Source organism: Stegodyphus dumicola, chromosome 2 (assembly GCF_044657685.1).
Source record: "Stegodyphus dumicola isolate Sdum_Otavi_A_Nest chromosome 2, ASM4465768v1".
NCBI classification, from domain to species: domain Eukaryota; kingdom Metazoa; phylum Arthropoda; class Arachnida; order Araneae; family Eresidae; genus Stegodyphus; species Stegodyphus dumicola.
In genome coordinates this window covers 214,814,185-214,886,273 of record NC_140769.1, presented here as the reverse complement: position 1 = coordinate 214,886,273, position 72,089 = coordinate 214,814,185, and the positions used below count along the sequence as shown (strand labels likewise).

Below are 72,089 nucleotides of genomic sequence, written 5' to 3'. Positions count from 1 at the left end.
CTAAATGATACCATACAGTATTATTCAGCACTGTACTGCCTGCATTTTTTCTTATCCTCAAGCTCAACTCAGGTAATAACTAAAACGAAAACGAGAAATAAAAAGAATAAGAATAATTGATCAAAGAAAGAAAACGAAATTGAATTTCAATTTGAACATATTCAAATGAAAAAATTCTCAAAAGAAACATCCTTTGAATCTCTTATGTTATTAGTCTCCTACTTTCAGAGTCTCTATAATATTAAAATCTTATATTATTTAGCAATCATCGTATTAAAAAATCTCGAACCCAAACGCTTGGACTCTTTGAGCCCCAGAAAGTCAGTTTGTATAAAAAATTATAAAACGGGCTCACTGTATTCTTCTTTTAGAATAATTATTCTTAATAAACAAGTTCATTTTTAAGTTAACACTGGGGGAAATTTTTCGGCTGTTTATATAACAAAATGTATATCCATATTCAAGTTCAAATAAACTATTTGTGAAATTTAATAATTATGTTTTTTGTCGGTGTAATTGTGATTGGTTTACCTAATCAAAAACTTCTAAGAATAAATAGAATTTATTTGAATGATAATTTGTTTTCCAATCATTAACTCTACAAAAATATACGCATTTAAAAAAACACCCAAATATTGTAATCTTGTATTAACTAACGAAGTCTCTGTTCAATTTTATCTTGGCCAAAACTACTTTGATAAGATGATATATAAAAATAAATAGGACTTACTATTATTTACTTATTTTTGTTACAAACAACAAACATTAGTGAAATATTTTTATTCTGATACTATATTTATATTTCTAATCAAATTTTCAATGGAAAGGGAAGGAATAAAATCTGATTTTATTTACTCTTCATTTAATGCATAGATTCCATTCGTGACTATCGTGACATATCGATGCTCGTAGAAAACGATTTATTCATTATGAAGAATTAAATAAAATTTTCTTTTAGCAGCTTATTCATAAATGCACTGTGTATACAAAGTTTTTAGCGAATTTAGAAGATTTTTAGTGTTTCCATTAAATTCGTTTTTATGTCCTCAAATCATTCGACGATAAATTTTAATACTTCTAACATTTCCTTAATGGAAAAACTTAATGGTTTCAAACTTAACGGCATGCACATTTTCGATCACAAGACTTTAGGCAATAAATAAAGATTCACTCTTATTTCTTCTATGAAGTTGCGAGGTTTGTCTCCAAAATGTATGTAAACCCAATACCTTTACTTGGAAGCGAATTATTAAGATAGTAGCAAAGCATTCGAAGTTTGATTAAGGCATGCCTTAAGAGGACTTCCTAAAGGAAACTGCCCGTTGGATATTATTAAAATCACGAGAACCCACGAGGAGCCAGCAAGGATTTAATCCTCGTTCAGACCGCCGCTTTCAACGATTTTGTCACTCGGGGTCTAGAAAGCCCAACAATAATTCAATTTAAAACTTGATGCTTGGCATTCGTCGATCGTTTTCAATTATTTCTGAAAGAGTACAATAGTGAATATAATATTAAATCTTCTCTCAATCTCAATGCTTTTGGTTTGTTACAGTTCCAGCGTTTTGGATATTGCTTTTGAAACTTTCAAACTTATGTTTAGAATATGTTATTCAATCGAAAAATAAGATTAAAGAAAATTATAATATATGAAAATATTTTTTTTAATATTTTGTAGATAATTAAACTTAAAACCTCACACTACAAGAGTTTTTAAGATTAAATAGTTGGGATATGCGGGAAAACTATTACGAGATTTGAAATCCACTTTCTCTCCTATAGCCGTTCTCAAGAAAATTTCAATTCTAATTCATTCAAAAAACTTCTTTTGCTTTATTCTGAAGTAGTTTAACGTCCATAAATTCTATTGTTTTTGTTTTGAGATAAACAGGATTTGAACCGTTAAAATTTTCTAAGCAGACGAAAGATTCGCACGAAGAAAACTATCTATTGTATTCCAAATGTCGGTGAACAGTGAAAGAAAAACGTTATCATTCTACTACTTCAGCGGAAGTACAAGTTTGACAGATTCATTTAAATTTCGCATGAAATAACGTAGGTGGCATCAGTCCTAGCTTCTTATCAGTGGTATCGCTGTAAAGAAAGGGATCGTTGTGGTATTTTAACACCATTTTGAACCTAAATGCGTTGTAAGGAAAAACTTAATAAATAAAGAACTAAATAAAATTTAAAAAAGACTTGCGATCTGAAAACTTTTGATTACAATCCAACATCTCAAAGAATAAGTGGCTTCTAAAACGTTGAAATCTTATTGTTTAATTTACAAATATGAGAAACCGTACAGATATTTTGCTTAAATAGAAAAAATATCTACTTCTGCTAAGTTATCAGACTAAATCCTAACAGTTAAATGAAATTTAAAATCAACTCTAAACGAATTCCGGTTTAAAAGCTCCGTTTGTTTCTGCATTTCTTTTAACGTAAATAAATTATGCAAACAAAAAATATCAAATTTTTCTTATTGACTAATGGGAAAGCCCTCCAGATGAGCGGGCTGTTGCCAAAGCAAAATTTATAAATTCTATGTACACCTGAAAAGAAAATACATAAAAACAATTTCATTATGAATGAAATCAGTTCATTCTTTCCAAGCCAACAGCCAATTCATAAATAATTTTGTTTGTTGCCAAACCAGAAAACAAAAACTTTTCAGGTTAATACGTGTATGGATGACCTCCTGATTTAAATTTGATGTAATAAAACTTTTTTTTTTTTTTTTTTTTTTCGATATCGCGCGTTGTCTTCAACGTCAGAATATGACCTTGTATAAAAATAATATGTTTAATGTTTGGCAATGTTATTTTTATTTCACATTTAGTAAAACTTACAAATTTTTACTAACAAACTCTAAGATTTGAAAGCGAACAGTGGGAACACTTTTCGAAATAAAGTAGGCTGTTATCTCCAGCGCTCCAGAAAGTGAACCAGAGGAGAAACTAAACTAAACTAAATAAACTAAATCTTTCTTAAGCTAAAAGTCTCTTTTGAGGTTGGGATTTTGGAATTAGGACTGTTGCCATTAGGAAAAATGAGTGCGACAATTAGCGTTTTCAGAGTTTTTAATAAATACCTTGGCTAAAGTCTTAAGAAAATAATAAAGGGTTAAAATGTACGTTCCACGCGCCCAGCGTTTGGTCTGGGCGAGTATTCCAGAGGTCCGCGGTTCGATTCTCGGCGAAGGCGTTGCTAATTTTTCATCTTCCCTGCTTTCAAAAAAAATCTTAATGTCTTTACAATGGCGCCCGAGTTAAAAGAGTGGGGGATGATGATTATCCTCACCCAGGATTTGGCGACTGGATCCCCTAAGGCTGCTATCACACGTCGGTTTGTTTCGGAAGAACAACTGTTTGGAACAATTTTTCTGCTTTGCCACAACAGCCAATCACCATAAATCGCTTTGGGGTTAACAGAGGAGAAACTAAACTAAACTAAATAAACTAATAAAATTGAAAACTAAATCTTTCTTAAGCTAAAAGTCTCTTTTGAGGTTGGGATTTTGGAATTCCGAAAAAAGGAAAGTTTCAAGTTTTCTTATTTTTTGTTTTTTTCGAGAACCGCATGTTTTGAGGATTTTAATGTCCCTTTCGTAATAATAATAATATAACGTGCGAACGAATACATTTAAAACAAAAGTTTAAAACTAATTAATTTTGAAGGGGTAGATGTGTAAAATGACGAAACAAAACAACGACCAACGTTTTGCAACATGCAAATGAAAGAAGCTTCTCTAAGAAAACAAAATTTTTTCCATTGGACACTCATCAAAATAGATTAAAATAAAAAAGACTTAGATACTATGACATAAAAACCTCATGTAAAATATTTTATGCTGATAACCATTTTATTTCTGTAGATCCAAACCTAACCTTTAGTGTCTCGAGTATATTCAGGAGAATACAGTCACAGAATAATGAAATGTTTTCAATTTTTATTGAATTTTATGACAGTAATTACCAAAATTTAATAAACTTTTCTTCACTTTTCCGCTTACATATTGAAGTAATCCAAAGTAAAGTTGAGTGATGGGTTAAAACCTAAAATTATAGCTATATTTGTTTGATACATTTTTGCAGCTTTATTTCTAAGGAAAATATAAAAAACTAAGATCCTTATATTTTATTTTTCCATTGCTATTTACCATCGATGTGTACAGTATTTTTGTATTATAGAATTGTACATAAAGGAAGCAAAATACGCTTCTCTTTTAAAATTCCTATGCAATCACGTAATTTTGTTTGCTTAAAAGTTTCCTTAACCTCATTTTTAATTATAATGTGGAATGAATATGAAAACTACAAAAAATGAACCATAGTAATAGTTTTCAAGCGGACGACTAAAGCTTTCATCAGCATATCGATACACGATACTCATTCACTCCATGGCCTTATTTCTCAAGCAGATGTGAAGCTTGCAAGCATAATTGTTTCAAAAATCTGTTTCCTTAAAACAGAGGCGAGTTTTTAAAATAATTTCTCCTTTACTTTTCCTCTCTTCCATACGCTTGCTCTGAACCCTTCGTAGTTCATTTGCAGATGCTAATTTTATACCATTTTTGATCTAAATAGGAAATCATTTAAATATTTTCGATTGCAATTAAAGAAGTACTATTATTAGGAAAAAAGTACAAGAACAGAAGAAAAAAAGAAATGGTTGAAAACCACATCTGGCACCTCAATAAATAAGGACCCTTAATGTGTAACACGTTTTAAAAAATATAAAAATGGAAAATGAAAAACATCAAAAAAGTTTTTAAAAATAGTGTTAGAGACATACTTTATTAGCTACTTAGCTTAACTAAGTTGCAGATGTTCATAAAAACTACTAGCTGGATATGTTATCAAAGAAATGTATTTTAATTTGCGTGAGTAATCTGCATTATAGACAAGTGAGAAATAAATGCTTAAATTAATAAGAATATGCTTTCTTTTTCAAACAGGTTGAAATTAAATTTGAAAGTTTAATTACAGTTCTTACGTTTTCCGAAATGGCAACACAAAAAAAGTCGGCTACCTTCGAAGGTTCGTAGAAGATAAATAGTCTTTCGTTTTCGCGAGTAGCAACACGTTGCTTTGAAAATCCCTCATTTTATTAATTAGTAACATATTGATTAAGTTGGAAAGATAAAAATCTTTATTCTACTATGCGACTAACATTTTAGGTTTCCCTGCTCCTGAAAACATAATGATTTATGCAAATTAATTTTGTTTTTCAACATCAGCAAGATGAATGAAGGTAATAGTCAATGTGATATGTTAATCCATTCTATTTATTTATCCACTATGGCTCTCATGTTGTTTGGACTAGCTTTCTATATTAGCTTTACATTTTATACTTTAAAACATTACCCTTCAGTATCAGAAATAATGGTAAATAATGGTAGAGATACTGAACTGATTTAAAAGGATGAATTTTGCTTTGAAATTCATACACCTGTGGAAAAAGAAATTTAGAACCACTTTACGGAATGTCAACATTTAAAACGGGTGTATTTTTTCTATTCAGAAAACTATAAAATTAATCTCTGCTGTTATTATAACTTTCTTCCAATTTATGCCAAACTTAGTGCTGCTATTCATGAATTCCTTATCATGGAAGTGAAATAGTTCGTATTAAGATTATTGCCTGATTGCTAATTATACCAATAAATAGTTTAGTTTTACAACCATTTAATTAATTGAAATTTTTGAAAATCTTGCTATGTTTTAGAGTTAGAGAAACTTTAATTCTCCGCATTTTCCAGTCGATCTGATCGATTGGAAAATGCGGAGAATTAAAGTTTCTTTTCAATTTCTTTTCAATCTAAATCTCCGAATTTCCTTAATTCTGTAATCTAATAGATCATTTTTCGAACAATAAAGAATCTGGTTTCGGAATTTCGAAGCATAAAAGGTTCATTTTTGAGGAATTAAGACAATGAAATTAAAAATAATAATACTAATATCGTAATAGCTTCTATACGAACGGGATATTTTCAGTATGAGGCAGTTGATTACCAAGAGCCTGATTTACTCATATACAGATTTACTCATCTGCAGACGGGATATACGTCCCAGGCCTACTTTGTCAAGAATCCTGCAGATATTTCTATTATATTTGAAATATGTAAATTTTTTAAATAAATTTTTTCAATTGCGTTTTAAAAATAACATAGCAGATTAAAAATAGGAACAAAATTTTATATTTCGCTTTTTTTTTAGCCCAAAGGGCGTTAGCCTAGAAGGGCTATTAACTTCGTTTTGGCATTTTGTTTCGATTCACGATAAGCATTGATTCACTTTTCAAATGGTTGCCACCAAATATTATCGCCCTGTATTATATTTAAAGGAATTAAATAATGAAGAATCTGCATGAATGTATGTATGTCTCGCATTGTGATAAAACAACGGTACCTAGAGCCATCAAATAGTGAATAACGTAATCTTCCATAGAATATGGGCGTCTAGAAGCCCTTATTTGAATTTGAAATTTATTTTATTATCGATTTCATATTTTGTAACACTTCAACGAGTTTTTGATTAACAAACTAAACGATTTCAAAGAGAGCAATGGCAACACCGTACGGAAAAAAGAAAACATTTTTATCTCAAGAGACTATGTATGGGAAATTCTAAAGATATGCTCATTTTAAAATTATTTTGCGATATTGCTGTTGAATTGAACTTTTATGGTTTATGGGCGAAGAACATTATATTTAATAACTAAAGGTAACACGCAAAACGTTAAAAAAAATCCCTTTTGGGCGTAATGTAAAATCTGGAAGCTTTCGCCCCCCCCCCTTTTTGTCCTTTTTTACCAAAATCAGACAGTTTTTTTTTTTTTTTTGCACTCCCATTGGCAACTATCTAGCGAAGCGTTAGTTTGTAAATTGTTAGCTTTCGCAATCGATTAATGATAATGTGTAACCACCACATTTTAACTAGATGAGGGAGATCCTAAATAACACCCAAAACTTCGTGGGAAGAAAGATTACTTTATTAAATCCAGAATCAAAGCAAAATATAAAGACAAATATAAAAATACAAAATACTTTTAGAAGATTATTATCAGATTAAGCAGGAGGACTAAATCGGCACATTTCATTTAATACTTCCGAAAACATTTAAACCTTTTCATGCCATAAACACCATGTAAAATCTTTTTTTTTTTTTAGTCCAAAGGGATTTGAATCCGAAGGACTATTAGTTTCGTTTTGGCATTTTGCGTCGGACGGATAAATGTCGGTTCACTTTTCAAACTGTTGCCATAAAATGTTAGAGTCCTGCATTATATTTGAAGAAATTAAATAATGAAAATCTGCGTAAATGTATGTATATTTCTCACATTGTCATAAAATAACGGTACATAGAGTCATCGAATTTTGAATAACGTAATCCTCCAAAGAATATGAGCATGTGGAAGACCAAATTTGAAATTTGAAATTTGTTTTATGATCGATTTCCTATTTTTTAAAACTTTGACGAATTTTTGATTAACAAACTCAAGGATTTCAAAGCGAGCAATGGCAACGTTGTGCAGAAAAAACATTTTTATCTCCAGCGCGTGAGTCTCTGTATCGGAAATTCTAAAGATATGCTCGTTTTAAAACTATTTTGCGATATTGCTGTTGCACTGGATCTTATGGTTTAAGTGCGAGGAACATGATATTTAATAAAGAAAGGTAACACACAAAATGTTAAAAAACGCCCCTTTGGACGTAATTTAAAATCTGAAACATTTCAGATTTTTTTTTTTTTTTTTTTTTTTTTTTTTTTTTTTTTTTTTTAAAGCGGGCACTAGTTTTTTGTCACTACTAAGATCAGAAGTGGGGGTCATTTTAATATGAAGGTACACTGCTCAAAAAAAAAATGGGACAGTGCTATATCTCCCGTTCTACTGGGCCGATTGACAAAATTCAAACTGCGTTTTTCATGTCTCAAAAGCGCGACTTAGGATATATATTAGATTTATATATAGCACTATTCTAACATAGGTATTTTAACACAAAATCGGACTTTTTCTGAAATAACATACCAAGTTTTTTCCATATTTCGATTCTACGGCTCAAATTATGCCAGAATACCAAGTTTTGTAAAAATCGTACGAGTAGTTTTTAAAATATTAGCTCTCAAAATTTTAGCTCCTCAATGTTAATTGAATTTGGCAAATATTTATTAATATCTCTTTTTTTACTAAACTTTTTTTATTTTTTCTCTCACATTTCGAAATTTAGGTTCATTCCAAATAAAATTTACCCATTTTTTGTGTTTTATTTTTTAAATTTCTATTTTTAAATAATTTTTATAAATTTTTCGAAAAAAATTTTGAATTATAACCTATAAAATTTTTACCATCATCATAAAGTAGGTGTATTTTTAAGCATATCTGCAAAAAATTAGACTTTTTTATTCAAAATTTTCTAAGATATACACGAATTTACATATTTTCGCGTTTTGAAATTTGGCATCTTTTTTTTGAGCGATAATAACGCCAAATATGGTCTATGGATTTTTGTTACACTGTATTGCCACAGCTATTTTTAACCTTAAATTTCAAGCAAAATTTTACGGAGAATTAATTATATGAAATTTTTTCCCACAATAAGGCGTAATAAATATTTATTAATACCATATGAAATTTTTTTTTAAATTATAGATGATATTATTCAAATTTTTAACAATTTTTTTAAATTTCTCTCTTTCTTCCTTTTTTAAAAAAAATAAGAGTACGTTTTTCTAAGAGTAAATTTTTACCTTCGGCGTTTTATCGTCTGCTACTTTACTTCGTTTAAATCGAATTGTCTAAAACTGAGAATTTTCGTTTAATGTTTATTTGAATTTAATGAAAATATTTTATGACATTAACTGCATAATTTATTTCTAAACAAACTGTTGCTTTTGAAGTGGCCGAAAGAGCGGCAGATACTATCATCCATATTTTTAAAGCACAGTATATTTTTATAGAGATATAAGATTTAGAATAATCATTTTTATAAAAGTCAAATTATGATATAAACATACAACCCTGTAGAGACTGAATTAATGGAAGTTCAATGGTTATGTAGAAATGATCTGCAGCTACTTAATGGCTGGATAAGTCAGCAGATTCTGTGGACAAGCAAGAATAATTATATAAACGACACCCAACATTCTGTATTTTTGTATTTAATGTCAATTTAATCTGTAAAAATGTATTTTTGTGCGTAGCTTATTTTCATTATATCCTTAAAATTCTAATTTAGAATGTGATTGTCAAGAACTGAATCCTAATCATCAGTAATATAATAAGTAATTATTACGGTTATTAATAAATCCTTCTTATAAAGTAATTGCAAATATTTCAAAAAACTTTCTGTCTGAATGCAAATATTTTTCTGTGCAAAATTTTTAATTTATATTAATCAAGATTGCACACGATATTATTTATTTGCACTTCAATTTTTACCGTCAGCTCTAGTAGAAGTTACAAATCAATTATATTTAATTAAGGATTGGATTGGATTATTTAATTATGGCAAAGCACATGAGGGCTATCAGCCTAAAGGGAGGGATGCCTTCGTGGAGGACTTTCTAAGGTAAACTGGCTCGTATACACGTTACACAGGGGGAAAACCACTAAAACGCCCATGCAGCCAGCCCGTTCGCGCGATTCGAACTTCCGACCGAACTACCAGTGCTCAGCGTCTTTACCCCTCGGCCGCTGGTGGGCTATTTAATTAAGGAATGACCATATAAATTTAGAAACAGCGTACCGTAACAGCAATTCAATTATTGGCGCCGTATCTTTCATGTTACTCCCGACTGGCAAGCTACATGATTTTTAATGAGTATTCGGGTTTTGCTAGTAACTTCATTTGGAAATCGCGCTTAAACTAGGTTAGTTGGTTATTTGAACATAGAAAGAATATGGGAGCTATTAAGATGCTTTCATAGAGAACCTTTGTAAAGAGAACCTAGAAAACTACGAAAACCAACCATGCAAAACCCTGGGTTAGACTTCGCAACAAACAATTAGTATTTAACAATCTTCAAATGCTGGCAACTGGTGAGGCTCCAATTAAATCTCCAATTTAATATTTTACTTGTAAATATATAAAATATTGTTGTATACTTAGACACAAAAAGCAGAACTACCAAGCCGTAGTGCAAATGAATATTCATTTTCTTTTGCAATAATTGTATTCACTTAATATTCTTGGAATATGAGCTAAAGAAGGAACGTTCTCGGAAGATTAAAGAAGTGTTTAAATCCAGTGATATAAGGTTTGTCTTAGAAGCTCAGGATCAAAACGATTCTGCAATTGCCCCAGTAGTTGACTTGTAAATGGTTGTGAATTAAGCAGATGACTTTTAATCTTCCGTTTTCAGTCAGACAACGTATTCCAAATGTTTTGTATTGCATGATAATGCAGCTTTTCATTATTCAATAACCAGTCGGAGAACCGCTTGTGTTCCGAAAATAAGTATGTGTACTCAATCGTCCTGCATGTTTTTCAAATTTGTCTTCTTGTGATTTTTTTTCTTTCCCAAAAACTAAAGTTGCCTCTCAAAGGAAAGTTTTTTGATATTGAAGAGACAAAAGGAGTATGACATCTACTTTTAGAGGCATGTCAAAATAAGATCTCTACAAGCCTTCTCTTCCATTACATGTTGTGCAGTCAGACAAAAGGTTGCATCAGCGTAAATTCTATAATCTATTTTTATTACACTCTGATTACTTTACTAACATACAGTGAATATATACTAAATCTTTTACATCAGCTTAAGTAATTCGGAATTTTTGACGAAATTGTTGTCGGAAATAGGACTTAGAAGATAGGTCATATTGAATATTTCGATAATCCAATAAATTCAAGGTCGAAGTTTCAATATTTTATTTTCGGAGGTAGGGGAATTTTTTTCAGTTTTGTTCCATTATCCTAAGTATATTTGCTTCGATTCTTTATTGTTTCTATAAAAGCGGAAATCTTACGCATGGTACACATATAACGCATAGCTTCAATTAAAATTTAATAATATACAGGGTGTTTATAATTAAAGTTCCACATTGAAACGGTCATAAAACAAAAACTACTGGATCAAATGTTATCAAACCTGGTAATCGTGTAAAGGAGATCATAGGAATTTATTTTCCGCGAAAAAAGGGAAGTTCCAAACCTCACCACCAGGGGGAAAATGGCGCTGTATGCAATATTTTTAAACGAAATATGGGTCGGAATCTAACTTAACCTTTTGTTACACGGGTTTAATATGTTGCATACCCTTAAGAAATTTTGAAGTAAGAAAATTACCATTTAAAGGCGTTAAATTCGATAAACGTCGAGTGCGCCATCCGTGTAAGTGAGAAATTCGTCCGTGAAAACCACGAATTAGCGATTAGAAAATGTGAGATCGCAAATCACTCGCACAAGTGCGTACAATCTGGAAATCGTTTTCTTACCGATCGCTAATTTGTAATTTTTGAAGCCTGAATTCGGCCCTAAAACATGAAGATACTGATTCAAAACGCTTTTAATCGATTTGAGGTAAAAAAATTCCTCGTGTTATCTATCTAGTTCCATTGCATTCTCCTACTACATTCGATTGCATAGCAGTCATTCCACACCGTTTGGTGTGGAATGACAGCTAGTTTTATAACTGAACCATTTTTCTCTGAAGAACAGTCGACAGCTGGACCACTGTGATTGCAGCTCACTTAGAGTCAATGTTAAAATGTTTCGTGATACACGAACTGCAGTGACGTGGCATTTTAGATACTACGATTTTTATGCACGGCTGGGCCCCACCTCACGTGTGTCGCACAGTTACTTAGGCAACATTTCACGAATGAACGTCTTATACGCCAACACTTCCCCTCTTCCCACCAGACCTCAACCTCTGTGACTTTTAGCTATGGGGTTTTCTCAAAAGCACTGTTTATGGTGATAATCTAAACAATTTGGCAGAAATGAAAAATGTTAAACACTGACATGTCCGTAACATTCCTCCCGATATGCTAAGAGCTGCTGTTGAGAATGCAGTAACAGGATTTAACTTGCTTTCGGAAAATGCTAGACGCTACATTGAACATGCTTTGTAACACGTTTCGGAAAATATTAAACACATTTTAAGCAGATGTTTTCGTGTCTTATTTCATTTAAGAATCTTGTATACAGCGTCATTTTCCCCCTGGTGATGAGTTTTTTTAACTATTTTTTTCTCGCTGAAAATAAATTCTCATAACCTCCTTTACACGATTCCCAAGTTTGATAACATTTGGTACGGTAGTTTTCCTTTTATGACCATTTCAGATTTGAACTTTAATTATAACCACCATGTAAATTAAACTTTAAAAATATGACAGTTTGGTTCAAGTCCCAGCTTTAAAAATATATATATATAAATATAATCTTTTATAGTAATCCTCTTAGAAAGAATGTTTTAAGAAGCTAATTTTTCTCTCGCGTTATAGATTGTATAAAAAAACATTATCTTTAATATGATTTAGATTGTTTCAGCCGATATAAGAATCGGGTCACTCGGTGGTACAGAATTAACCCTGCTGGACTGTTTTATTTCTTTGTCATTTAGCAAAAATCTTTTAATTAAAATATTTATCCTTTGAACTTCGCTTTAAACTTTATTTAGTTAAAATGACTAGAAAATGAAAAGCTATCTTCAGCTGAAACGCAATTCATGTAATTGATATTTTTAAAAAATTGACAAGGATGCAAAATTTATGGAAGTCTAGCAATCGAAAAATCTTAATTTTCTTGTGTGTGCACTGAAAATAACTGTAGAAGGAAAGAAGAAAATTAGGGAGAAAAGTAAGCAAAAATTTGCAGGGAAATTTGGCTGTCAGACATACCAAGGTGTTTCAAAAAGTTGGACGCTTTTGAAGATACTTTCAGGATACTTCAATGAATTTAGGTGTTCAAAGAAAAAACAATTGGACGTGTACACCAAATACCATCAATTGAGCTTGTGGTTAACAGAAAAGACAATATGGTTTAGACTATATGGTTGTATAAATTTAAATTACGTTATAGAACATCATATCGTATCATAAATGGAGAATCCCATGATTTTCTCCTTCGAATTATTTGAAGATTCAGGAGTTTATCCAGTGATGTATGTGGATGTCACCTAAAGATGTTTTTTTTTTTCCTCCTGATGAAACAGCGGCCGAGCGATAAAGTCACTGAACGCTGGTAGTTCTGTCCGAGGTCCGAATCCCGCGAACGGGCTGGCTGCTTGGGCATTTTCGTGGTTTTCCCCATGTGTAACGTGTATGCCAGCCAGTTCCCCTTAGAAAGTCCTCCACGAAGGCATCCCTCCCCTTAATCAGATAGCCCTAGTGTGCTTTGTCATAATTAAATAAACCAAAACCTCTTGATGAAACCAGTCTTTCCTTTCATCTCATACCTTCAAAATGTTTAGCCTCTAAAGACTGATAAAGGCTCTGACCAAATATTGATGAAATGGATTGAATTGAATTATTAAGTTACGTCAAAGCAGGGCTATCTGCCTAACAGGAAGGATGCCTTTGTGAAGAACTTTCTAAGGGAAATCAGCTGGCATACACGGTACACATGAGAAAATCCACGAAAACGCCCATGCAACCAGCCTGTTTACCGGGATTCGAACCCCGGAGTGCAGTGTTCAGCGACTTTACCGCTCGGCCGTTTGTGGGCCTTTATGAAATGGAAGGCGATAACTTTATTAAAAATGATTGTCAGAAATATCAAGATATTTCGAAAATTTGGATGCTTTTTAATATACTTCCGGAATGCCTAAAGAAAAAGAGCAAGAATAAAGTAGAATGCCTGAAGAAAAAGAGAAGAAAAAATACATTTTACGGTAAAATTTAGTATTTGTATTTTTTTTAAATTTAAAACTTTTTAATCTTATGATATTTGATTTTTACGATTTCAAAAATAAAATATTTGACTAAAATATGAATAACATTTAAGAAGCCAAATGTAGGATAAAACTGTGTAAAGCAATGGGCACAATGATAAAACTGTTTAAAGCAGTGTATGCAAGTCATCCTAAGTTAAAATGTCGCAATGCTAAGTTAAATGTCTCTCTTATTTATATATATCTTTTCTGAACGGAACATTGAAAGGCGTGTTAACTGTGCTTTACTGTATTTTCTCTTTTAATATATGCAGTTTTCAAACGCATCGTAGTCTGGGTTACAAAGTAATCCTCCGAAAGAAACGCAATTCAAATAAATAAAATCAAATTCTGGAAAATTTATATTAATAAATATATTTAAAATGCTCAATTCGAAGGAATAAATAGAAAATTTTAAAACAATTATCTGAAGAGACAATGCAACACAAACAATTAAAATAAAAGTTAAGAATTTAAAAATTGCCTAAAATAATAACTATGACAAAAAATATATATAAAGAAAACTATTACAAAAAAATAAATGCTGCACCTTTATTTACGCAGTTCGAATAGGTAAGTAGAAATTTTTAAAACAGTTATTCGAAAAAAAACCATGCAACTTAAACAATTAAAATGAAATTCGAAAAAGAAAAAATTACTTAAAATAATAAGTTATAATTAAAAATATAATATAAAGAATATTATTTGGAAAAAAGGAACGATGGTGACTTTTTTTCCGCTAACGGGAAAGGAAACTAGGTTGCCATATATTAAGAAGTTCGCCAAGTGAACTATTCTTGGCGCAACCTGAAAAAAAAGTGCCAACATAAATTTGTGAATTTCTCCGTAAATTTCGCTCCAAATTTTACTAAATTTCATATTTAGGCGTAATTTGAGTCGTAGAATCGAAATATGTAAAAAAAGTGGTATGTTATTTCAGAAAAAGTCCGATTTTGTGTCAAAATACCTATGTTAGAATAGTGCTATATATAAATCTAATATATATCCTAAGTCGCGCTTTCGAGACATGAAGAACGCAATTTGAATTTTGTCAATCGGCCCAGTAGATCGGGAGATATAGGACTGTCCCATTTTTTTTTTTTTTTTTTTTTTTTTGAGCAGTGTACATAACAGGCGGCTACCGTTACTACTATTTTAAAAACTATCCCTCCTAAGAAATTATAGAACATAAAATATTATATTTATAATTAGCTGGTGAAACTGAAAAAGTCAAAAGCGCATGTCAAATTGCGGGAAATAAAGTATTGTGATATTATGACATTATTTCATTGTAGTATAGTACCTTAGGAACTTAGTTATTTAAAAAAATCTGATGTGTGCACCACGACTTCCTTGTACGGAATATTAAATCATACTCATTTTTCTTGCATTTCATTTAAACTTATTGGATTGAATTAAATCTACTTCGCTTATAGCGCATAAACTACAATAGAATAAATGCATTCTTTAAAACTCACTCTATTTGTTTACCACAGCGACACTCTGGCGCTAGAGTCACTTAATAGTATTCTATTTCGTTCATATTATAACTCAGAATGCACAAAATTTACATCATTTAAAGAATAGAATTATCTAATCGTTTCCACATGTTCTATTCAAATACTATAATAAAGCTAGAATGATGTATAAAAAAAAATTAAGCAAAAAAAAAAAAAAAAAAAAGTTTTTCACAGACGATTGAGTATTTCTCATTCAATTAATTTAGTTCTCACTTCGCGACAAGGCAAAAATACACAAAAACTCAAAATATCTGTATTAAAAATTGCGAAGTAAATCTTAAACGCTTATTTCCTCGAAAAAATTCCAGAAAGGATTAAGCATGATTTAACTGGCAATAATAAATGAAAGTGTTATCTTTGTTGTTGCGAAGCTAAGTTTCTCTAGATTGGCAAAAAATCCATAAGTCTGCTGTTTCAAATGTAAACAATCAATGGCCGCCATAAAAAAAAGGCTTAGAGGCACTAAAATAACTTTAAAATTGTTGATAATTCTAAATATAATGCATACAGATTTACTAAAGGCATAAAAACCTTAACCGGAAGATAAAAACAACATAATTCAATCATTTTTAAAGCAAAAAATGTACAATTTGCAAACGTATAAGAATAAAGAAACTGAGATCACTGAGCTGGGTAACAGAGTGGATATATATATATAAATATATTTTTATACGTCTGGTGCGGCCGATTGCAACCAAAATACGAGGTGCAAATCTTCATGTTACAGCAGTCCTATATACAAAATTTCAACGTTCTGAGGCTACTCGTTTTTGAGTTATGCGAGATGCGTATATACATACGTTCGTACAGACGCCACGAAAAATTCTCTTCAGAATTAATTTTAAAGCAGTTTTATAATTTTTTTGGAGGAAAAGAGTCTTTTATTCTGTCCTTACGTACAGATATCACGCAAAAACATCGTTAAACTGCATTCGATAGTGGTCAAAGTGGATATTTTCGTTGAAATAGGCTGCATGAAACTTTTCGCGATTACAATACTTCCTTTTTACTTCGTACAAGGAAGTAAAAAAGTCTTATTTATTCAATACATAGCTACTCCTTCACTCCACTAGATCGCTTGTCCACGAAGTTTACAAGATATATTTTTTCCGAATGGCAACAGACATTTTTCCCAGAATACGAAATACGCGAAACGAAAAAAAATAGCTCGAAGTGGTTTCCTTCTGGATGTTTCATAAAATACAGAAACTGAAAAGTAAAAGAGAATAAAAGAATATAATGATCATTAATTAATTTGCTGCAACTTGCTGTAAAAGATAATATGAAGAAAAAACATTTGCGTGAGTAGGATTGTAACATGAAGAAAATTTTATCTGTCATATAGCATTAAATGATGAATTTGAGCAACATGTAATTATCAAAGCGGAAGGCATTATTAAGATGAGCTATCGGAAATGGGAAGATTTACTGTCAATCATACTAACTGATAAGAACTCTTTTCAGTTTCGTTTTGACCTCCTAATTGAAATGCCTGAAATGTATTTAGGCAGCCTTAAAAAGTAGTTTTAACCAATGAAAGAATAATGCTGGGAAAATATTATGCCCGAGACTCTTGTGATTTTTATTTAAATTTTTTCTCCAAATTAAAATACATTTTATTAATTTTTATTCTAGTTGTTTGAATTTTTTATTCTGTTCTTTCAATTTCCAGTGAATAGTCTGTTTAAAACTGGCAAGATTTCTTTACATAGAGCTTTTAAATATACGTGGAGTTTTGTCCACAGCTAAAATGGAATTTTTTTTATTTTTAATTAAATTTGCAGACGTAGTTTCCTATTTTTATCTTCTTAATGTTTGGTTTTAGTGATCTACAAGAACCTTTATACCACAAAAAGCTTTTATACAAACAAATTTTTCCTCAAGATTAAAAATATTATTTCTCTCCTTAATATATACATATATATGACATGACATGATATGAATGATTTGGAAATTGGTAGTGGCGTAATAGCTGCCTAGCAAAGAAACTTGGCAAAACAGACATGGCGGGATTTAAGATAATTTTATTATTGAGGAAAGCAATTCTACATTCGGAATATGTTTGACATATGGACGGGCGTCTTTTGCGCCCTAACATTTTTGCTATCTCAGTACATATTCAGTGAACAAAGAAAGTATTCTAAAAGCGTCTGTCTAGGAGGAAAGCATAAGTGAAAGTGTCGCAGCAATTCAGAGGAAGAAGGGAGGGAGTTAAAAAGTTTTAGTTCGAGTTAAAAAAGTTTTGGTTTACAATTTGGTGATTGGTCAAGAGGTATCTGTATTAAGCGTTACGTAGGATTGCATAATTAATTTGAACGACGCAGTTTAGACTTGTAGCGCTATTTTTGAGATAAAGAGAGGAAGTCTCCAAATTAAATAAACATAAAAGAAGTTACAATCAATTAAAATTAGAACTTTGCTTTCATATATTTATCTTACGGATTATATATACAGAGTGATGAATCTGAGAGAGAAATAAAAATAGGCAAGGAAAAATATTAACTTTAATTTGTAATAGCTTCTTAATTCTCCTTTTTAATTTGGTTACTTGCCCTCTCTATTCTCAAAATAGCAACACATTTATAAATATGCCTCTAAAGTGCGTCATTTCAAAATTAATCCTTCCTCTATGGTTCTTTCGAAACGTTAATGACCCAAGTACATAAGTAAGGCATAAGCCCATAATATTATTAAGATATGTGAGTTGAAACTTAATTAGACAATAAAACCAAATAAATTTAAGACAATGAGAAATCAGACCAAATACGGTTTATTCTTAGTCACTTTCGTATTAGAAATTTCCAATTTTCCAATTTGTTTTTCTTCGACTATATTACAAAAATGTAAAATTTGGTATGTATAACAAATCAATGTGCAGAACATTTACGATAGAAAATCATGTAAATATGCATTAATTTAAAACTATTGGAACAAAGATAAGGAGTAACAGAACACGCCATAACAATCATTGTTTTACACAATACATGGACGCACATTAAGCACTTAGGCGCTAGAGGAAGCTTTACGTTTTACCATGCATGCTGTCTTTCGCATGCGGACATAGAACATTTTCAGGCGCACTTATACAAGCGATGATTAACACGTGCATTGTCATTATGCCTCCTTTTTTTGTCCTTTGGAGATTTTTTCATGTATTTTTCGCATGTCCACTTCGGTTGTAACCTGGCTTTGCTTCTTAGCTGGTGACTTTTATTACTCTGTGTTTTTAGTTTATAGTAGGCCTAGAGTCCTCTTACACATCTCATTGCTTTATCCCCCTCCTTCGTCATCTCCTCAAAGGAACCGTTACTTCCCAACTCATTTACGTCTTGTGTCTTCAGTGACTTTATTTCCAATTAGCTTGACACATCGCCCTCCGAGCAATTTATGAAGCTAAATCCTCAAGTTCATGGCCTCTCTATTGTCAATAAAGATTTAAAATGATCTGGTAGACTAATGAAAAGAAGGCGGACATCATCATCAGTCTTTGCGTTACGAAAAACGGCTTGTGTGGAGAAAGATAAAGTGTCGTTCAGCACTTAACCGTTTAGCGGGCAACCATGCATCTTCTGATGGCAACTATCTGTTTGTGTGTTTTGTTTTTGAAGGTTTTTTCCGTTAACTTTAGAGCAATTTGTATACTTTGATGCCGATTGCAAATGAACGTATACAAAAAATGTACAAATATAACATCGAAATGAAATTTTATTTAATACGTTTTATACAAATGTATGTTACAAAATTACGGAAACGGAATTTGAACTTACAATTTTTTTTTTTATTATTTGGAGAAATAAACGCAAAAATACTTTTTCACTTTATACAAAACAGGAATGTTGAAAATGCTAATGCTTGCAGTTTTTCAGTGATGCTTAGTTACGCTAGATCTTTCATATATTCACCGCTTTCAAATTTTTCATTAAGTGAAGTCGTAACTAAATTTTTTCTGAGTAAAAAATTAAATGCATGATTTCTTTAAAAAATTTAATTTCTATAATAATTGAATAATTAAAAGTGTTTCCTTTAATACATGAAACAATAACTAAAGATTTCTTTAACAGAAATAAATTGCATGGGTCTGCTTTGAATGGAATGTAATTCGAATCATAGTGTTCCATATAATGTATTCTCGTGATTCAAATCTGTTTCATCTGCAGCGAATAGACAGAGAATAGCTTCGAGAATAGACAACAGTCAATAGTATAGGAAACGAGCCAGGGTAATGTTATATTTCGCCTAAAAGTAACGTTATATTTAGCCTAAAGTCTAAAAGGCTGCCGGGGAAACACACAAGACCCAGTTGATCAAATCCAGGTGCTAACAAATTATCATACGCGCCTTCTTATTTCTGGCGCCACTTTATGCATTCGGGAGCAGCAAGTGCCAAAAATTAGCTGTTCCCTTTCCGGGATTTAAAAAGAAAAAAAAAAAAAAAAAAAACTCGAAACCCTTGAATTTCCCATTTGCTACCTAGATGTGGAAATCACTTACACCACGACAGCATTCACAAATTCCTTATACAGCCTTATACAGATATTTCCTTATACAGATAATTCCTTATACAGCAAGATTGATAAATTGTTCACAATGTATATTCTTACTGAAGAGGTGTAAAGAGCTTTTAGAAACAGATTAATTGATTAATTAATACATTTCGTTTTATACACATAACAGCAGTAGTATAATGTCAGCACCTAAGCTACGATAGATTCGATATGAAAGATTATACTTTGTCCAGTAACAGTACTCTGAGAATTGGTTATGTATAAGGTCGCGTGTAAGATATATAAACAACGCCACTTTAAATTCATTTTCATACAACATCGCCTGCTAACACAGAAAATAAAAAACATTAATGCTAGTGCAGAATTTGATAGATAATTTAAAACATGCTGTTTCATAATTTAAAACCTCCGACACATAAAATTGCTTCACATAAAAATTCTTTATAAAATATACTACTTTACAAGTATAAAATCTTAGGAATCTAAATTTACTTAGCTAAGCAATGTTTAAAAATTATTTCATCATGCTCTTCAATAAAAATCACTTCGATTCCAAGAAAATACTTTTCTATCAATTTTCCAAGCGTAAAAAACTTGCAAGAAACTATTAATACTGTTATTATATTTATATCATAAAACAGAGTGGCAACACTGAATCGTGAATAAATTTGATTTTAGATAGTAGAAAACGGTATTAATTTATTAAGAACAGATGTGATTTTAAAGTGAATAATTCTTTACAAGTAAACGAAAATTCTTTTTTTGAAGACATTTTTAAGCTTTTATGGGTCACAGTCAAATATATTAACTTTTGCGAACAAAAATACTTGTTAGAATATTTACAACAATTTGTAAATTTCTGCATTCCATAAAACGTACACTCATTTTTCTTCTCTATAACATTAAAAAATTCCTTGATTCATAATAAAGAATATATAAGTTGACATGAATGGAATGTTAGAATTTTAATTTTGCATTCAAATTTATATAACTCTCGTTTTAGAACAGTATGTTCAAATTGTGAAATCTTAGGTTTTAAAACGTAATGATGAAAAATGGCTAACTGTCTTAACATCTTGTTTTAAACTGAAAGATGTAAATTTTTCAAGTCACTCTTATTTTAAAACACGTAGAGAAATTTTGATTTGTAATGTGGCCTTCAGTCTGCGTTAGATGTTTCACTAGATTACAACTCGAAAACCACGTGCTAAAATCATCAAAGAAATGCACTCTTATTCGTATTCGGTAGCTTATTTGCGTGCCAAAAATTAAAGAAAATGAATTAGTTACAAGTGAAATTCCATTTCACAGCCACGTGTACAGTTTCTAAAACAAAAACTTACACAAAGATTAAGAATAAAAAAATGTGCCGACCAGAAATTTAAAATTTAGAAGCATTCGACTTAATAGATTATTTTTTAGATTACTAAATTCGGTATAAGTCTCACATCCTCAAGAAAATATTCGGCAAGAATCCATTTCACATACTATAAACTGTTAAATATTACTGGATGTTAGATCACTATTTTTAAAAATGCGCCTTTTTTTTTTAGAATCTTGTAATTACTTATTTAATAAAATAAAAATTTTACTATCAAAAGCCAAAGATTGATCTAAACTCTTGAAATGCATTGAATTAGAAATTTACATAAAGAGCAAAATATGCATGGCATTTTTTTAATCTCTTGAAAAATTCTAAAATAGTATTGCAATTCAAAATATTATAGCGCTTTTTCATTTATACTTTAATGTTTGAACTCTGTGAAAATTACATCCTAAATTAACATTTCTCTGTGTGGGACCACTTGAAATAAATTTTAGACTTCAGGAAAGATTTACACTTTTTTTTTCTGTACAGCTCATGATTTTAGATGCAACCTTGAATCTCAGCGGAAATATTGCTTGGATGTTTAACGCATGTATCACTTTATATGTGACGCCTGCATCACACTCGAATTCGAAAAATTTCATTTCTCAAATGTCTCGAATTCTCCTTTTAAAAATATTGCTAAAAATTTTTAAAAATGTAATGCAGACACATGACTTCCTTATACGGCCTATTAAATTATACACATTTTTTGCTTCACTTTACTTATTACGTGCTCCGCCTTTAGGCACTACACTGAAAGGAGGGATGCCCCATGGAGGTCTTTATTCACATTACACATGGGGAAAACCAATAAAATGCCCATGCGGCCAGCCCGTTCGCCGGGACTCGAACCTTGGACCGAACTACCAGTATTCAAAGGCTTTCACTGCTCGGTCACTAATAAGCCCCTCTACTTCATTTAAACCTATTTTCTCGAATTATTCTAACTTAATTAATTGCAAGGCAAGTTGAAAATGACATAAAAATTTTCAAGGTTTAAAATAATTAAACGTTCCTATCAGTTTTTGTCGTACGGGAGTCAAACTTCTTGCATTTTTATTTTTTTGTAACGTGCATAAAATTTTACAAAATATAAGTATAGGATCTGGGATATTTTATTAAAAGTTAGATTTCGTAATTTGTCCACGTCAATCTAGTGGGGAGTTGGTCGTCGAGTGCATCGCAAGTGCATCGCGAGAGTCTTTGTCGAGGTGTCCGGTCAGCGAGTTGGTGCATCGAGAGTGTGCATTGTTGAGGATATCGTGGTGTGTCGTCGAGTGTGTTGAGCTCCGAGAGAGATCGACCGAGTCGGAAGCTGTACTGTAGTGCCTTGCCATAAAGCTGTTTTCACCGTTATAGCCTGACATCCTGAAGGCTATGATAATGATTGTTTCAGCATATTTGTCGTAGTTTTTTGACGACTGTAAACGTGTTTTTGGAGCTGTCTTGAGTGATACTGACTAATAAATTATGTTTTCATTTTTCAAAAGGGTGGTCATCAATCACTCCAAATCCACGAAACCGTAGAAACGCAACAACATGACCACATATACGTACATACGTATAGATATCCCGAAAAAATCCACTTTGAATCCAGTTTTAATCCCTTTTACAACAGTTTTGGAACAAAGAGTCTTTTATTCTTTCACGCAAAAAAATAGTCAAAATGAATTTGAGAACTATTAGTTTGGATATATCCGTTGAAATCTGGTAACCGAAAACCTTTACTTCGTACAAAAAAGTAAAAGGAAAGCCAAATTTAGAAAAATTAAAGTCTTTACTTTGAATAAAAAATTTTTAATTAAACCAGAATTTGAAAACTGCGTTTAATAAAAATAAAATATAAGAATTCATTTAAAAAACTATGTCTAGATTTATTGAAAAGTTGCAAATGAAATTTTGGGAACTAAATATTTATTTCTTCTCTGGTGGCATTCCGAGGTGCATTCTTCTAAATGTACATAACTTGATATTAAAATAAAAAACTAAAAATCCAGATTTTAAACATTTTTTCGGATCATTTTACATTAAAGTAAGTACTGCACCATGCTTTATTAAATACAATAATGCTTTAAATATTCATAAAATTATGAGATGGTATAAGTGAAATGGATTTGAATTTATATCAATTAGATGCAGTATTAAAAAAAGTAAAATAAAGATTTAAATTATTAAAAAATTCTTTTATTGCATTTAAATCGCTCAGGTTTTAAGCCATCACAGACTGATTTAATATGAAAGATAAAGACAGTATTTTTCCCAATGGCAACATTCTGAAAATCTACTTTGAATCTAATTTAATAAGTTATGCATGAGATCGCATTTAAAGGTAAATTAAAACCGCCACTTCTTCATTTTTATACAGCATCGTATACCAAAACAGGATATGAAAAACTAGTGTAAACATTACAAAAATGTGATAGATAATCTAAAGAATGAAGTTTCGTGATTAGAAAGAAACCTAGGGGATAAATAATCTGACGTTAAATAGGAAGCCTGTTTTTAATGTACTATTCAAATAAATCACATTGAATTAACAATAATCTACTTATTTTCCTTTAAAAGTAATTTTTACGTTATCATAATAACTGATAATACAATTCGTTGATTTATGCTGTACCTAAAACACTTAAATTTGACAGACAAATTACAGATTTTGGTGATCACTTCGCTGAGTATACTTGACGATCTCGATAGAGTCAAAGCGTGGTTGGCAGCTCTATAGAAACCCGTTCGCTAGGAGTGTCGTTTATATGAGATTATCATATTTTGTTACACGAGACACTGTTTTTCATCAATTACCGTGGGAATAACTTTAATTCCTTTCCAACTCTGGTTCATATCCCTGTAACATACAAAAACTTTTCAATAAATACCAAAAACACCATCATTGTTGGAAATAACTAAAAATATACTATTTTATATATTTAAATAAAATATTTACATATATTCCATATGAACAAAATACAGCAATTTCTTTTTAATTTAATTAAGTTTAATCTAAAACTTTCGGTCTTCCAATGAAATTGGAGAGCTCAACTGATCTTCCCTTCTTGTACTGTCTTGGCTTTGGTTTTTGAATGGTTCAAAAATTTCCACAGGTGGTCTGAAGATACTTTCCTCCTCTTCAGTATTGCCTTGAGGTAACGCATAGCACTGTCATTGAACAAATCAGGAGCTCCTTTCGTTTCAGCTTAATGGGATGTCACTGCTTGGCTACGATGTACTGCTTCTTACCTCTAATAAAATGAGTTTTCATTTTTAAGGAACGTGTAATCAATCTAGTTTCGTTTTCTTCGAAAGGTCCTTGATAGCCGATGTAAGCATGGTCCTTTCTATTCTTCTCCCTAGCTAAAATAATTTTCCCCTGAATTTTCTAATATTCCAAGATCTTCAGCATTAATTTAGTATTAAAAAATGCATTTATTTGTTTTCTTATTTGCTTGATTGTCTTAGTTTATGCATAGATTATTTTTTATATTTATGCGCTGTTGAGAAAGAAAATAAAATTAGTGTAATTATGTGTTTAATGGGTAACGAAATTCGTGTCGATTCATAACGCGTAACTTAGGTCCATTAGGCTGAACATTTTTAGTTTGTACATACTCCCATTCATTATGCAGGATTACAACAGACGACGCATTCGTTATGCGAGGCACGATTACATCAGACCGTTTGCTTATATTCTAAGACACGTCCTTACGTCTAAATAACATAAGAATTAGCAAAGCTGGCTTTACGAAAAATAAAAATGACTAGCTTTTGATTATCTGGTTCAATATTATATTATTCCACTTTTCCTACTAAGGCGTGTTTTACTATGAGCATAATAAAAGCGTTTAATTGCCAGTTCACTAGAAGAGCCTAATGTTTCTGTGATACATTATCCTTCAACTAAAATCATATATTTCAAATGGAAAACGTTGTACCTGGTTAGCACGTCCAGCTAACAACTGAAGATTTGTGGTTCGAATACCGAAGAAAATGCTGTTTCATTTTTCATGTTTCCTGTTTTCAAAAACATAATAGTCTCCGGAAAGTAACAATAAAAAATAAAAATGTAAGAAACACGAAAACTATAAAAACAAAAATATATATGCGAAGCAGTTTCTTAGTTCCGAAAATAAAAAGAAAATTAAGCCTTCTTAAGGCCGCAAATAGTGATGATGCACTGATATGCTGGAGATTCGGTAGTGAGAGATGCAGATTCTATGGAGTAAAAATTGAGAAGCAAAAAATCATCTTTTAACATTTTATAATTTAGATGAACCTTCATTAGATTACTGTGCCCAAAATTTCGATATCTGCTTGATATATTGAAATGGCTTATAATATGGTTAGTTAAATATATCATATGCTTTTCGGTAGCATATGATAGACATTACCTTTTGTTGTAACCGATCCCCAACTTGCTGCCTTTTGTTAGTATAACCTCGAAAATTCCTTGCTCAGTCAAATCACCACTTGCTCAGTAGAATACTGAAATTTTATTTATTAGTAGAAGACCCACCAGTTGTTGCCTTTTGTTAGCAAATGATTGATCCCGTAGACTATCAACGTTTACCGTGCTCTGGCTGATAGTAAAAGCTAGAATTAGTAGGCAGGTAGTAGAAGTGAGTAGGACACCACAGATCACCATGGATCGCAAAGATAATAGCACCAGGGATCATACGCTCTAGCACACTAACCATCTTTAGAATTAACCCCACCATGGGCCTTACATTGCTGAATTTGAATGGAAAGGGTGATGGGTTGTTTTGGGGAATGAGACTCCCTTATTTCTGATATCACAGTTGGGTATTTGTTATACGATGTGTTCCGTAGTACATGCTAATCTGGAAAATTTCCTGTTTTACAGAATTGTGCAGTTGTACAGCCTCTTGTTTTATTCAGTACATGAAGTCTAAAAGTAATATAGTATGCTTAATTAATAAAATTGACGCGATTTTTATTGCTATGTAGTTCTTTGAGGGTAGTCAAAGGAATTATAAAAACAAAAATATATATGTTGGCTGAAAAATGCAAAATTCTTTAAATGCTCATAATTAATTAGTCATACTTTTTTTTCAAACATTGCATAAGACCTAACAAATACTTTTGCTTTCCCCATTTCAGCCCCTCCGTAAAAGCAAACATCTTCTCTGCATTTTTCGTAAAGCGGGTGATACCTCAGTCTTTCCGCTTTAAAAGGAAATAAATACTTTCGAAACGTACAGGACATTTTCATTGATAAAATTCTCATTATTAGTAATTAATAAAAAATGAAGTTTTATTCACAAACTTATATCAATAACAAAAGCATATATTAATTTCATAAAAGGAAATGTAAAGGAGCCAAGGATTATTGAAATAAAATAATTTCGTTCAGATCGTTTAAAATTGAGCTATTTGCCTTAGTTCTGAACTTTGTTAAAAATAGTGTTTGAACAAACTATTCTGTACTAGATATAAATTGTACCAATTCACTCTGTAGAGCTATATAGTGTAAGAAATTTCTTTTATGAAGTCGTAATTATGTTGCAAAATCTTATAAAAATTATTCTTTTAACGCATTACAAATTTTCTACATTTAAGTTTATATCAGATATATTATTAAAGAAAAAAAAAAAAGATTTAAATTACATAGAAGCCCATGTACATCTTTTAAATTGGTCAGATTACTAAGAAGTAACAGACAGACTAAATTGGAAAGGTAACCTTTGTCTGATGCAATATTCTGAGAACTGACTACACATGATAACGCATGGAAAATAAATCAGGGATTTTATATTTCCTATCAGCCAATAAATGGTAACACTTACAAACGTATAGATAATAAATAGTATAATAAGATAACGTGATATAATGGCCTGTATCTTTCAGGATTGTCTTCTAAAGACGTTTATATATTCCATAAATTTAAAACTCAAGCATGTGTCTATAATATACAGGTAATTGAAAAAGTGTGCTACGATAATGAAAGAGATATTTCGTCAAATTGCTAAGCATCTGAAACGATTCAAATGTTAAATGTAGCGATGTTGTTGATGCTGGACAAATGAAAATCTCCCAGGGCATTGATAGGGAGAGATGGATCAATCTGGTACGCTTTCATGTAAAGTTGAATTTTACTTACAGCAGCAGGAAAGTTTTAGAAAGTCCCAGTTTATTATGATGTGCCGAATGCATTTAATTTATTGGAATAAACAAATTTGTAGATTCATGATTTTCAACTCCAGCAGTCATTCCAATCGTAACTCCATAATTCAGCGAATTCGGAAAGGGTTCAAATATAATTTCGACGTTTGCTACCCAGCAAGCGGAGTATATATCGAAACCTGCTAATATAAGACGCGAACTTCGTCTGTTTCATAGAATTTGAACATTTGAATCCTTTAAAGATTTCTCTCTAATATGTTCTTATATATGAAGTGTTCTCTTTCGATAAACTTTTTGAATTTGGAAAGACTTTAAGACTTTTTAACGCTGCTATAAATAAATAAAAACCTGTTAAAGAAATAAGTACGTGTGATCTCTCCATACACTGAAAAAAATGAGAAGGACATTATTTTTTCTGATAGCCAAAAAAGAAAATCCCTCTTCTAAGACGTTGAATGCGTGCGTCAAATATTGTACGATGACTGGATAAGACGAGAAGAGGTTAAAATAAAAGGGATCCGTGAAGGCACTTCATACACAGGTAACTCTTTCTACATGTTTTCTCTGTGGAATTGCAATCCCTCTTACCGGCTTAAGTTTGAAAAAGTGACAAAAGAAAAGAAAGAAATCCAGTTATCGTAAATTTATTCTCGCATTTCCGTTACATTGAGAAAGTATTTTTCTGAATTTTCAATCCCAGTCACGCCCGATTTGGGATGAGAAGCAAACGAAAGCGAGAACCGCAAGCGGAGTCGGGGGTAGAGGTGAGAGGGAGAGAAAGGGAAGATAGTAAGCACAGTGGCCTATTTCCGCGGGCACCGATAGGCCACAGCAGAAAGGGATGACCTGATCTTACCTGTCCATCCGTCCACTCCGCACTTCGAACGTCTTCACCCCTGACCCCTTACCTTAAGTATTAAAAGCAGACCCCATCGCGTGTTCGCAAGTAAAACATTTCCGAAACTCGGACCCGGTTGTATCTTTGGATTTTCGGTATTGTTCTCCTTTCCTGTTCTCCGCGTGTTCTCTCCGTTTCTTCTGTTTGTCCCGAAATCCCTGTCATGGATGACAGATCTTGATCTTCGATTGGTTTCCGCACCACAGCAGCAGCTATGAATGTGAGTTTCCATTTTACACTTTCTTATTATAATATATACTGGAAATGAAAGCCCCATTGCACTGTGAACACTTTCTTCAGAAAGCATTTTAAGAATCTGCAATTCTTAATGAACTCCAAAATCAAGATTATCCCGTCATAAGTTTAGTCAGTTATTACGTAGACCTATAGCAGTATCAGCTACAGCTTTCCCAGCTGAAGAACTCGGAACCTTTTCTTCACTTATTATTCGGTTTAATGACAGGGATACCTACATCGAAATTCGTAATATAGCTGTTTTTCAGGCGCTAAGAAGCAATAGTGTGATAGATTATAATCCGTAGATTCGCGATCGAAATTTTTATTTAATAGTGTATATTTCATATTTCCAAGGCCTATTTTCGTTACATTAAAGTTCAATGTATTTAATTGGTAGAAATAGCTAAAATCTAGCGAAGAGCAAGAAAATCACTCTTATAAATTATATTTAGCTAGAAATACTATCCAATTTTGCTCTAGTAGCTTCGAAGCACTACTGACCGGAAACTGCAAAGCGAAATTCAAAATAAATTTAGTATTCTTTATAATCTTTTGCGATTTCAGTTTATCAATCGTTTAAATCTTAAAAATGTTTAGGGTATTCTTTTTGACTTGTACCAACTGTCAACATTTTTTCAAATTTTTGTAGTTACTAAAACACAAAATCATTTAAAACGTTTCATTACCTCAATGCTGTTATTATATAGTATTTTATCTATTGTTTGCGTTACATACAAGCCTCGCTCGCCAGTGGGGAGTTTGAGTGATATTTATTGTTGCTATTCAATTCGGAAATTTTTTGGCAGTATTTTTTGTGAGTAGGTTTTCGGATATCAGCGATTATATTTGGAGAAAATAATAAAATTCGGGATGCTTTATGCCCTATCGCTGAATTACTTATCCTCTATCAAAGTGCAAAATTTTGAATTCGATCCGTCAATGGGTGTTAGCATTATTCAATAATAAAAATTCAGAAAAAATTCTGTTTTCTTACATTCAATTCCTTGTTTTATTTACATAATATTTCAGAATCTCCAAACCAAACTAATATTCGTACAGGGCTTGTGCTCTTCTTGATTAGATATATTATGCTTGACATAAAGAACGTCATTATTAATGCAAATACCTCTACGATTTATAAATTTTACAAGAAGAAATTTTATGACTCTTTAAACATAAATTCCTGGATTTAGAGCTGCTGAGGAACTGCAAGATTAACATAGAAGGATACCGTGAGAAAAAGTTGTTGTAAAATACTTCAACACAACTGAGAAGAACTCGTAAACACAATGCTACAATTATCCGGACTGAATGAAAGGTTGCTTTAAGAGATACTGAATAGTAAACATAGTATTTAAGAGTTACTAAAACTGAAAACTGATTTGGATCGAATGGATCGTATACTTGTATTTAATTTTATTTGAACATTTTAAAGTTTATCCATTTACTGAATTGTGATGATTATTGAATTTTATTGAAAATTTTATTTGTTTGATTTATTGAATTATGTAACTGATTGTTCATACAGATTCGAATTATACCCTTCTACACCATGTGACTTAGTTAAAAAATAATAATAGTTCAATAAAGATGGATATGAATCATAAGTAAATAAAAATATTGCGCCATTAATAAAAAGTACAATTAAAATATACTTTTATGGATATTTATAAGCTCCTACATATGATCTTTTGAATTTCACTGTTAATAAGTAAAAGTATAAAAACTATTAATAATAATAAGTATGTGGCTAAATAACTTTGATATTAATTAACATTAACAATTTATCAGAGCTTAAAAATGAGGGAAATGCAACCTAGGATTGCCGTAGATTTAACTAAAACTTAAGTTCATTCAGAATTTAGCAATCGAAGATTGCCTTTTTGGCTGATTTTAAATTTTATATTAGCCGGTTCGACTTTCACTTAAAAATAAATTAAAAACCAGTTTTCGTAACAAACATACTAAATAAATCTTTGCTATTTTTTTATTCCTTTCGGTGATTATAATTTGATTTATTCGGTTATAGAAAAAACGAAGCTCATTTTAGCTGTAATTTCTTTCAGCTAAAAAGAACTATCTATTTCTGCAAAAATTATAACCAATATCTTTTTAAAGAAATTATTTATAATGTGTCCGAGCTTGTTCTTATGAGTCATGTTGAGGTTCTTTAGATATAACTGTATGTGTTTTAATAGGCATGAGCCTGAACAGACACCATTTTACAACGAGCATCCAAAGTTAACGAAATCTGAATATGATCTAAATTTTGAAAACAAATTTCTTAAAATTGCGCAACATTCTGTTTAAAGTAAAGTAAACGATAAGTAACTAAATTAAACGGAAAGTCATGAAACATCTAATGTTCCGAAAAATGAGTGGATGAAGAATCGGAGAGGAAAAGTTATTTTGGATGCAACGTAAGAGCTGAAGTTATGCCTGGAAGCTCAATATACAGGGTGTTTAAAAGCGTGGATTTTCAGGTTATTGAGTTTTTGAGAAAAACTCAAAATTTTCAATACTGCGATTTTCCTGATCTAATTTTATCTAACTAGTTGCACACAGTAAAAGGTTTCAGCAATTTGAATTCACACTCTGTTGTAATTTCAGCTCAATCTTTTGAATGCACTGCAAATTTGCTTTGCATCTTATGTTGTTAATAAAACATAATAATATTAAGCATTATGATTTAAACATACTGCAATTTTATTCATGCTTCACATTTATTATCTACAGATTTACATTTCAGAGCTGGCTGTCCTCTTTGAAAAATATATTGACTCTCTTGTGAATTTTATTCAGCGCCCCTACCCTTGAAATTAAAAGCCCCTTGAATGTGATTTGTGAGCAATGACCACATAAACGTTTTAGCTATTTATAGCATTTGCGTTGCTTTAAATAATTGATTAAAACTCATCACATAATACTGGAATAAAATGGTAATGAATAAAGATTTCTCATGACACTTATAGAGAGTAATCCAAAATTAGGATACATCAATCTTTCAAAAATTATGAAAATTCCAAAATGGATAGTAATCTTAAATTGTTTCAATGGATGATAATCGTATACTGTTATGAGCACTTGAAATTTCAGTCGCACGTAATGCTGTTAGTTTTAAAAACACTGTTTGATGCAAGAGGGAGATGAATTTTTCCAAAATAGGACGAAGTTTTACAATTAAGCGTTACTTCATAGCGAAATTTTGCGAAAAATCCTTGAAATGTCTAAACATACTTTTGTAGGTATTCGTGAATCTACAAGACAATTTTTTTCCGCTTAGTAACCTATTTCGCGAAACTAGAAGAGATCACCATAAGAAACGAAGTGACTGCCCATCTTTTCTAAATTCAAACAAAATGCATGAAGTTAGGAATAAAATGTTATAATAACTACTGAAAAGTATGAGAAAGATGATATCGCAACAAAATTTTAGCGTAGCGAAGTAATGCTCAGTCATAAATATTCGTTCTGCTTAAGAAAAATTCCTCTCCGTCTTGCATCAACAAACAATTTTTAAAGCTAACAGCATAAACTGCAACTGAAATTTCCTGTGATACATTACTGGCTACGATATAGGAATCTTATCGATTGAAACACTTTGTCATTAATATCCATTTTAAAACTTCTAAAATTTTTTAAAGTTAGCTGGAGTGACTTTTGGATCATCCTATAGTAAAGAACTTGAAAACCATGCACAGATTCATGTCACAGCGTGTGAAGTGGTATATATTGAAAGAGCATGCTAATTAGACATATTGGATAGCACTGTAAATGCGCATTTCTGGTCATGTGTTTAGACTGTTACATGTACAGGTAATAATTTTCAATTCCTTGGGAAAAGGAATGTCACAGTATGCAATATGCGCCACGGTTTTAAAGGTTGATCAGAATAATTTTATTTGTTTCATGTAAAAGATGCGGGGCTATATTATTTGTATAATAAAGTCTGTGTTTACATGTATGTTTTAAAAATTTTTAATAATTTAAATTTTCCAAGTACATTCTTATTTTCCAATTATTTCCCCTTTAGCACCTCTTAAATATTCTCAGCTCCCACTGGTAAGCGATGTTGAAAATTATGAATTTGAGGAAACAAAAGGAAGTGAAAATCGGAACTATATTGGAAAATAACACAAGGAAATAAACAGAGGACGTTGAAATAAACTTCACAATCTTTTGAGGAAATGTTTTAATGATTATTTCGATTGTATCGATAATTTATTTTTTTGAATAATGGATGCAAGAGATGCACTATGAATTTAATGATTGATAAAAGAAACTATTGTTTAAAGCTAATTTCAGATGGGGAAATATTTCTTTTGAATTAACATTAGATAAAAGCTCGAATTCTATAAAAAAAATTTTAACTTCTTTTTTCTTATTTTCCTTCCTTTGTTGCATATTTTTAAGCATTGAATTTATTAAAATACCTTTTTTATGTTAATGAACTGAAAGCAAATGAAAATGACTGAAAATTTAAATAGGCTGAATAGGGGAGCATTTTTGAAACTAAATGGCAGTAAAAACAGTTAAATAGGTAATTAAGAAAAAGGTATTAATATTTTTCATCTTTAAAGGATTCATACAAAAGCAAAGAATAAGAAAGTCATATTGGTTCTTACAGCAGTAGGTGAATACATATCAAAATCTATTGAGTAAAAAAATATCAATAATTAAAAAACATCACCAAGTAATAATAATACTAATATTTACTAATATTGAATAAAGAAACTGGTAAAGCCAGTTCGAGAGGTTACTAGATTAATCTGCGTTATATAGGTTGTATGGTATTTTTATTTTTGGCCGTCAGCTTAAAATTTTTTTAATAAAATTTTAATTAAAAAATTTAATTAACTTTTTTTAAATAATTTACATTAAAAATTTTTAAGCATTTCGTGTGTATTAAAAGTTCATCAATTTACTAATCTTTATCATAATAAAACCTTTATTGAAGTTCATTATTATTCTTAACTATACAGCGATAATACAGAAGAGCCAATTTTTTTTTATACGTGTATATATATTCATTATGCTCTGAAAGCTCTAACGCGGACTTTATTTTAGCAAACGTTGGTTATAGACGTATACTTTCAAGTACAAAATTGTTTAACTAGCACAAATATTTGTGTTTGAAATATTTAATTTTGAAAAAAATCAGTTTTATAGAAATTATACGAAGTATTATTAAGAATCCCATTAGTTATTTCGCTTGTATAGCTGTTAAGAAACATGCTGGCGCAGTTTGGAAGCAATTAAACCTCAGAAAATATATGTCTTACGATTGACAATGATTTTTATGAATTATTACTTTACTCCACTCTTTTGTTTTTCTTCTGTGACAGGAAAAAGTTTAGGGACGATTTTAATCTAAGTATTTGATGTAAAAAGCGGGTGTAAATTTAACTTAGATAATAATAATTAAAGAGCTTATCAAAGAATCTCTCTAATTGTATGTAATGTATCAAATAATTTCTTGATTTATTTCAAATTTCTTTCTTTTTGCCTCCTGAACTTCAGCAGAATAAAGCACCGTTTTTTCTACCTGCTTTAAATGAACGTTTTATCAGAAATGCCTGAATTCTATATAGAGAATTACTCTAATTTTCTAATAGTTATTTTTATTTTTGAATAAGCGTTTCCTTTACTCATTCTCACCTACGATTCACTGCCAGAATGAGTTTTTAGGATTACGTTTTATGTAAATTAGGTAGAAACAAGTATTTAAGCTGAAGTCTAGATCGCTTCACTAGAAGAGCCTAGTAGAGGATTAGAAGAACGTGTTTTGCCTTCCCACCACATTGTTGCTAAAAGTATAATTTTATTACTATTCGACGTATTGTTTGTGTACCTTCTAGAATCCGTCGGTGATCTTAAATAAGGGCCAACTCTGTTAGTTAATTCTGTGCAGCTTCGACTGATTTTATTTTAGTTAGTATTAGTTTCGTATTTTCTATCTTGACTTAAAAACCCAAGTAGAGACTTACTGTAGGCCCGAAAAAGAGCCATCTGTTCATATATTTTGAGTTGAAATAAAAGTAAATGAACTCTTCCTTAGACTTGCCATTTGTTTACAGAACTATGCGATAAATCGCTAAGCAGTTCTTCAGGGATCTCAGGGACTTCCAAATAAGCTAGTATATTACATCTATATACCTATTAATCTGGTATTTATTAATTAAACAATATTTTAAGATTTTATGGCGAGCGAATTTGCCTTAGATGCTTTTTCCTCAAAATAGAGATTCTAAAAATTCGTGTTTTTTTTGGGGGGGGATGATGGTAGCAATAAAACTTTATGAAATTTTTTTATTAAATGTTTCAGTAACTTCAATAACTTTTACCATGGTATTTATTCACTCACTAACGAACCAGAATCTTAACTATAGTTTCTTTTGCATTACTTATAGGACTAATATCATATCATTGCAAATATTCCCTCTCTTATATCATACTCGGTGTCTAGATTATCCGCTAAACTACTATATGTATGTTGCATGAATATTTCACATCCGCAAATATTTGTGACAAAACTGAGGAAGTCACACGCAGAATGTATTACATTATGTTAAACAATAGGATGTGTCTATTTGTTTATCTGTCTTTTAATAGATTTTCGCACTCTCATTTCTTTCTCTGACACTGGTTGAAGTAGAGAGCTAAATACGTGAGGGAATAAACTTATCCATCGCGGAAGAAAATTGTAGTTGCAAGCTCGTCGTTTTGTCATGTATCTTTGAACCATTATTTTATGGAATTTTGTGTTAATATTTTTTACAGTAGCCTCACGGAAAGCAGAGTTCTGCAGGCTAAACGTTACGCAGGATAAAGAAATAACTATTAACAATAAACAAAAAGCAGATGCGAAATAATATTAATATTGTTAAACAGAATGGAATGTATATATATGTAATAAACGTTCTGACGTAGATAATGTAGAATGTAATGCAGCTCATGCATAAATGTATAGCTGCCGTCATAAGCAGTTGAATTATTTTACTTTTGGCAAAACATTCTTTAGTGTAAAATACACGGCTCAGATGGCTCGAAATGCGCAGCAGTTCTTCAATAATAAGATTTGTATTTTTCACATTTTTATAACATATTTTAAATCAGAAAGGGAAGCGGTAAACACATGCTAGCAGCAAAGAGAAGCTGAGAAGAAATAAGCACATGAAAGTATAAATATTAGTGAAGCAGTTGGTCCACTTTATTTCTTTTGGTGAATTAAGGTTTTACTTTGCAGTTCAACATTATTATTGGCTAAAAGACTTTTTTGCTTTATGTAAGTACATACGTCATTAGCGTTATATAAGAATCATACAATAAGAATTAATTTTGATACGATACAGGTCAAAAAGATTTATTAGACACGTGTTACTATTTTTAAGATGGAAAAGAAAAATAATCAAATTAAATGTGAGACTTAAGGTACTCAAGTTAGAATTTTATTTTACATGCCTTGGATCAGAACAATTTTTAGAAATGAATAATGTCTTGGATGAGGAACGAACGTGACTCGAGATACAAACAAGTAAGCCGGCAACAAATGATATTCCAAAATGCAGTTAATGTAGTAGCGAAATGCCTTCAGAAGAAAATAACAGAAGGAAAGATGTTTCTAGTTATGACATCCTCCAAATTTGTACGAAATGGGCTTAAATGAGGTCATTATCGCCCTAATAAAGCAATAATAAGCCGTAGCATAAATATTTGCAATGAAAATGTCATTGCTTGCTTCAGGAACATTTAAACACATATACAGAAACAAACAGAATGGACAAGTTTTTAATGGGACAAACTCTGAGTAATTCTTATATAGAGTCGAGCGATGTTAAAAGAAAATAAGAAACTGTAGAAAGACAGCAGTTACCTCATATTCTTGCGAAATAGGATTTCCATTTCAGACGATAACATTTTGCACCTTTACTTCTTCATCCTTTTCTGCTTATGTCAATTTTATCTCGTAGAGATATGGTAAAAATTAATTCAAGTTCTCATAATTTTTATAAGTTCAGCCATCGTGTTAAATATTGCATGTATGCTAATATTGAGTATGTGTTAGATTTACCGAAATCCACTGGTCTTACATTACGAACTTACATACAAAGTACTCTATCCTAAGCAATCATCTGGTATCCGAGAACATTTTATATTAATTCCTAAGGGAAAACTGTTTCGTTTTGCGAATATTTCAGATGACGAACTGTCTTCACGAAAAGTTCGTGAACTAAGGTTTCCCTTTATTCGTTATTTTACAAGCATATATTCTGAGTTTCATTTAGGATTTATATATTTAGTTTTAAAAACTGCATTTTAAAAATTGTTAAAAAACAAGAAATAATAATAATGATAATAATAAATTCTGTGTTTAGCTATATAACACATGGCACTAGAAACTTTTTTTTATCAATTGCAATAATAGATTTTGCTGTATTTCAATTTATATCAATTAGGTATATTACTAAAGTACAATACAAAGATTTAACCCTTCAAAAACGCTTTTATTGCTTTTAAATCGCTCAGTTATATTGAGCAATTACAGATGGAATAAACTTAAAAAATAAATTAAATACCTTACATTTTGCTAAATGGCAACCCGTCAAAGCTTTCAGTCTCTGGCTACATACAAAGGGATAGTCTCTTTGGATCATTCTACATCTTATCAATGGAGAGCCGTACTGTAAATTTAGATACGTTATGAAAATAAAATTAAATTGGAATTCACAATACTGTCAAATCTATTGGTCTATTGGTTTTTAGTCGTCTACACGATGATGGTCATTGGCGTTCAGCCGTCACGGGCTGCTGGTGTACGACGATGAATAAACTGAAGAACATCAATACTCATTAAAGCATTTGTTTAGTGTTGACCTATGGGTTGTTTACCTACGCCCAACAGACTAAAAATCACTTTTAATCAAGAGCAATAGGTAAGTAGTGTGGGGGGTGGCTTAGAAAAGGTTTTAGATTAAAATTCATTTTAAGCGAAGTGCCGGTCAAAGCTGTTTCTCACTATTGACCTGCAAGTTGATGAAAAATTTCCACGCGAATAATTAACGTATTGCCAGTGTGGTAATACGCAGTAATTTTTTTTAATTAAAGTTACATCAGTAGCCAGTTAGATTGTTGGTCATCAATAATCTACTGGTAAGTTATTTAGATAAACTGTTAAAATTAAATGAAAAGATACTGGTGACTAAAGTGTCTAATTATCAGTGCAGTGCATTTAGAGACATCTTTTGTCTAAAATTGACAACGATAATTTCATTTGTGCAGTGTAGAAAAAAATATCTTTCTAAAAATATAGCCGGTTAAACAAAATCGGATAAACGGAAGCTCATTCCTTATGGTTGAAGAATGTTCTAATGGTATATGCATGAAATAAGAAGTATTTTAATATACGTATTACAGAATTAATGCACCAGGCTACAAGTGACATTTTATAAATTAAAGAAAGAATTAGTAAATTAAATTGGCTTTAAGATATCGATGAAAAATGTTTCTCTCAAAGCTACACATTTACCAGAAGTTTCATGTTAAGTTCAATCAGTTATAATCTACGTCAGGCATGGCAAACTCGCGGCCATTTTCTGCAGCCAATGGTTCATCCCAAAACATATGAGCTATAAAAACGGTTGTCAACCTTTTGACTAACGCGTACCATCTAAAAAAACTGAAAACCTTTAATATCACCACTACAAAGTACTACTACCACCACCACTCTTGAAAAAAGATCAGATCGTATAAATTTACGAGTGCTTTAAAGAACTATTGTATTAGGTAAAATTTTACGTATTTACTCTCTTCTCAAATAGAGTCTAAAATAAAAATACAAAACCTAATAGCCCTTCTGAGCTAATACCCTTTGGGCTAATAACTATTTGTTTCCTGGCAGCACGCATTATTGCAAAATGGTGACTGTTTGGCTCACCTGAGGTAGTGAGTTTGATATCCCTGCTCTACGCCACGTCAAATTTGAAATGCTGCGATATGGAAAACCTGTAATTCCAGTTTAGTGAAAGTGATCAATCGAGAAATTAGACGTTTCAGTACTATCGTGAATTGTTATTTGTTTGCTGCTGACTGACATTTGGAGACCTCGCTATCTCTTGTAAATCAGCCCTTCACATGATCTGTCATCATAAAAGATTATAATGATGCGATGCCACCGCAAAAAGCTGAACAAGTCCATCAGCTACTTAGCTTGATGACTATGTTCAGCAAAGAAGCTTGTTTCTTATCCAGTTACTGATGGTTTCGATTGATAAATTGGAAGTGACGTGGCCACGGAGTTTTTGTTACCACTACTCTTTTATGCCACATACCTCTTTAAGATTAACTCAAGACTGAAGTGCTATCAGCATCGTTAAAACAATAAAATGATGGAAAACAGTTACGTAGATAAGCAGCTGTTGCCCATCTTATTACCACAGCCTAAGAGCCAGCATAATAACAAACAGTTGCATGCAACTAACATCAGCAGACTATCCATGATATTTAAAAGCTTGAACACGATCCTCATAACTTTCTTCAGCTGATAAAATGAAAGACATTATTGATTATCGAATAAATTCCTTTGCCAAGTGTTCTTGAAATAAAGACCTAGTCAAAATATTTAACTCTTTTACCAAAAGCCACATGGTCAGTAATGCTTTAGGATATAATTCAAGATGTGTATATTCAATAAACTGTGGTGATTCCGGATATATGCCGATCTGATAAACTATCTATCAGACATGTCTGGCCATAGATTCATGCAAAGTTTCAAATCTAAAATAATATTTTTAAGACTTATTTGTGTCTACACTTTGGCAAGCTTAATTTTTATTTCGAACATCACTTCAATGAACGAAAGGAGATTTCTTCTAGTAAGAAAGGCAAGAATATAAATGTTCCATGCCTACTGCAACCATCAAGAGCCTTCTGATGAACACTGTCGTGAAACAAAAAACTTTAGGCACCTGCCCTTAAACGTTCAGTCTTCTAAAACACTAAATGTGCAAGAAGGTCAAAGGCAGTTCATTCTTCCATCTCTAACATCTCATTCTTTCCATTCTCTATTCCTCCTATTCTTCCATCTCTAACATCTCATTCTTTCCATTCTCTATTCCTCCTATTCTTCCATTCCTAGAGAATATGCCACGCTACTGTGAAATAAAAGGCTGAGACAATGTACATATTTCTAATATTCATAAGTAAGTATTTTTATACCTTATAAATAAGTGAATTAATAACGTTTCCGACGTTGTTGACTATTAACATTCTTTGAAACTTTACTATGATGCTTCGAGGTTCTAGAGTAATTAAAACAATTCACATAGCAACCTATAGAAAACAGAGTCCTGCATAATGAAATATTCATAGAACGAATGCTGTCCTGGGACAAACAGCTCTCGTTACTCCAGGCACTGCTCCAAACAGAGAAAAAATCCAACTGAATGTCATCTCCGTATAAAGTATGATGATCATAAAATTGTATACTACTATTTATACAAAGATTTGCAAGCTAATGAAGAAAAGCGAAGAATTCTTTTTTTTTTTTTTTTTATTTATTTATTTATTTATTTTTTATTTTAAGACTTTTTTTATTATTTGGGGAAATGAAATTTTTATGGAATAAGAATTGTTTGAATATGCTCTTTCTTCTTTTTTAAGACACCTACTGAGTGCTGGGCCGTGATGACTTAGGAAAACATTTGTCTCTAGTCATGGATAATATGCTTATATTATGCAAACTCCTTCCCCAAATTAGAAAGACGAGCATAATTTTTCTTTTTCTCTGTCATTTGAGGGAATACGTTTTCATGCAAAAGTTAATGAATGATTTGAATGAAACCAACAAACTCGTCTCTGTCAAGATTAATCTTAGAAACATATTGTGGAAACTATTAGATTTTTGGAAGCAGAAAACGCAAAATATCAATAAACCATTCTCCAGTATCACTAATCTGCCAAATAATAGCTAGATTGTTAACAACTTCATTATAAAAGAGCGCACGCAAAGAATACCACAAATTCCTTACATTCTTGCAACTTTTCTTATACTTTTCTCTTCATAATTTCAGTGTTAAATCTTTATTAGGGGCAGACGTTTGCTTTCTCAATTTTCGTACAAAGAAAAAAGACAAAAAGAACGGGACACTTCTAATCATATTAAGATTAAAACTACAGTTATAAAATATGCCGATATTAAAACAATTTAAAAATTTGCATAATTGCACTTATTTATAGTCAGGTCTTTTACAGCGGAGAAAACGGGTAAAATTAACGACACTTTAGCTGATAATTCAGCTATGAATTTTCCAGATAATAAATTTACGCTAATCTCTATTTGGGTATGATTACTACTATAATACAAGAAGGCGGGAAAGAAAAATGATGTAAGACTTGGAATTTTCTCCCTCAAGTTGGTTGCGTATTATCGCTTATCACCCTTAATCTAGACCAGGGTTTCTTAAACTTTGGGTCGCGACCCCCAAGGGCGTCGCCAAAAATTTTAGCAGTTCTGGTATTTCTTTAACTTATTATAATAATTTTACAATTACCAAATATTTTTACGCAATGTGTCTAAAAATAGATATTGATAAGACAACACAGACAAAGGAAAAAACGAAAACGTTTCGACGCATTCTTTTTGTATTATAAACGTTTATTTTCCTTGCTTTGCACGTGACGCTGTCATTTCGTCTGTTACTTATTTAAATTTTCACATTGTTCTATGTCTTAAAATTAGAAATTAAATTAATGACCTAAAACTGCAATAGTATATTACAGTACAAGTGAAAATATTGGCAGTTTCACTCACGCATGTGTCGGATTTGCGCGATACTTATAGGGATCCCACAAAATTTTTGTAAATATTATGGGGTCCTGGGGGTTGCGAAAACATCTCAGTGATAAAAAGGGGTCGCGACTGAAAACCTTTTAAGAAACCCTGATTTAGACGATACTGTACATATTGTTAGGCTCCTTGAAGCGAGAAACTCTAAAACTTATCAGCGTCCTTGCTGGGAATCGAATCACGGATCTTTCAGTTCCTAAATGGATATATTAACCAATGCCATGGGAATAGAGCCGGTACAAATTACGGGGCTCAGTTTTCTGAAAAGGATCGCTTCGGGACGCTCTTTCCAAAAAGTTTGACTCAAGCACCACTTCTTTTTATATGGGAAGTTCACAACTTAAAGCTATCAACAAATAAAAAAGCGTTTTCGTAAAAATACTTTGCATTATAAAATCTCTTTTATAGTGAAATATACCCAATTAAGAGACTTTCGATTGTCAATTTTTATTTATACTTGCGATTATTTGTTAAAATTTTACTTTTTTAATTTTGTCCAAATAATGCATTATTTTCTAATAGAATAATTACTGCTCAATTTGTTTTTCTCACATTGAAACCTAAGGGTCCAAACCATAATCACTACCAGAGCACACAGATGCTGTTTATAGCGCTGATGCTAACTATTAGAAGGAAGGAAATTCTATAATTTTTTGCAAAATGAGCATTTATATTTTTTAATTTCTGTTTTCGTCAGTTTTATGTTTAAAGATTAATATACATCAATAAACAAAAAGAATCGAAGTAACAAGATTAACTTTCCAGCAGATGGCGCTTGTGAATTCACTTTTGTTTATTATTTAGCTGCAACGATCTCGAATTTAACATCAGTCAAAAATGCAGCCTCAGTATGGTGTACATTTTAAATAAATAAGATTGTTAGCTAACTTGTGGTTAAAATAATTAAGATACAATAGCATGCCGAGCAAGCATTAATCCAGAAGTCGAACAACAAAAATCAGCGTTATTTTTTCAAATTTTCACAGGACTAGTTTCGATGGCTTTACCGAACCACCATCCTCAGCTGCAAAAGCGCAAATGAATGGCAATCGCAAAATGACTAAAACCACGTGGAAAAAAAGAAAGCAAAAAATAAGTATGTCTGGGGCTCCTATAATTAAGATACAATACCACGCTGAACAAGCATTAATCCAGAAGTCAAACAACAAAAATCAGCGTTATGTTTTCAAACCTTCACAAGACTAATTTCGACATTCATTTGCGCTTTTGCAGCTGAGGCTGATGGTTCGGTAAAACCACCAAAACTAGTCTGTGAAAATTTGAAAACATAACGCTGATTTTTGTTGTTTGACTTATAGATTAATGCAAGTTATGGTTGCTTTTTTGCCTAATTTAAAATTTTACTTTGGCCTGTTTCTTTGTATTTTGTTCTCGTATTTCTATTTGTAGTTCTCCCTTAAGCAAATGCTTCCTTTATTTTTCTTCCCGTACAGTATAGGATTTACGTATAAGCTACACAAGCTATAGCCCCGCTTTCTTAGGGCCCCCCAAAAAAACCCCTCTATATATCTAAAAATCATATTTAGCACTGACATATAATATCTGGACTTATAAAGGGTCCTATATCTCAAATATTTTAGGGCCTTATCAAGTCTAAATCCGGCCCTGCTCCCGTATCTAAACTAGAAGGTTTTCAACTTTCGAAATTATAGTTCTGAAAATCAAAAAAATGCGTAGATTCGTGTTGCTTATTATCGTAACATTTAGTTCTTCGGCGTGTTCCTTTTGTTACATTATTGAAATCAATTTAAAGCGTTTGAACCATTTAAGATTCGCTTCGTTATTTCCTTTCTTTTTGGGAGTATAATATAATTGCAAATGTATTGACCGATATTCTTTTATTAACGATATTTCTTTATTATATTCTTTTATTAACGCCACATAACATCACCCATAACGCCATGCCATAATGAAAATTCTCATTGTAATTTTTCGTTGACCTCACCCAAATCTACGAATGAAGAATTGAATCGGTGATATACTCAGATTGCTGATAATATCGAACGATCTCATGATTAGAAGCGAACAGAGCCTTATTAAGAATTTACAAATAAATGACAAAAATTAATTAAGAAATAATATAATTATCTTAATATTAAAATACAAAATACAGAATGTTATTATTGTCATAAAAACTATTATTATTAAGGAAATGATGCGACCAAGAGTTGTTATTAAGTTTCACAATAGTTGCCGAGAAGACCATTAGTCTCCAATCAATCAAGTCCATGATCATCACAGATGTGTATTGCTTTGAAAATTACTCAAAGCTAGCATCACCCAAGGTACAATATAAACTTTCTTATTGGGATAACCCCAATTATCATAGTAATGCACTTCAAATGACCTTCAGCCGTTTTTTGTACATTTAAGGCTTCCGTTCCTTTGGTCATCTGCTTGTTTCAAGTGGGCCAAGGACTACATGTTTACGTAATAAATTACCTTTAACTGGCAGTTAAATCCGTGGTGCTAAGAAATGCTTACAAGATATAGGCAAATCGATATACATCACGATTGTAATTATGCCCGTTGGCATCCGTATAAGGATATTATTAATCTCAATGTTTTCATAGCTTCATTTTTACCTTTGAGTGGGCTCCTTACTAAGCTGTTATCTTTGTTCAATAGTTCCAGAAACAAGTTCTACTGATTTACGTCTTCAGTAAAGATTTTTTCGCGTTTGCTGTTGGCAATATTCGCACCGATAAGTCACGTGCATTAACCTTGGAATATTTCTTATTATGTGAAATGATGATGTTCAAGGTTAAATAACGTTCTTTTACTGTAGCAAAATTAGTTATGATTGATAGTTCTGGAGAAGAATTCTTGGTTGAAGTAGGGTGTGAAACTAATCCCACGCCCTTTAGAGAGCCCTTTCACGCCTTTGAGGAAATGGTACTGGTTTTTTAATATTTTTTAGTTCAATGAGAACTTATGAAAATTCATAGATACATGTAAAGATAGATTGCATATAAAATTAGGAACATGCAGTGAATAGAAAATAACGTTATATCCAAATACAAGACAAATCTGAGGTTTTTCACAAGAGAAATAAAGAGCTTCCTTCTATTACAACTTCTTATGTGGGGAACTGATGTATTCAAAATGTTCAACAGGAAATATGATGAAGAATTTAAAAACTTTTAAATGCATTTTGGTAAATATTCTTTCTTTTAACATAAAAATTACTAAATAAGTAATAAAATAATATACTGGATGCGTCAAACATCTATGTTGTAATTATTCTTTCAAAAGAATGAAACGATATAGAAAGACTATGCTATAATTGAGAGAAGAAAGTCACGTTTTTTACAGTGTAACTTTCTCAATATAAGAACCACTGAATTCGACCACATTAGAAGTCATTTTCTAAAATTGTCTAATATGTAGACAGAACGAGTTTAAAATGTCATTTGCAATGGCGGTTTTTAGGTAGATATTATTTCCTATTTATTTATGCATTTTTGATAACATCGATCTTATTTTCGTGCTGAAGATGGACGTCCATTTACAACAATGTCGATATCAAGTACTATACCGTTAGCTTCATAAGTAGGTATAGTAATAAAGTAAGTACTTCATAAGTAGCTAAGTGGTAAAGATTTCTATTCAAAGGTAATTTCATTTCAGAATAGTTCTTATGGTTGTTTTCTTACGCAACTTAAAGATTTCTGTTTGATCGGTAAGAGTTCTGAACAAAAAATTTCTGTTCTTTCTTTCTAAACCTGAGGAACATTGCCTTTTCTTCTTCGTTGAAATTTCTGGAAGAGAAAAAGAATGACCATCCAGCAAACTTATTTTGGGTATTGTCTTTTCTTCTTTGTTTAAAATTCTGAAAGAGAAAGCGAATTACCACTCAGCAAAATTATTTTGCGATTAAATATTGAATAAAAACCTACAGTATTTAAATCAAACTAAAAAAAAATAAGTAGAATAGAATAAAACGAATTTTTCTCTATCTATTTAAATCTTGATATCTTGATACAGATCGTTAACGCTATACTATCTAATAAGGTTCCCTGATAATGGCTAATAATACAATGAAAGTAGTAGATTTCCTTTAAAAAAGCATATTAAATCAAAATTATCTTCTTGTATTCGAGACCATACAATACGCATTCCACTAAATTGGAATTTTTATGAAAATCTATTCTTTATAAATCTTCACAAATATGTTAACTTTAGAAGCATATCAACATGAAGACTTCCGACAAATCTTCAAAAATGCAAATAATTTCATGACTCTGTGTTTACATTGTAAATTACATAAAACCGGATAAAAATCATTCTTCACGCCATTTAATCTAAAATTTGTTTCCTTGTTTAACTGAATATCAAAGCTCAGAAGGACTATTTTCCTAATGGAAGAAATGGTTTTAACTTATTAGGTTATGACGAAGCTTATAAGAACAGTCTGCGTAAGAAAATGATGCCTTCGTAAAGGACTCTCAAATAGGAACTGGTTGACGGTCATGTTAATGGGGGAAAATTATGGAAACACCTTAATCGGGAGTCAACCCTTTAACTGGGAACTGAACCATAATTGATCTATTAGCGTTTAGTGCTTTTATCCTATCTGGTACTGATTGGTCTTTAGGAGTGGGATTCCTCTGTAGAAAATTTTCTTACAAAAACTTACTCTTATTACGCTTGTACATGAGACAAACACTCATACAGCTAACTTATGTTAACTGAGGTAAATATCGGTAGACAGAAATCATATCCGCTCTGTCACCGGTAGACGCTTTTAATCTAAAAATTGAATATATATATATATATATATATATATATATATTTAAAAAAGAAAGCGCTTTAATTTTCCCTTAAAATCATTCAGAGTTATATTTATCTATTTTCTAAAAAAAATTGGAAATGAATTTCGGGAGAAAAAGGGAAGAGAGAGAAGAAATGAAGATAGCACGACTGAGAAAATCAAAAATATTCATTAGAGTAAATACCACCTGTTCGAAAAAAAAGGGAACTATTTATTTTCTTCTGTTGATTCCAAACATGTGTAGTTTTGGTTCAAAGGGTATAGTTTTACACAGGTACGCGAGATATAATATACAAAGCTCCGGAGGGCTATCTGCTCATGTGAAGGAATGCCTTCATGGAGTACTTTCTAAGAGAAACTGGCTCGTATTCACGTTACATTAGTGAAAAACGACGTAAACCAACCCGTTCGCTTGCGGTTGAACTACGAGTGTTGACCGGTTTTAACCGCTCGGATACTTGTGAGGCCACCGTTTCTTGAGAGTTTTGAACTTTAAAAAACGAAGATTAAATATGTTGATAAAAATTAATATTTTATGCATTATTTGTATATTTGATATAAGTTTCAGTCAAAATATAAATCGTTTTTAATTTTAACTTAGTTTGTTTAAATCTAAAATGCAGATCTCACACATATGTAAAGTTTCCAGTCGATTAGTGTTTCTGTGATTTAGACAAGCACATTTCACCGTTGTATAGAGACTCAAAAATAAGCACATTATTCACATCCCTCTAGTCGTATCCCCTATCAGTTCAAAATATTCTTACTTTTTATACAGATTACTTACGTTAAATTTATTTTTCATTTTGTATATTCAGAGTTTGATTTGTCTCTTCAAAGTCACGGTTTACGTTGAGCGAAAGAGAAAGTTTTCTTAGCAATTTAAAATAATGCAGGACCAGAAAAGAAAGTCAACGACAGGAAACTAAAATAACAGACTTCTATTCACGGAGCCAATGATTATAGGTTTTTCCAATTATTTAAATTGCATATTATCTTTTACTACTGTTTCATTTTTCCCGTGTCATGGCCATTCTCTTTTGTTGTGAGCAAACACCCACACTTGGCTGTTTCATTTCTACTCTGTGGTAATTTTCCTTGTTATTTTTCCGTTTCGTTATTTTTAATTTCTAGTGCTGTCTAAAATACTTAAGATTTTGTTGATAAGGCTTTTCTCGTTTGCTTAGGGAACTAGACAAATATTAGTTTTCCACTTCATGTTTATTTGTAAGGGCTTTCTCTTTACTCGAATGTTCATGAGTCATTAACCTTTTTTGCATTTATTACTTTATTTTAACTGTTTTAACTATTCAGTTACATTTATCGAGATATTGTTTTTCCTATAAAAGTCATTATATTTAATTCGTTGCAGATAAAAAGCTTGTAGGGATTTATATTTATCTTAAATAACCAATTTTATTTAATTTTCTATTCTTTTCTATAAGCCAGTGGTGCCCAACCTTTGGTCTCTCGCGAGCACATTTTGGCCTATCGCTAGCACATTTCCAAAACATCAACATTTTTGTTAAATATATTTCTACTCTTATGTGATACATCTGAAATATTAATTTCGGCAAATGGGTTTGAGATGAATAATAATATTGGTTGAACTTTACGGAAAGCAAAGAAGCGGAGTTCAAAATTTAATGCATTTAGGTTTTCCGAGTATTTCTCTGTTTTAGTTGCTTTGTGGTTAGTAATATGGCTTGATAAATTCTGAAAATGAGTGTGTTTTCTTCCATCCGATTTATCCACAAATTTAACTTTATCTGAAAAGCAGTTACAGTCCCAGTCAATTGAAAAACGATTTTTTTCTTTTCCCTGAAGATCTTCTTTCAGTTTGTTCAGTTTAGCTGTTATACCCGTGAGAAAATACAGATCGAATAACTAATTATTATCGTCCAATTCTATATAACTTTCGTTTCCGGATTCCAAAAACTGCTTTATTGGAGAAAGAAGTTCTACAAATCGTTGAAGTACTTTTCCCCTGCTGAGCCATCTAACATCGGAATGAAGCAATAAGATTCGATATTCGCTATCATCAGTCAGCAATAAATTGTTTTATAAAGTCTTGCAAGATATCTCTTATGATTATAAATGCTTACCATATTTTAACAATTAAGAAATATAAATGATTGGTTCATAGTACCTAATTGGGTTGGCGAGCACATACAAAACGATCGGCGAGCACAAGGTTGGCCACCGCTGCTATAAGCCTTTATTCCCCTAATTGTCAGTGCCAGAATATTTAAATTTGGTAGTGCGCGTGAAGGAATGCAAATTCTACGTTGAAGAAAGAGTTTAAAATCCGAGTTTCAGTAGGAAAGAAGAAGAGTTAGGCTACTGGCGTCACTTCTGCTGTTTTTTAAGCGTTTGCTCCAAGAGTTATTGCTGGTTTGCGTGGCTTAAATGCATTTACTTGCTGCCACTAGTTTTGGGCAGGGGTTTAAAAAACGAGATTTAGCTGAGCCCTGTAGTTTAGTTCTATCACTTGTTCATATCTTCAAATTTTAGTTTCGTTATCTGATTTCAGTTACTGCCCTAGAAGAGGCGTAGTTTGTTAGCGTCGAGTTATGCATTGTAAATTTTAAAGAGTTAATAAAGGGTACTTTTAATCCTTCTCCTGTGCAAGTTCTACTATTCCAGTTTTCATGCAAAAGTGAATCTGTAGGACTCTATAAGCTTTTTCCATTAATGAACTGGATTTTCTTGGATTTTCACATTTACAGAAATTTACACTGTTTGGTTAATGACTTTAATTTCAATCCAGTCTTTCTTTAAGCTTTTAAAAGTCTATTAACTAAATTCTGAAGTTTTCGTTAATATTTCTGCCGAAAGATGGTTCGTTTTACTTCCTTTAAAGTATAAATACAACTGTGGCTTTCCCTCTGTTGGAGATTTCTTTCCTGATGAAGATTTACCTACACTTATTTTCCCTCGAAATCGATAGAAGCTTGACTAAAATGTACACCAAATACAAGTTTGTTTCTTTGCGAATTTTATGTTTTATTTTGATGTGTTTCTCTTCTGTCTTGGTGAATATTTGTCTGGATTTAGTTCATCGTTTGCAGTGTACGGTAGAGGCGAAACATTTCGGAAAGTCTGTAAATGAAATATTCCACTGCATATCAATGCTCGCCTTTCTTCATAGCGTTAGGCTCATGAAGCAGAATTTGGATGTCCTTTCAACTGGTGAACCTGTTCCTACAATTAGATATCTCCTTATGCGATTATTTGATTTTCGGTTCCCAGAAAATACCGCTTAGAAATCAACCAGTAGTATGTAAAGAGCTTTTTCACGCTGCAAAAAACAACGCGCCGTTGTAAAGGATACTTTACAATCAATCCTTGCTGTATAATGAGATGGAATGGCGTTTTCCTTTTCTATTTTGCAAGTTATGAACGACTATTTAACCGAAAATATTTTTATGTAATACTAAACTGATATAGTAAATCCAAAAAGCAGTGTGGCTCTCGATTTTCTAAAGTCTTAATAAAAGTTAAAAATCAAATCTTGATTCGTGAAAACGCCATTTTATGTCTTCTTTCATATTAATTTCAATGGCATGGTTTTCGTGAAATATTTATGTTCCACTGATTGCAGACAAATAAATGTTTTTCTAAGGCTTCACAAAAGTGAGTTAGATTTGTTGATATCATGGACTAGATCTCTTTATGTATAATGATCACTTCAAGGTCAAATTTTGCAATATGAAAACTTCAACGCAATTAAAAAAGAAATGGAGATTTTAATCTGGATGTCCCTCAGAGATTAATTCAGATATAATTTGTCATGCATTTGCATTAAATTGGATAACACAGGTACTTTATGTTATAACTATGCAGTATGACCTAGTTGCAGACTGCAAAAGTAAAGTTTGAAGAAAATATATGCAATCACACCGAAGATTTAGAAGTTGTTAGTTATTATATATCGATAATTAACTTTAAACTATCATTGATAATGTTTATCCTAACTGGAAAACACTTCGACTTCCAGCCAAATTTGTAGCGCGTTTTCAATATATCTACATATTATCGTTAAACTTGTTCGATTTAATGATAAGAAGGAAATTCTTTTGCTGATTTCGGATGTTTCAAAGTCAGTTGAATTTTATTCCCTGTCATTAACATATAATTAGTCTATCATATTAGTATTTAGAAATGTCTAACTATTTATTCAAATAACACATTAATAACTTTATATTAAGTATGTTATGGATGATAATTTTTCTTATCTTGACAATAATACTACCTAAAATATCTGAGTAACGGAAAATCCTAGTCACTAGCAATCGTAATCAATTATGCTGACTGGCATTGAGGCAAGAAAACTAAGAAGATAACATCGATATTTACTAGCATTGCAATGTTTCTAAATTCAAATTATTATATCCGAAATCTTTGAACAGTCTTCAAGTTCTTTTCTAAGTAGATCAGCTTTTAAGATGTGGCTTGCCTCACCGCATGGGCTCACTCACCTAACAAGTGGTGAGCCCATGATTATTCATCCTAACGTCTTCGGCTTACCGTCTTCGGGCTTTCCTCGTCTTCGGGCTAACGTCTTCGGGCTTTCCTTAATATGATAGCGATTTAATGTGGTTTAACACCCTCGGAGGAAATAAAAATAAACGTGTTTTTTTATACTTTCTAATAAAACTTAACTGTTAAAGGACATTTTATACATATCAGGAATAACATAGTTTTTACACAAAGAAATAACCTCTATATTCGCAGAAAGTCTGGGCACCAGCAATTCTCAAATCATTCTTATCTTATCTTTCTTGCTTTCTAACGGGTAAACATTTAAAGACGCAACAAATTTTTGTAAATTAAATAAGAAAATATGAGAGAAGATTGCAAATTAAAACTGATTTTAATCTCTTTTCTTTTCCCAGAAGATTAAGAGACTCTGTTATTCATGTCATTAAGAGTTGAAGATCTAGAAAAATGACTAGAACGTGATGCTAAAAGTTATAACGCAGGGTAATTAATAATCATGAAAGCGTCAAATTAATATGTTCTCCCCATTTTCTTTTTGGATTTTAGTATAAGTAACTAAAAAAGTTCCAGACAACAACATGTCAACCTTGAACATCCCCAGTCGAATGACATTGCCTTAAGTGGCATTGAAAGGACATTTCTGCAATCCATGCACGCGAAGTATGCTAAAAACTTGTGATTTATTGTGATTAGTAAGATGGGCTACTGTTACTGAAAACCCTGACCCCAGGTGAATTGTAAATAATAAAATTCAATGGATTGCTTTGGATACATTGAATTATTTAATAAAAGATACAAAGAGTTGCTGATAAGAATTTAAAATTATTTTATTACGTTTTCTATCAAATTGAATAATGTACTTATTTTATCTGTACGGTAAGAGTCACTCGAAAGCGAAGAACAAAATGTTTGAGGCGTGAAACGACATGCTTTTTAAAATGCCCAGCAGTCTTTTCTCTTCAGATTTACAGAATTTGTGCTGTGGTTAGGGCACATATCCAAGTATTAACGCAAATTTACCGAGAGTCGATCCAGTGCTCCTTCATTCTGTATATGTATAGATGCCCTTCTGAAAGTCGGTCTGTTCTGATATCTATTCAAAGAGTAGAATTCCTACAAATTTTCACCGAATTTAAAGTCTCCCACGGCATGACCAGCTGCATCTCTTATATTCCCGTTTCATTCATTAAGTTATATGCTCATCGCATAATTTTTAAAATCTCACCAAGCCGTATGGTAGTTAGAGCTGGCTCAAATTTGGGATAAATTACAAATATCTGTCATTCAATATCTCTGCAAAAGATAATTTGCACTGTTAAAAAATTCTTTTAAAGCGGAAATTGGTAGCAGAAAAAAGATGTGTGGTAACTTTGGATGCTACTTGTTAAGCTATTTCCTGTCAAACACTGGAGCACAGCTTGCTAGTTTTCATCATAAAACTCTCATGGGTTTTGTTTTTATTCAATATAAAATACACACATAAAATGTATATAGCTCACATGGTTTATACAATTGCGCTATTCCTTGATCCACCAGCGGCTTAATGGGTCAGAATTCTGAAAACTGGAACTTGGACTCGGGTTCAAATCTCGGTGAAGGATCTGGCTGGATGGATGTTTTTGATAAATTTACCCTCGTTTAACGTGATTTTTCCATTTTTGTGTACGGTAAGAGATTTAACATTTCAGGCAATAGATAAGCTAGTTATAGATAAGTAGATTTATAAGCTAGTTTCTCTTATAAAGTTCTCCGAGAAAGCAGCCCTCCTTCCGGGAAATATCCCTCGCGTGCTTTGCCATGTTTGATAAGGTAACCTAATCCCAATTTATTAACTAATGTTCTGTGTCCCTTATAAGCTTCCTAAAAATATAACTAGTTCATATTTATGTCTTATATTTTGAGCATTATTAATATTCTTAAACTAAGAATCCTTTATGAGGTTATTCAGCTTACATATAGATAAGTTATGACTGTCAAAAATCATTAATTTGCCAAGTTAAAGAATAATAAAGGGAAAATCAGCGTGCCCATTCAAATCTAAAACAAATAGGTTTTACACCATTTACGTCAATATAGTACTGTCATGTATAAAATGATTTTCAACGCCCACAAAAGTGACACTTGTTTTCTACTTTTAAAGAATAGTTTTCCAAGACTACCTTAAAGAAATAAAAGGATGCAAAACGCTAAGGGATGATTTAAATTTAAGTCATTAAAATGCGAAATTAACAATAAAAAAATATTTCGGATGATTTTCTTCGGTTTTTTAAGCTGGCGGTATCTTGTCTTTATAAAGGGCAGAAACGCGATAGCCAGTTGTTAATAATCGAATATATATAATATCTTTTATTTATCTTTAGTATGAAGGTATACTGTTCATTAATGCAGTAAGAGCAGTTGAGTTTTGCTTCTTTAGAATATTTTGTTACATTATTACAGTTATTCCTTAAGTGTAAATAAAATGCGTTTTTAATGAATTATAATACATCAAATTAAAAATTATTATGCTATTTTTTCTGTACCCTACCTCATGTAATAAATTCAAATGATGATCATGAAATTTATTATTAATGACTATGGAAATATTATTTTAATTTTATTTAAACAATAATAATATATTTATTTATTTATTTATTTAAACAATAATAATAATATATAACTTTTTTAATATTTTTATATCGTTTAATTTTTAAAAGACAAATGCACAAAGCGAAGTCTAATTTTTCAAAATTGAAGTTTGTTTTTTAGTTGAGTTTCATTTTATTCAACCTCTTTTATGAGTTCGCAAAAGTAATGTTATTTTTATTTTAGAAATTTATTTAGACTAACCTTTGTATGGCTTATTAATAACATAGTTTTTACACAGAAATTTTATATTTACACAGAAATTTTATATTTACACAGAAATTTTATATTTTTCATTAATTTTATATTTTTTTAATATTTCAAGATTTTTTAATACTAAGCCCTCCTCTGACTGTAGTATGAATTTTTCAGGTTGGAGGATGTTTTTTATGAATAATTTGTTCACTGAAAATCATTTAAAGTTTATTATTGTGCATTCTCATATGTGCATTCTCACACTATGGAAATGTTCAGTTTCTTTAATGCAATTTCGCTTTTAATATAATACCCGATGGTATCTTAGTCCAGTTTCCTTAGAGAAACTGAGGTAGAACTGTGTGTAAGTGCTACCGTATTTAATTCGACATTACAATTTTTCTAACTGAGCATTACGATGCCGCATCAAACTTTAAATAAATATACAAAGATATGAAACAAATCATTTTAACGTATTATAGATCTACCTTGCATTATAAAACTAAAACAAATATATGGCACAATTCTAAAGTGCCTATATTTTAAAGTAATAGCACTTAAAAAGGCCTAGAAAGCAATGAATAGTAATGTAGTACCTATCTCAATAACAAATTTTTAGTTGCCTTTTAGTAAGAAATAACGTTAGTTCAGCGTCTGTTCTTATTTACCACGCATAACTCTGTTAACAGTAAATGAAAGAAATCTACCACCGACGGTACTAATAAACGACAAGTTAAATAATTAATTCTTCATTAATTAACGCAAAAAAGATCTTTTTACCGTTCGCATTTAGTTAGAACTTATTTACATAATGTTCCTTTTTAAGGAAAGACCAAGGTGTACAATGGTGACAATATGTAAAGCAATATGTAAAAACAACTTATCACAAAATTTTAAAAACAAATTAAGATACCTGTACTTGATTTTAAGATATCTGTGATATAAGGAAGGTAACTGGCAACTTTAAATTTCAGATTGGTTTTAAAATGAATATAATTCTGCATATTCAAAGAGAACGAGAGTTATTAAAATTAGTTTTTAAATCCCTATACATAAAAATAATCCATAAAAAAGTTACCAAACATCAAGTTTTAAATGCCAAAAGCGAATGTTCAGACAAAGCTCTGGAGCATTCTGAAATTTCGAAAAATCGTAAAACATCGCTGTATCGCCATCGCCAAATATACTTGCATTTACATATTGCTTGTTATCTTTTTTCATCGATTTTGAAGCTATTTTTCTAATATTCAGCGCTTCTAAATCGTTTGCAATATTTTGTATATCGCGCACTTCTTATACCATTTATAATAGTCTAATTTATATTTCCCAATGGTGGCGGTACCACTCTCCAGTAGGCGGTTTCGAGTCAAGAAGCAAATGGGGCGTAAAGAAGGTCAAGAAGGGCGGCCGTGGCGTACCTACCTATTTAGGAAATTGATATAATAAAATACTTTGAAAATACCTACTATTTTCAAGAATCAACATATTTTATGAAGCTATCTAAAACGTATAAATATAATTGTTATCTCATAGATAAGCATTAAAAAATTTGAATAGCATTACGTATGCGTATGCCTAATTCTGTTTAACAGTGATAAATCTTTGCAAGTTGGTAAGCAAAGACACGATTCATGCAATAAGCATGTTTCATCAGATATATGGGAGTATGTAATGGCTTGTCAATACAGCAAGTGCACTGGCATCATAAACAAGTAAAGGCATAGAAGTTGATGTATGTTGGAAATCAAATTTATAAAAGACAAATGTAGCTCTAGGAATATCTTACGTATGCCGCTAAGACAACCACTAAGGATTTCAACCCCCCGTGGATCAAACTCAGCAAATGAACAGGCTTCTTCTGCAAACTCGGTAGAGCTGCATTGACTCAGAACCTGTGATCACCTCACACAATTCACTGGCAGAGGACTCGAACCGTTTCTCTCACGCAGACTTGACGCAAGTGACAGTCGTTCTCTTTTCCCTTCCACTGCATCCATGGAGGAAAGATCAGAGGACGACGCCTTCCTTCCACCAGGGCTGACGCAGTACTGACGACCTTTGGTAATCTAAGGAGGTGCTTTGTACATTTCTTTACATCCAGAGCACGTTACCTTATCAGAGGTTCAGTGAGAATTCTGTACAAATCGAAAAGCAGGGACACTCCACAGAGAAACATTCATAACGTTCCTTCTTCCAGGACTGCATCCGTTCCTAGGGAGACTCCATGCCAGAATAATTCACGTCATGTGTTGCGGCAGTATCTTACTAAAGTTCGTAAAATCACGCTTCGCGCAATAATTCAGCTCTAACACAGGTATCGGTATCTGTAGAAATGTCTTATTATTTTTGTGTGCTTCCAATAATCCATATTCGTAAGTAAAACTGATAAAATTCATTCTAATCGTTATTTCATAACTATCTACACATATGTTGGAAAGTTAATTTTTTTAATCGTGGCAAGTTTCGTATTTCAAAATATCTAGATGACGGCAGTACAGTATTAAGTATTTAGAATAGGAATTTAGGTACTCTCCTATAAACTGTCGTTACCAATGTGTTTAGTTTGCCGAAATGCTTTTTTGAATAAAGCTATGAAGCCTTCTAGGTTACAACAACATTCGAATAAAATTAATACTGATAAAAAGAACAAAGCTTTATTCTGATTTCAAGGACTGGAAAAGGAATAATTAAAATAGCCAAGCATATCAAGTCCTTTTGGCTTGTAGTCTAAACAAGTTGATAAGGAACTATAAGCATCATATTATTTTATTACAACAGGCACTAACCATTTTAAGCTTTGGACTCAATTAATGCCAGAAACGGTGATCATTTTATTAGAGGCACCTAATAGGGGGCCACCCGTTACCTCCTATGAACGGACAGATAATTTTACATCCATGCCTTCTCTGGGGTTCGAACTCGGGCCCTTCCTTACGGCAATCAGAGTCATTAACCATTTTTCTGTACGAGCCTCATATAATACTTAATTATTAATCCAAGAAGCTTAAAGCACACGCAATTGGCGAGATATCAATCTTGCCGGCAGTTAAAGAGATGACAAAAACTATTCTTCATCCTAAGACATCGTTAGATATTATCAGAATAATTCCTTCAAGTAATAATATATAGTATATAATATAAATAACATAATTATAGATAATAGGCAATAATATTTTAATATTTGGTAAAGTTGACTGTTATGGAAGAAGGGCTTCGGAGTTTTTTCTTATGATGGGGGCTGTGGTAACAAAAAAGTTGTGATCCTCTGTACTAAATTGATGCAAATAATTCCGCTGCTTTATCGAAATATCATTCTGTTCCACCATAATTGCAGTCTGTACTTTAAAATTATTAATTTAGTTACTCTTTACCTGTGTAATTGTTCGCTTATCATTTACTCATACATATGCTTACACAGAAGTCAACTTTTACCACATTGTTGTTTACGTTTAGTAGACGAACTACAATTATTTAAAGTCCTTCTACTCATATTTCTAATCAGTTCGCAAATGTAACTGTTGAAAATCATAGTATAATTTACATAATTTTCTCATCGTATATTATCTTCTGTTTCACATTTAGTTCACAATCAGCATATTCATTGTCACTTGAAACTTGCACATTTTGTTGAGAAATGTGAAAATAGGCCTTTACGAGTAAAAAACGTAAAAAAATCATCTGTTCCGCCATCAGAATTCGAATCACGGATCTTCCAATTTTCAAAAAGGTATATTAACCAGTTACTTTCCCCAGAACACACACGGACGAAGTGCAATATAATTTCTTACATTCTACCCCATTTAAATGAACTTGGGCAGAGTCACGAGATCCACTTGACCGGGGCTATTATAGAATAAATGATGCTTTTCGGAAGAAGAAATAGGAAAAAGACAGTAGTGCTGTTGCCGGGATTCGAACCTACCATTTTCCAAGTGCTCGTTGGATGTGCTTAGTATTTACATTAGAAGAACACGCAGGGGGAAGAAGGAGGTAAATCCTTGAAATTTCGCGTGATAATGACACAAGAACCGTTTGATCTGCGCTAATCTGTAGTTAAGAAACGTCTTCCTATAATAAAAAGTCTGCAAAGAGTGCATTTTCCTAATGTAAAAGTTTTCTTTTTTATTTTAAATTAATTCGAATTGACAAAAGAAATATTTACCATTTTCCATGAACTATCATAAAAGTCTTAATAAATGCTGATTAGAATCAAATATGTTGCTAACTAATATGCATGCTGAATAGGCAACTGCCCACCACTGGATTAAAAAAATAACTAATACGCAAACTGTAAGCGAATAAAATTCATAAATGAATAAATGTGTATAAATGCAAATTAATTTTGTACATATTTCTCTCTCCTTTTATTATTATTATTTATTACCTTTCGGAGAGTCGATTATCAAGGGATCAAGGGAAATTGTTGCCTGTATCACCAATGTCGTTATATATTTAACATACTTTTATTTACTTATCCGCAGCTAATTTAAATAATTATTGCAAATTAAACTGAAACATATTAAACAAAGATACATTTATAAAAGTAGCACAAAAAATGGAATGAAAGTGATTTTTTTTCCCTTTATCTTAGCTGAATATTGAACATTTTTCAGCATTTAACACTTACTAAGTAAGAATTAAGGAAACAGAAATTATATTTTTAGTATAGAAAAAAATTGAAATTTTCAACACGAATATGTCGATTGAATTTCTGAATATAAAATGCAGAAAACTTTTACATAATAATTAAAAAATGACTTATTAGTTGGGACTTTGCCATTTTATACTACCAGCTATTTTCGAAATACTATCAGCTATTTTTGAAATATACATAAAAAAAATTAATACTTTTTGTTAGTGTTAAAATGGTCGCCTACTAGCTGCATTACTCCCTCGAGTTCCTTTTCTGCGGTCCGCAAAAATAATTAGAATGCTCTTTGTAATTATTTTCCACGTACATAATGATGCCAGTATATTTTCGCCCGGTACTATACAGTGTGTAGAGATGTGTAGTGAACATGCAGTTTTTCGATAGGCTATAGTTAGCACTGGTGCACTTCTTGCTTTCCGCATGAGACGTAACTGTTCTCACTGACTCACATTTCATCTCGGTATTATTCTCTCTGAAAAATTGCTTATAACTTGATTATTTTGATACAATTAAAGGGGCAGAGGGTTCTTAAAGCAATCAATATTTTACTAAAAGTAAGACAAATTTCCTTAACATTTATTTATTCCTAATATTTCCAGAAATGGACAGCTCCTGTCTTGCTGTTCTCCTTGCTATGCTGCTTTGCACTTCTTGATGGAAAGGAAATAAGTAGAGATAAGAGAGCTATCAAAGGTGGCAGCGGTAGTAAAACTTCAGGAAGCGGTCGTTTCGGCGGGCAGGGTAGTCAGTCCATAGGGACTGGGCATTTTGGTGGCCACGGCGGACACCATGGTGAATGGTGGAGAGAATGGTGGCAAAAATATATTGGTGAAGTAACAGATCCTACAGTCCGTCCTCTCATATATCCAACAGATGAGTATGGAAATAGGGTACCATGCCCTTGCCTTCTACCTGGTACTACACCGGTGCCACCTCAGACAAGGCCGCCTACTAGACCACCAGACAGACCACCTCCTCCCCCTACAAGGCCACCTGTTAGACCTCCACCTCCTACTAGACCCCCAGTAAGGCCACCACCTGTCACCAGACCTCCTCCTCCTCCTCCAACAAGACCTCCAGTAAGACCACCGCCAGTTACCAGACCACCGCCTCCCCCACCTACAAGACCACCAGTAAGACCTCCTCCTCCACCACCACCACCCCCGCCAACACGACCTCCAGTAAGACCGCCCCCAGTTACAAGACCGCCCCCACCCCCTCCGACTAGACCACCAGTTAGACCCCCTCCACCTCCACCACCACCCCCTCCAACAAGACCACCTGTAAGACCACCTCCTCCGCCACCACCTACTAGACCACCAGTAAGGCCACCTCCACCTCCACCCCCAACAAGACCTCCAGTAAGACCACCGCCAGTTACTCGGCCACCTCCACCTCCTCCTACTAGACCTCCAGTAAGACCACCACCAGTTACAAGGCCACCACCACCTCCACCTACTAGACCACCTCCACCACCACCACCTCCAACAAGACCTCCAGTAAGACCACCACCAGTTACAAGACCACCACCGCCCCCACCTACTAGACCGCCAGTGCGACCACCTCCCCCACCAACAAGACCTCCAGTAAGACCACCACCAGTTACAAGGCCGCCACCGCCTCCACCTACTAGACCGCCAGTGCGGCCACCTCCACCTCCAACACCTCCACCTCCAACAAGACCTCCAGTAAGACCACCACCAGTTACAAGGCCACCACCGCCCCCACCTACTAGACCACCAGTGCGACCACCTCCCCCTCCACCACCTCCACCTCCAACAAGACCTCCAGTAAGGCCACCGCCAGTTACAAGGCCACCACCTCCTCCACCTACTAGACCACCGGTGCGTCCTCCTCCTCCTCCACCACCACCCCCTCCTACAAGACCTCCAGTAAGGCCACCTCCAGTTACACGACCACCACCTACTAGACCGCCAGTGAGGCCACCTCCCCCTCCACCACCGCCACCACCAACAAGACCGCCAGTAAGACCACCACCAGTTACAAGGCCACCACGACCCCCACCTACTAGACCACCAGTGCGGCCACCTCCCCCTCCACCATCACCTCCTCCTACTAGACCTCCAGTAAGACCACCACCAGTTACAAGGCCTCCACCACCACCACCTACTAGGCCACCAGTGCGACCGCCTCCACCACCACCTCCAACAAGACCTCCAGTAAGACCACCTCCTCCCCCTCCACCAACAAGGCCACCAGTAAGGCCACCACCACCTCCTCCTCCAACAAGACCACCAGTAAGACCCCCTCCACCACCTCCTCCAACAAGACCTCCAGTAAGACCACCACCAGTTACAAGGCCACCCCCACCTCCCCCTACTAGGCCACCAGTAAGGCCACCCCCTACTAGACCACCTGTAAGACCTCCACCTCCACCTCCCCCAACAAGACCACCAGTAAGACCACCTCCCGCTACAAGGCCACCACCACCTCCTACTAGACCACCGGTAAGGCCTCCACCACCTCCTCCTCCCCCTCCTCCAACAAGACCGCCGGTAAGACCGCCTCCTCCGACACGACCGCCAGTGAGACCACCCCCACCAACAAGGCCTCCAGTTGGCCCACCACCTGAAGAAGACTGCGTTTCTGAAGGGCCACCACAGAAGGTTCCTAGACCAGACAGGCCAAGACCGGATGGATCTATGCCTCCATGTGCATTAGACGGAAGGAACTTTTGTATCCTTACTGACGACTATCCCGCGTAAGTAAATTTAGTTTGATTCAGTATTTAACATTTAAGTTATATAATAATATGCTAATGTGTCATCAGTAATTTGTTTTATTTATTTTTATCAATATTAAAATATTTAAATTATAAATGACTTAGCTACTTTCATGTAATTATCCATAAGATGTTTTTGAAGGAATTTTCTCTTTTTTTTCATCTGTGAAAACTGCATCCCATTTTTGAGAATGCAAAGTACGGGATCGTATATTCCACGACAGTGAATCTAGCTTCCATAATTCTGGCATTAGTACTTTCATTTTTGAAGACAGATATTTAAAACTGTGTTTTATGATGGATCAGCCTAAGAAAATGCCATAGCGAGAAAGGCATTTTGCCAAAAAAAAAAATTAATATTCTAGATATAACAAATTTCTCCTGACATCTACGGCTTGCTTAATGCTACGTACGATTACTGTTTAGTACGAATAATAATGTTTAATACGAATGTCTTGGACATAGTTAACAGCAGACCTGGACGCCAGTGTACTACCTCACGTTCAACAGGTGTTACCCTTCAACAACGTTTTACTATCGTAACGGGTTTCAGGATGAAATGCTCCTTCAGTTTTAAAGCTCAAACAAATTTAAAAGAAGGAATAAGTTGAATACGGCCTTTGCACTTTTGACTACACAATGCTTGCGATGAGTTACTCTGATAATTGATTACTTGAAATGAGCAACATGTCACATAGAAGCTATCTTAATATATTTTATATGCGCGAAAAACTTAAGATGAAGACGGGGAATAAGACTGTTAAGCGTTTTGAAATTTGTTGTCAAACTGATCATTCATCGTTGAGGATGACATAAAAAAATCTAATCTCGTGTTTGCTACCTTATTCATTACTTTGATAAGTTTTTTCTGTACTCTTTTCCTTTAATGAGGAAGCTAGTTCTTTGAGTTATTCATAACGAATGCGAATGTAGAAGTTTTCTTTTATTGAACATTTGAAATGAGAATATGGAATGTCTACTACTTTAGTGCAGATGCAAATATTCCTTGGCGAAATGCTTCTGAAGTAAACATAGGAAGGACGTATGAGTAAATGACATAGATAGATCTTCAGTTACATACATGAACAGATTAGCTATCAGTCAACATTTATATCCTCATATATGCATATTCGTCACAAATACATACTTGCGTATATGTATATGCTTTTACTTATATGTCCTACTTTTAAGAGAAATTGAAACTCCAAGAAAACTTCGTTGCTTAGGCCTGAAATGTCGTACGTGGGTTGGTTATCATGAGAAATGTAAATGATCAAAATTTCAGACAAATAGGATGCCCCAGCAATCAAGCTTGAAGTTTCTTTTGGATAACATAAACAAAAAGAACTATAAAAACCAAACCTCAAACCTTGTACCGATAAAATCAATCGTTGTTGCACTGACAGCACGCAAGCATATCTCGACCACTCGGGCAAGATAGCGGTTAGTGACGCTAACTAGCGTACTAAAGGGCTTGAGTTTGAATTGTGGAGAAGGCATGTATGTTTGTAAATGTACAGTATCTATGCGGCTTGGAAGGCACTCAAAATATACGGCAAGCCGAACGTACTCGAGTGTTTTAGTGGTACGGGAAGAGGGAAGACACTCAAATTCGCTCCTGAGAGCTATTCTTCAAAACTGGAGGGCAAGTGAGCAACCTTGTAGAGACATTAGGTTATTTCAAAGCAGAAGCTGAAAAATGAGCAATGCCCTCCCCGGGATTCGAAACACGGACCTCTTGAATACGAGTCGAGCTTGCTGACCACTACACCACGAAGGCATGATAAAAAGGAAGAAATACCTTATAACCTATATGGTGTTCAAGGCTTATAGCAGCGAGAGACGCAGTCTTGCCTTCCTTGATACAATAAAATTCGTGGGTTTGCCGTGATTACGTCAAACAATTGAGATTAGCCACAACAACAATGGCAACAATCACGTCTCGACAGATATCTAAATAACATTATGAACAACTGGTAATCGCAGCACACATTAAACAAAATACTGATATAATTATGCATAAACTGAAAGAACGAATTGGAGGAGGTTCAACGCATCGACGCAAAGATATTGGAACAAATGCAATCCTGTGAGAACGGGTAGGGAAGACACCTGGGAAGCTCAATGATGAAGAACCATGCAGCAACCTCTGAGGTATTAGTGCGGCAGTGGAGGACAGTGACATCTTGAACCATATCCTGCTAAAACTTTTCTTCAACGATTGTTGCACCAAAGGCTTTTAGGACTGTAGAAGTTTCACATTTTCTACTTACGCTGAGGTCCTTCATCGGCGTAAGAGATTGCGAAGATTAAGAGAATGATTCAGAGTATGAACGGGATTAAATCCTCTTCTAGAGACGAGAGGATCTTCGCTTGTCGATACCACACAAATCGTATGGAAGACTATATTGAAAAGTATCATAGCAACCTTGTTATTAAATGCCTAGATCCCTATCTCCAAAAGCATCCAATCAGTACAGCAGTGTTACAGGAAGGCATAGAAACTGAAGATGCAAAGATTTGAAGGACACAATCGATGTAAAAATATTAATCAATTAATTATCTTCGTTGTCTTTCCTTTTTAAAGGTTTCAGTATTTGTATCTCTTTCTACCGAATCTTCACGCCATAGCTGAAGGCACCACCATAAACATGCACGTGTGTTTTTCTATTTATACGAAGAGTGGCTTTCGCGTCATTTTTTTCTTTAAATTTTATGTAATAAGACACGATAAACACTTTTCCAAAGCTTTGGAACTTCCAAATCATTTTTCTGAAAATGCATAATATTTTTATTCATCACTTTGCATCTTTTTTGGCTTTCAAAACATTTTGCAGAAGAGATATACTTCCTTAAAGTGGTGAAAATCTGCATTACTGTTTCAACATTGAAAGGATAATGAAGATGAGCTTGAGGGGAAAACCTGACTCAATTTTTATTTTTGCAGAGATTTCGTGAACAGAGTGGTGGATAAGAGTATGAGTAAAGTCCGTATAATGTACGAAGAGCTGCAAACGGTTGGTGATCCGGAACTCTTCAAGGACCAATACGGGGACAGTCCTGCTGCCCGTGGTAGCTTCGCTTGTGAAACCGAAGCCAACATTATGAGACCAGGTTGGGCCCAGGAAAGCGTCTCTGGAGACTGGATGGTTATCATTAACACCGATCTCTTCCCCCAGAAAGTCAGGACAGAAAGTTGTAGGTAAGTGAATTTCATTTCAATACTCTAAGTTCAAATGCTTGAAAGGAAAGGATGTTTGGTTAAAAGTTATGTTAAAAAGAGCAATTTCATTACCAGGAAACAGATAAAAAAAACGTGAATAAATTATATAACTGATGCTTGTTATAAAAGCTATTTCAGATCTAAAATAAAAGGACAATACAACGAGTAGTCGCTTTTTTTTGAAACATGGATTTAACTTATTCTCATCACTGAAAACTCTGCATCCGCGTCGTAATGGAGCGGTAGCTATAATGATTCGTTTCATAACTACTCCGACTACATTAAGTTTACAAATTCTTTTAGTAATACTCTTCAGAATGGAAAATAGTGTCTAATTAACAGAAATCAATTAAAAGTAAATATCTAGCGACTGAATATTGTAATATGATTCCTTCTATGCAATTTTGAAATAACATATTTAACCCAAATTCAACTTATCGTTAGTAAAAACGTAGATTACAAAACTCATCATCCTTTACTAAACATATTAGGTTTTTCAAAAATATTAAACTAATAATTATGTCTTGGACAATTTGTTGCATGCAAATGGTTCCAGTTTATTGATTGATAGAGGGAAAACAAAAGAAAAAACGAAATGTGATAACAGGTCATGAGACATGTTTGAACAGTTTAAGTTTCCGTTATGATCCTTTAAAATACTTTTCTATTAGTAAATAACTTTTTATTTAAGTACTAACGGAAGTACATGATGCCAGTTAAATTATATTGAGAGTAATGTATCTAACAACAAATATTGAGAGTAATGTATCTAACAACAGAGAGAGCGATACCGCTGTAATCCTTCTCTGATATCGATGCAAAAAATACGATTCATAATCATACATTTTTCAGTTTGATGCGATATAGCCCACATAAAAAATTCCGATATAAAAATAAACTAATTCTCTCTCTTTCTAATCAAATGGTCGTAAAAGCTCAAGTTCCATCCATTATTTCACTCTGTATTCAATTTTAGTGGGTTTAATATGGCCAAAAAATTTATCATAATTGATCAGAAATCAATAACGCGAATAAGCAAACAAACACACAAGCAGGCATTCTGCTTTATATACATAGATTTTGTAAAACTGACAAATTTTTGATAAACAAACTCTACAATTTGAAAGCGAGCAGTAGCAACACTTTCCCAAATAAAGCATTTTGATCTCCAAAGCGCGACACTGTCGCCACTCAGAAAAATGAGTGAGCAAAATTAGTCTTTACAGAGTTTTTAATTAATATTTCGGCTGATTAAAGTCGTACGAAAATGGGAACAATCGAAATGGTTTCCCATGGATTTTTGGAATTGGGAATAATGTACTTAATGTTTGGGAATGCTATTTTTATTTCATTGTTAAAGTTAGAAAATTTTTATTAACAAACTCTACGATTTGAAAGCGAGCAGTGACAGCACTTCTCAAAATAAAGCTGATTTTTATCTTCAGCGTGCAAGACTGTTGCTACTCGGAAAAATGAGGAAAGTTAAGGTTTAAAGAGTTTTTAATTAATATCTCTCATTTTTAGCTCTTTTTTGGGGGGAGTGGACGTCGACCTTTCTCATGACCCAGAAAAGAATTGTAGAAAGTTTGTAGACGATAGCTATAGTAGTTACTGAGTTAATCGCGAACAAACACACAAAGAGACATTCTTCTTTAAATATATATAGATTCTACGTTATAAAAATTCTTAAATGCAATAAATAACTGGTCCAAACTGTAAATTATCAAAATTATGGAACATACTCGAATTTCATAGACCTTTTGGTGGTAGGAGGTCGAAAACACTAATTCTAGGTCATATTAAAATCGATTTCATAAAATAAAAAATTTTTGAAACGTTTAGCATAGCTTTTTTTTAGCAGGAATCTGAAACTCCTTATATCTCCACCTTTTTTGATAAAAAGAAAAGTTATCAGGACTAGTATTTCTTCTTATCTGCTTTGCGAACATGAAGTGTCTTGACGAGATGAAGAGTCTGACTACAAACTATGTCCTATGGAGTGTAAAAGAGACGATAAGATGAGAAGGGTTTAATTGCTCTTTATTCTCTACGATATTACAGGCGTTCCCGCACTTCGGGATACAAAGACCAGCTACTTGTGGTCTGAACGTAAAAATATAAGAACTACTGACTGACTAAATATAAATAAGAGCTAACTTTGAATACTTTACACAGATGACTAACACTAAGGTTGGTCTTTTAGATTATTACGTATGTAGGACGCAAACTGCGGAAAACTACAATACGTCTTAGATATCAAGAGGACTAAACCTCTGGCCTTAAAGGCGGACAGCAACTGATTGAAAGCTCGTGTGAAATACAATGGCAAAGAGGCTCACTTTCTCTCCATCTAACTCTGTTCTTGGCGAAACGCCACTACTTAAATACTTAAGCGTTAGCAAGTACAATTTGCATAAACAATTTAACGCGTTTATTCTGGCCGGAAATTGAAAATAAGAGAGAACAGTAAAGTTTTAAACCAAAATAAACGTTAGTCAAACTTAAGATCCTTACAAAGTTTCTTTTAAAAATTAGGTTCTAAACTTTATATTTTCGGCTTATAATCATTTTAAAACAATTTTTAACTGTCGATTAAAAAAATTAATCTTAACTCAAATAATTTTGATTCTTAAGAAAAAAAGTTTTTTTAAGAGAACGACTTTTTTTTCCCTGCTGACCTAGCGTAAAATTTTCGTGAACTATTTTTAAACACCCAGCACATCGCATTGTAACAAAAACGTCAGTTTCCTTTCATCATCATAAAGCACTCTTCAAAGCTCTTTAAAATATTTACTTTGACAAATAACATAAAAGGAATTACAAACAAATACATTACAGCCTCCAGGTGGATTGCATAACTGTTTTGCTATCGCGCTTAAAGAAAACAGCGCAATCGTTCTTTTCTATCCACCAACAAAGGCACAATTCAAATTCAAACCTTAGGGGGAAAGGAGAAAATTCCCTTCGGCGAGTTCATCTTCAGAGTGAGGGGAGAAAAGTTATACAGCTTTTTGATTAGTTAAAACATGTAATTCGTCTTAGGAAAGAAGGATTTAATTATGAAACCACTGAATTACGCAGAGTTTATTCACATTTTCAAAATGACATTTTCTTTCCTGAAAATGAAATAACAGCAAAATTACTTTTTCTTTCCTGTAGAAGAAATAACAGTTTCTAGATTTCAAATGATCCTCTTCTCTCAGACAGCTAAAATCTGGTCAGAATAATGCAAAATTAGTTTAAAGGAATAGTATTGCTTTCTTATTGTTCCAATAAGGTGACCCTTTTTTTATATGAAAAATTTCTGAATAATCCTTCGTATATGAAATAATCATAACTGCAACATATCAAGATGTTGTAAGGATCTTAAGTTTTACTAACGTTTATTTTATTTTAAATCTTTACTATCACTTCTTATTTTCTACTTCCGGCCAGAATTATAAGCGTGAAGGAGTTTATGCAAAGTTGTCTGGCGAACGCCAAGTATTTAAGTGTGGCCTTTTTGCCAAGCAGAAGAGAGGAAGCCGTGAGTTCGAAGCAGGCCGCTTACCTTAGAAGTTACGCAGTTGCTACTTTGCCTTCCAGGCCAGAGGTTTTAATCCTCTTGATAAATTAAACGTATTGTAGTGTTCACAGTCTCTGTGCTACATACGCTTCCTGTTATTATAAGGCCAATCTTATTCTAAAGTTAAATTAGAGTTTAGTTTTATTTTGATATCTTTTAAGTTAGACCCCGAGTGGAGGGTCATTGTATTCCGAAGTACGGAAGTCATTGTATATAAAGAGAAAAATAAAGGGTTTTGTATACCCTTCGTCTGTATCCTGTCTACTTACTACAATTAGTGAACATAGCTTTAGTAAGCTCTCTGTTCTAGTCAGGTCATTGTATGTTTCCGAAGAAGGTTAGAAGAAACATTGAACCTGATAATGTGACATACTCGTCGCAGTGTTATCCATAAAAATAAAAGGCTCCATATATCTTTATGAACGGAAATGAGGGAAAAGACGTTCATTTGAAGTGCATTCCGTTTCTTTTGAACAGGAACATGAGAATTTTTCGTAGCCAATATCTGAATATTATGATAGTTTATGGTTCAGCCCAAATGAAATGCTGCTTTGTCGGTAACTACTAAACTGGAAATAAGACAAAATCGCGTCATGCAATGCTTCCTACACGATGATTAGAAAAATCCGCATCAAAGATAGTAGAAAACCTTCTGCCGATTTAGCGTTTAATGCATCTTATGTTCTTAAAATATTGCCAGCAATATAGACTATAGCATGTATTTTTATTTCCAGGCGTCCCAACGAGCCTTGCTCTTTCATATCTCCGTTCTATGACTCAACGTGCCAACAAAGATACAGTTTGCATCGTCTGCTTGCTGTGTACCCTCACGACCCCAACCGTAGCCCCGTTGTTGCGCTCTTCAAGTTCCCAGCTGGATGTTCTTGCCGAGTGGATCCCATTCGAAAGAATGACATCGAACAGAGGAAAATCAAACGATAAAAAATAGAAATAAGCAATCAGATAAGTGAATTGCATGGAACTTAATACAAATGAAGCAGGAATAGTGGCAAAGACGAACACATTTGGAAAAGACTCTTAGTTTTTGAAAGGTGCTAATCGTTGAGTAACGGACTAATAACCATTTCACTGTCCTTTACACAGAGATTTTGTTGGAAGAATAGACTTTTTAACCTGTAAATACAACTACGAGCTTCCATTATCAGAAGAATTTTATTAATAGAAATGGAGATTTAAATACTTTTTGTTTATATTTATCTGTAAAGTACGATGTCTAAGCTGCCATAAAATTAAATTCAAATTGCCAATTATGATAATAATGAGACCAAGGATTTTGTAGCATTTACTTTGTAACTGGTATTAAATGAAGACGCTGGTAAGTCAAAAAATCGACAGGGAACGTACGGGAAACTTTTATTTGCCCATTAACATCATATCTTTTAGAAAATTATATAAATTTTACACATATTAATTATGACCATTATGATCTCTTTACTAACGCACATTTATATTTCCTTTCGTCTTAGAACAGAATAATGAAATTGTAAAAACAATTTAAAGTGCTGCAAATTGTCTAAAAGCAAAAGATTAGTATAAATTATTTTCATATCAGAATTTATTACATTTGTTATTAATTTTATAATTTCATATTAGAGATTTTGAAAGCAATTTTTAACATTTTATGGCTATATTTGTGTTCATATTATACCTTAAAATTTAAATGAATTTAGAAGGACTTTCTTAAATTAAAAAAAAAAAAATTCTTCTAACATTTGACACACTGTAAAGTATTCTGTCAGTATTAAAGACATCTGTCTGTTCAATAATGTCAGTATTACTATACTTCCACTGAAAGGTATCTGTCAGTAATTATAATCAGGAGTAAGAAATAGTAAAGAAAATGTATAGATAAGAATAAAGAGTTGCAGAATCTCTTTCTGAATTGAAAGAGAATTAACGTCTGTAGATTGTGCGAGCACAGCAGGAATCAGTATTGGAGCTTTCATTTGTAGATATATATGATAGGAACGTTTTGTTATGTATGAGTGTCTATAGATATTTAAGTTCAGCATTAATATTGATTTCTGGTTCTTAAATAATGTAAATACTTCAGATACTACAGCCTCAAATATCAGGTATTCCAGTCACATAAAGTGAAAAATTTGATAACTGTAATTTTGAGCAAGGAATTGTTTTATCTTTTATTTATGTTCTAGGAACAATTAAAATCTAAAGCAATTAAATTAAGCTTAAAATATTTGTAATATAATAATTACAATGTTAAGCATTTTAAAGCTAATAGATCGAGAAAAACAATGTAAAGCAGCATCTGTTATCAAAACAAAAGCATTTACTGTAAATAATATTTTGTGGAAAATTTGCTATCGTAAGAAATATTCCTCTATGACTTTTTGTACTTTTCCTTTCAAAATAAAAGAACTGTTTTTAAGTCTTGCTTATCGGATATCATTTTTGGGCCTAATGTAAAACAGTAAGCTACTAAACCCAATGCTTTAGGAAAACATGTATATTTATATTTTATCATTGATAAACACACAATCATTTACGAAAGTTCTTAGATATTTAAAGTTTAATTAAAGGTAAATATTAAAGCGTTTACCATACTAATATATTCTAATGTGTTAGTTTAACTGCGAAATTTTGAAATTTTTTATGAACGTGTTAAAGCAATACTCTCAAGTTAATCATTAACCATTATAAAAGCACACATTCTAATTGAAAATACATAAATATGATCTAATAAAAAGAAAGAAGAAACATTTTTGTGAAAAAAGCATTCATCTGTCTGCTGCCGAAAACACAATAGTAGTGAGCATTGAAATCTTTATATTTACTTTATTAAAGAAATTGCTTCAAAAAGCAAGCTTACAACCTTGCGATTCCTAAAAAACATCACAATTTCAACAAAAACAATTTTTTATCTTATATAATATGTATTAAATGTTTATAAAATACTGTCTAGACACCAAATAATAAGCGTTTTAGCAGCTTTATAGTGGTTTTAAAATTTTTTTTAATCTATTAAAAAGCTGATGGCATAGTCACAGTGACTAGTCGGTGGCCACATTAAGCAGCGAGCCTCTGGTTCTTCATTGAGTTTCTCAAATTTTTAATGAAAGAAACGTCTCGTTAAGCACTGGAACGCAGCAATGCGTATTTTCATCATAAACCTTATTTTCTCGGAGAGTTTTCTTTGTTAAATGTCAAATAATTCAGTTTCTTTGCAAGCCGTGGAATTTTGACTGCCGATATATTACGCTATTATATTGTCACCCTATTCGACTGTAAATGATAAAATTCCTTGAGCATTAAACCATTTTCGGCAGGGCATCAGACATCGGAACTAAGGATTATATTTATGACTATCGCATATAAATTTATTTAAAAAAAAATAGCTAATCTTCCTTTTATTTTACGCAAACGGCCAAATACACAACGATTTTTGTGTCAAATGAAAGTATTATTACAAAAAATTAATAAATCTAAAATGTTAATACGAGTAACTATTTTAAGAAGATATTTTCTGTTTCATAGGCTTTTATTTGATGTAAACTATAATCCCAATAGCAATAAGGTCTTATTGTGGGAAACAAATACAGTATCCTCTGGAATGGATTTAACTTTGTTTTCACGTTGATATTTTTTGCATATAAACATGTAAACAAGTCTACTCGGGATCAAGTTTTGAAGGGACAACGGTTAGATTGACATTCTGTTAAAAAAAACTACATGAACTAATAAAAAGTCAGCTATACAGGAAGTACAAATGTAATTTGAAGAGACATGCAAATGACTACAGTTTCAACAACAATAACGTCATGGGACCCATTCAATGACGATTTATAGAGCATACCGTACACCATTTGAAAAGAGAGCTGTCTGCACTAAAGGCGAAAAATTTCTGCTTTGATACTACGCGGTGTGTACAAAGATGCCTTTCAGCTCGTATAGTATTACAAACATTTGTTTGATTAAGAGAGTGGTTTGTTTGAATAACCAGACAGATGACAGGTGAGAGCAGGGTCCGGACACCTGGGTGGCTTTCACTGACTATTCGGGTATCATCCGGATACCGCAACTCTCCAGAAAAACATTGCGAAACAGGGCCAGAATTTGGCATATTGGAAGACAGACGTACTGCAGATTCTTACAATAACCAATGCTTATTATACAATATATGACAATATAGAGATACTTTACATCAAAAAGTGGTGTTAATATGTTGAATTACGACAGTAGTAATACATCGCTATACATTGTGCATTTATAGTGCACTCGATATATTAATACGTCTAATAATAAAATTTCTCTACAGACATATTGCAGAGCAGTACCAGTGCAAATTATGCAACTTATAATTGTATACATTACACATTAATAATGCATGCATACATACATAACATAAAAGGTGCACTCGATATA

At 32.6% G+C, this 72,089-nt stretch overlaps 1 protein-coding gene across 1 annotated transcript; it reads left to right on the top strand.

Moving 5' to 3' along the window:
* Positions 1-28,303: 28,303 nt before the first annotated feature.
* On the top strand, positions 28,304-70,101 carry LOC118202842 (uncharacterized). Its single transcript, XM_035375050.2, has 4 exons — positions 28,304-28,524; positions 58,754-60,876; positions 63,845-64,099; positions 68,420-70,101. Exons 1-4 carry the CDS (start codon positions 28,519-28,521, stop codon positions 68,625-68,627), a joined length of 2,592 nt encoding a protein of 863 aa, XP_035230941.2. The 5' UTR covers positions 28,304-28,518; the 3' UTR covers positions 68,628-70,101.
* Positions 70,102-72,089: the final 1,988 nt, after the last annotated feature.

Excerpts from the sequence above, each read along its gene's own strand:
- LOC118202842 (XM_035375050.2), top strand. Across the intron at positions 60,877-63,844 it reads CTTACTGACGACTATCCCGC|AGATTTCGTGAACAGAGTGG; the intron begins GTAAGTAAATTT and ends TTATTTTTGCAG. Across the intron at positions 64,100-68,419 it reads GTCAGGACAGAAAGTTGTAG|GCGTCCCAACGAGCCTTGCT; the intron begins GTAAGTGAATTT and ends TTTTATTTCCAG.